This window comes from Miniopterus natalensis, chromosome X, assembly GCF_054644295.1.
Source record: "Miniopterus natalensis isolate mMinNat1 chromosome X, mMinNat1.hap1, whole genome shotgun sequence".
Taxonomy (NCBI): domain Eukaryota; kingdom Metazoa; phylum Chordata; class Mammalia; order Chiroptera; family Miniopteridae; genus Miniopterus; species Miniopterus natalensis.
Genome location: NC_142103.1, coordinates 99,267,561 through 99,339,649, shown reverse-complemented (window position 1 = coordinate 99,339,649; position 72,089 = coordinate 99,267,561). Strand labels below are relative to the sequence as shown.

Here is a 72,089-nt window from a genome sequence, read left to right as displayed (position 1 = left end):
AGACCTTCCATGATCCACCCACCTCCAACATACTTTTTAGGTTTAGTCTTCTATCACCATCATCTGGCTAAACCAAAATATTTAGTTTTTCCCTCTCTTGCAACTTCGTTGCCTAAAATGCACTCCCTTTTGTTTATGATATCCTACCAATTCTTTATGAATCTTCAAGATCCAAAGTAATTCTGTCTCTTCCATTGAAGAAATTGGTCTTTCTCTTCTATCAGATGTGATTTCTCACGCTTTAGAAATCTGTAGAATTATTATACAACTTTCAAGAGCATTTATCTCCTATTTCCTATTTTCTTTTCTCTCCTATTACATGTAAAGTTCCCACATGGTAAAGATCATTTATTATATATGTTTCTATGCACTGTAATGTTACTACCTTGAGTGGATCGGTGGAATGGATAGGTGAATGGAAGGATGGATGCATGGGTAGATGAATGGTTGAATAATAAATTGATGGATGGGTAGAAAGATGGATGCATGGATGGAGGATGGGTGAATAACATTAGATAGATGATAGGTGATAGATAGAGAGAGATAGATGATGATGATAGATAGATAGATGATAGATAGATAGATAGATAGATAGATAGATAGATAGATAGATAGATAGATAATAGATAGATAGATGGATGATAGAGATAGATGATGATAGATAGATAGATAGATAGATAATAAATAGAAGAAAAAAATACATGGATGTGTGAATAAATGTTACAGCAGTTTAAAAAAACATTTTCCTAATGGTTTAGTCTCTCATAGTCATAAATTACCTAGGGGTTCCATTCAATTAATAATCCTTTTACCATTCCTTGAGTTTTTAGGACTCTAACATCTCTTGTCATCATATCATGAATTAGAACAAAATTCCTCCCACTCACTAATAAGATTTACTTCTCCCAGTAAAATTTATACATCAGCTTTCTTATCAAATAATTTTATTTTTCCAAAAATGTAAGCACATTGATTATGACATAATATTTATTATAGATAATATTTTATATTATATAATCACATAAAGGCAGTTTGCTTATAGAGAGAAATCAAGACTTCCTGTAAAAGATGGAAATTAGCTAATTTTATACAAATATGGTTCAAGGGACTATAATGGAGCTGACTGTGAATATCGAGCAGAAAATTTAACAATAATCTTGGGAAAGGGAACCACTATTTATTGAGCATCACTATGTGTTATTGAATTCTCACAACTACCTTGTGAGTTAGAGATTATTATTCCTATTTTATAAATGATAAGATAGAAATACATAGAGGTTGTAAATCTTGCCCTAGGTTGACTGTCTCATGTATGGGGGAAACAGTATTGGCAGTTGCACTGTTTTTACCAATTTAACATGGCTCAGACTCATGCTCTTTGCTCTTTGCCATGTTGGGATATATACATGGACATCCAGCAGTGAAAACTAGGAAGAATTCATTTTGTACCTATATCACTGGGCAAAAACGACCAGGTCCTAGTGTTCCTGCCATGCTAGGTCTTTGGCTGGGGACTGCCAAGGAAGAGCATAGCGTCAGCTCAAAAGTTAAGGTGAATCTTGAAGGCATTTAACAATTGGAGGTTCTCAGCTAAACATAGTCCTTGTAGCTGAACATCACATTTTGTCTTGAAGGAAGATCTGAAAAGTGCATCTCCATGTTGCCATGGTTCCTCTGATGAAATGTGTCTTAAAAGAATGCCATGGATGAAAGGTGGAAGAGGAGAATAGGTAAGCTCACAGGAGACCTGGTTTCTGACCCCCACTCAACATTAGTTTACTGTGACAGTCTCAACCTCTCTGGATCTTAGTTTTCTCAGCTAAGAAACTGTGTGCTGGTGGTGGGGTCTATTGATCTGAAAAATATTTGAATCTAGATAGCAAAAATTCTTATTTAGAAATCCCATGGATCTACAGTGGCATTAAGAGCATGGCCTCTGGGCCAGATTGCCTGAGTTTGAAATCTGAGTTTGCCTTAGCCCTAACTAATTGTGTAATCTTGGGTGAATTATAAAATCTCTCTGGACCATGGTTTCCTTATCTTTAAAATGAGATGACTACTAGTAGGGTTAAAATGGAAAAAGAAGATAGCATTTAGAATAGTGCCTGCTACATAGTGAATACTCAGCAAATGCTAGTTCAAACTCCCATCCCCTACCTACACATGTCCCCAGGTACTATTACTCCTGAAAGGACCTGGAGCTGAGAGTAAGAATTTAAGGGGCCACGGGGCCCAGCATACAGTCAGCAGCAGTTAGTTATGTCTAAAGAAAAATGCTAGCCCTGGTTTTTGTGTATCCTCATTTCTGAGAAAGGGTACAAAGCATTTTTCTCCCGAGTACAGTTTGTGCTGCTTCCAGATTGCCTAGTAACAGGAGCCTCTCCTCATCCTTTTTATAATCTGACTGTTTTCACCTGAACAATTTTTTTAATTGAAGGTTTTTAAAAAATTGTTAATTGAGTCCTGCTCCCCTGACCATTTGAAGTCACTGAATCTCAAACGAAATGTTTCAGAAGTCCATAAACATCATGGCCTGCTACAGCCTACTCAAAGCTATTAAATTCCCTTCCTTTCATTTGTTTATTTATTTATTTTGGATATTTGACAACCATGCTTTCTTTGCTATAGCCATAATGAGGTGTCACCCTTAAGTCAACCTCACAGCTGGGGAGGTGTGCGGGAATCTGGCTAATCTCTTCTCAAAGGCAAGTTTTCCACATTTTCAGCCCTTTGACTGAGGAAAGGGAATGTGCTTTGGAAACTGATTCCAATGGTACAAAACCCAAAGAGCAAGATTATTGTCAATTATAATCATCAAAACGAGTATTTACAAATCAAGGAAGAGGAGTGTATGTTTTTGAATGACTAATTCCAACAGAAGAGTTTATCTGTTCGTTTTGAAAAGTGGAATCTTCATTGTTGGTGAAGGGATGCAGAAGTGGAATTAGGACAGGGAATAAGGAGTGTGGGAGGGAAATGGAATATAATGCGTTAAGCCTTGCTCTGATTCTATGAGTTGCCTCTGCTATATCAGAAACAGGGGCATGTTCATTGTTGTTAAGAGTCACACTGAAGCCTAGTGATGTTTTCAGCAAAATGGTGCATAATTTGCTTCATATTTTCATGAGGATGTTTCATCTTGTTTATTAAAAGAGGAATCACAGTTGAGCTCTTGTCACCACTGGGAACCAGTGAGTTCTCTCTACTCTACATCTTAAATTACTTTGATATTAAAGAAATATGACTGCAGACATGAGACAGGAACTGAGCATCCTGTTTACTTCCCTAGAGGCAAAAAACAAAATGAAAACCCAGCAAAACAAAAAACACAGGACACCATTGCCAAGAAAGAAATAGAAATCACAGCTGCTGGACTCTCCGTGATTTTTTCCCACTAGTTTTTCAGCTCCCTAATTACTTATCCCTACCTTCTACTTACTTGTATTTCAACACACTTTTTTCTCTTTCCTATTTGTCCATTTCACCTCCCAGGAGAATTCCAAGGTATGACTATCTCTCTCATTCTTGTTTGTCCCCTGAGAAGAGTGTGGTCTAGTGGTTAAGCCCCCACTTACCAGAACACACTGTTAGCCAGTTGCTTCTCCTCCCTCTAGCTAATTCCCTCCTCTGTAAAATGGGTGTAAACAGTCCTGTATCATGGGGTGGCTGTAAGGCTCCCAGGGGGGAAAATGTATAAAACATCTAGAACCAACATTGGCTCTTACTATTATATTATCTGCCTTCACCCCTTCCCATGGATCCTGTACTACTATCTGGCAATTTAAAGGGAAGAAAAAACTGGCTAAGAGAAACAGAAAGGAGAATACTGGTAGTAGCTTTCTGGCAGGGGGAAAATGGAACATTTAGCTGTCATTGAGGTATAAGAAGGACCTCTCTAGAATTTTTGTGTAAGGACCTAGAACAATCCTTTAAGCCTGTATAATTCATATAGAAAAATAATGATATAGGCATAGCCGTTTCTCATTTTTCTGCCCCATTTAGCACACCTAACCTTAAAAAGAAATTTGGACTAAAAATTGAGCTCACATTTTTGGCTTCTGTAGAACACAAGTAGAATTTAAAATATACTAGTATGGCCTTAGTGAGGAATAAGAATGGGTGAGAGAGGGGGTAGTAAAAAAAGCAAATCAGTTCATTTCCCCGCCACATCTAAGAGACATTTTCCTAGGCTGACAATCCAATGAACAGTGTGAAATCAGTTCCATCCCAAATCATGTGGGCTCCATGGCACTTCAATCTTGGGCCTCTGATTGACATGGAGCAGAAGAAATGGATATCTGAATGGCTGGAATGACGGTGCCACCCTTCTAGGAAGCTCCATTTTATGCCAGCCAGTCAAGGCCTCAAAGAGACATGTGCATCTTGGTTGGCATTATTAATCCTGTTAATAATAAATTACATTTTGACAAGCTTTTGATGTGGAGGATTTAAAACATATAAAATAGACATATGCATAACATGAAGCCCTACATACCCTTCACCTATTTTCAACAATTACCAACTCAGGACCAAGCCTGTTTCATTTTGCCCCTACCTACTTCTCTACTTTCCATGTGATTTTGAAGCAAATGTTGGCTATTATATCATTTCATCAATAAGTATTTCAGTAAGTTTCTCTGACACAGAGCTTGGCAAAATCTAGCCCATGGATCAACCTCCTGTTTTATAAATGAAGTGTATTGCAGTGCAGCCATGCCCATTTGTTTACCTATTGTCTACTGGCTGCTTCCCACAGAGACCCTATGGTCCACAAAGCCTAAAATATTTACTATTTTGCCCTTTAAGAAAAAGTTTGCTGACCCCTGGTGTAAAGGATAAGGACTGTTAAAAACATAACTACAAATAACTTTATCACACCTCCAAAATTAACAATAATTTACTACACAGTAACTTAAAATTGTTTAGGACTTCATACCTTTTTTTCCTAAAAAAAAAAAAAGTGTTAGCTTTATTAGTATGAGTGCAAATGATTAAGTCATTAGATCACATTTTTTTCTTAAGTATTTTTTATCTTTATTGTTGAAAGTATTACAGATGCCCCCTTCTTTTCCCATTGGCCCCCTCTTCCCCACTCCTGCTTCCTCCCCAGGCCTTCACCACACTATTGTCTGTGTCCATGGGTCATGCACACATGCATATAAGTTTTTTGGTTAATCTCTCCCCACCCTCCCCCCTCTTCCCTCTGAGAATCGTCAGTCTGTTGCATACTTCCATGCCTCTGGATCTATTTTGTTTGTCAGTTTATTTTGTTCATTAGATTTCACATATAAGTGAGATCATGTCATATTTGTCTTTCTCTGACTGGCTTAATTTGCTTAGCATAATACTCTCCAGGTCCATCCATGTTGTCTCAAAGGGTAGGAGAGCATTAAAATGCAAAGGGAACCCACTGTATGGGAGAACGTAGTTCCCAATGATACATCTGATCAGGGGTTAATTTCCAAAATATATAAAGTACTCATACAACTCAACAAAAGGAAGGCAAACAAGCCAATTAAAAAAGAAGGCAGAGGACCTAAATAGACATTTCTCCAAAGAGGGCATACAAATGGCCAAGAGACATATGAAAAAATACTCAGAGAGATGCAAAGGGGGGGGGCACTTCATACCTTTTAATATGCCTTCTTATTTGTTATCTCACTTGAATCTCAATGTCATTAAGGAAAACCTTAATGTCAGTTAAATCCCTTTTATAGTAGAAAGAAAAATGTAAGCATAGAAAGTTTAAAAGTGATTTCATCAAGGGCAGACAACTAATAAGAAATTTGAATAAAATTCTGTCTCTACTATGTTGTTGCAGGGTAAGGGGCAGCTTGAATTCTACAGTATGTGAATGATAAATTCCCTGTATATTTCTCAGTTGTTCCATTTCAAGAGTATTTGACTTGAAGAACCTGGTATGGGATCTATATTTCAGACATGACTTGGAGTTAATTTAAGGTGAGCCTCATTCAGGCAGTAAAAAGAAGAGTTTTTATATTGAGTGAGAGTTCCCATGGAACCACTCTGAGTTTAAAGTGCTATAGTGGTGTCTGGAGAAAAATCTACTTACTGGTAATCCAGTTTCTTAGAATCTTCCTTAGAGAAGAACATGGTGTATTATTTTACAGGCTGAAGAAAAAAGGTGAAATGTGAAGTGTGGAGATTCACTTCAGTTATACTAGTACCCAGAGTCTGGGGGTGCATCCCAGCTTTTTTGTCCCATAAAGCTCTCTGGAAACAAAATAAAAGCCAGAGTTTCTCATAAGAAACCTGATGGCATTTTTATTGGTCTGCCCATGAGATAATACTCCATCTTTGGGGAAAAATCCAAGAGAGCATATAAAAGTGGGAAATAGTCACAGAAAATGCAATTGTACTTCAGAAAATGTGAGAAAATTAGTTTCCATTTTCACATTACCTGAAACTCTGTACAATCAAAGGTCATTAATGAAGTAGTGTCCAGATTGTTTAAAAGGAAAGTTTGTTAATAAACTGGCTTTCTTTTAAAAAAAGAAATAAAGAAAATATTTTCCTGGTTAAGTAATTAATTCCTTAAAGGTAGGACCACTGCTTGTTAATTTTTGTATTTCCAGTGCCTAAAACTGGGTCTGGCAGGGAGTGGCACTTAATATAAGTGGCATCAAATGGTTATTACATAATGTCAACATCATTACTTTATGTGTAAGCACAGCCATATTTTTAGTAATTAAAAAGGAAGCTTTTCCCCTAAATAATAACTTAACAATGGAGAATCCTGGCAGACACCACCTTAACCAAGTGATCAAAGTAACATCACTACTGATAAATCATGTGGATATCATGCAGCCTGCATTTGGCTAAATAATGGCCTCCAATGATATTCAAGTCATGATCCCTGGAACCTGTGACTATATGATATGGCAAACCTTATGTGGCAAAGGGACATCGCAGATGCAATTGAGATGTGGAGATTATCCTGGATTGTCTAGGTGGACCCAGTATAATCCAAGAGTCTATATGATAGGGAGGCAGAGAGAGATTTCACTTTGGAAAAAGAGAAGGCAATGTGATGACAGAAGCAGAGACTGGAATGATGCAGTCACGAGCCAAGGAATGGGGGCAGCCTCCAGGAGCTGGAAGATGCAAGGAACAATTTTCCCTGGAGCCTCCAGAAGGAACAAGGCTGCCAGCACTTTGATTTTAGCCCTGTAAGACTCATTTCAGAATTCTGGTCTTCAGAATTGTAAGAGAATAAATTTCTGTAAGCCACTAAATTTATGGCAATTTATTATAGCATCAAGTAATATATTCCCCCTGATATGTGACGAGAAGAACACCTCACTTCTGTGGTTTTTCTCCTCAAAATCCATATCCCCAGTCTCATAATGAAAAGATATCAGATAAACCCAAATAAAGGGATGTTCTACAAAATACCTGACTAGGACTCTTCAAAAGTGTCAAGATCATGGAAAACAGGAAAGTCTGAGAAACTGTCACATGTAAGAAGAAACTAAGGAATCGTGATGACTAAAAGCAGTGTGGTATCTTGAACTGGGTTCTAGAACAGATAATGACAGTAGTAGAAAGACTGGTGAGATCTGAATAATGTCTGTAGTCTAAATAATAGTGTAATACCCATGCTAACTTCTTAGTTTTGTAGATGTCAACAATAGAGAGAACTGAGTGAAGAGTATATGGGAGCTCTTTGTACTATTATTGCAAAAAAAATGTTTAGAAAGGAGCCCATCCCAGCAACATGTTGTCTTGTCAGATCTTTTATTGGAGGTGGAAATAATATGGGGATGTTTCAAGGGGTCTAGGCCCACACTGACCAGATTCTCTCAGGAGAAAGGAAGAAATATCCAGAAAGAGAGATGACTGAGGTGCCACTCTCTATTGCCTTAGGTGGCACTGGGTGGTACTAATGCTTCCAGTTGTCCTGGAGCATAGGCATGGGGAAAATGCCTGTACTTTTATAGATGAAGGCTCCATGACATGGAACAGTTCAGTGGTAAATAATGTTCATTGAATTGATTTTACTTGCCCAAGCTCACTGAGCAAATGCAGAAATGGAATATAAATTGTTTAATTTCCAGGTATATGGTGACTGGGCAAGAAAATTCATCTCATTTATATTTTAAAAATACACATATTTTATTTCAGCCTCCATAACTTTTCTAGATATGGCCACACTTTCCTTTCCCTCACATCCTGTCTGACCACTCAAGGTTCAACTCTGTTTTATAACACTTTTCTGTTATTTCCGTTTTGTTTTATTTGTCTTTTTGGTGTTTTTCTTTTCTTCCCCTCTCCATCATTCTACTTACCAGGTGTTATCTATTGCTGCATAACAAATTACCATAAAGCAGTAGATTAAAACAAAAAACATTTATTAACTCACGGTCCCTGTGGTCAGGAATTTGGGTATGGCTTGACTGGTGGTTCTGGGTCAGAGTGTCTCTTGAGATCGTTGTCAAGACATTGACTGGAGCTGCAGGCATCTGAAAGCTTGACTAAGGCTGGAGGATCCACTTCCAAAATGACTTACTCACTAGCTGTGGACAGGAAGCCTCAGTTTCTCACCATGTGGACCTGTCCATAGGGTCACTTGAGTGTTTGACTTCCTTCAGAGCAAGTGGTCTAAGAGAGTGAATGGAGGAAGCTGCAGTGTCCTTTGTCAACTAATCTTGGAAGTTACACAGAAATCACTGTGGTCTCATTCTGTTTGTTAGGAGCCAGTCACTAAGTGCAGCTCACATCCAAGGAAAGGGAAGTTAATGTTCACCTCTTGAAGGAAAGAATATCAACAGCTCGTGGATTTATTTATTTATTTATTTTTAATATTTTTTTTATTGATTTCAGAGAAAAGAATGGAGAGAGAGAGAGAGAAACATCAATGATGAGAGTTATTGATCGGCTGCTTCCTGCATGACCCCCGGTGGGGATCTAGTGTGAAACTTGGGCATGTGCCCTGACCAGGAATCAAACTATGACCTCCTGATTCATAAGTCGATGCTCAACCACTGAGCCACACCTTCCGGGCTCGTGAATATATTTAAAAATCACCATACCAGGTGTTTTCTTAGCCTTGAGTCTGGCAGAGTTTGTCTTTCCCTCTAGGCTATTTCTGGGCAGCTACATTTACTCCTGTAGCTTGGTGAGGCTCAAAATGAAACGTGACTCTTTCTTTCAGTGTACTCCCCCCATCTCTTTCTTAAGTTTCCAAGCGCCATGAAGTCACAGTGTTAAGAAAAGAGAAAGGAACTTGAAATGATCCCAGCATTACAGGATCTGGATATAGTCAACTGTCTCCTTTGTTCTTGCTGCAGCACTAAAATTTCACACCTCTGATTCTTCTCAAGCAAGGGGCGCTGCAATGTTTTCAGCAGCTTCTCCATGGTGCTGTCACAAATATAATACTGAAATCATGCTCAGTACCCACTGACTTTCACCGCACGACCTTCTCCTCAAAGGTTAACTTGATCTTCGGTGAGCCTTTCTCTATACATTTAAACTATTTAGCATTCAGAGTCCTGGCTCTCAGGCAGCTCTCATTTCCATTAACTTCTTTACTTTGCCCTGTTCATATAATGAACTCAATATGCCTAAAACCAGATTTGGCATTTCCCTCCAGGGTGGCTTCCCTCTTGCCCTTGCTCTTTATTCTCTGAGTCATGAGCCTAAAAAAAGAATTCACCATCTTGAGTTTCTCCATTGCTTATATTTCCTATATTTGTAATGGGATTTTTGCCCCTGTGTTATGGCAAAAACAGCTTACATGCTTTGCATTCCAGGAGAATTCCCAGCCATTATCAGAGATATCAAAAAGCCTCAAGTGCCTCTTCATTCCGCTTCATGTTGGCCCAGTTGCTGGTTCCATTCTGAACTTGAGATTCTGGTCTCCTATCTGTCCCCAGTTCCTGTCCTGGTTTCTTAACCTTTTCTGCCAGATCTCCCTAATATGTAGATCAGCACTTCTCAAACTTTAATGTGCATATGAATCGCTGGGGATCTTGTGAAAATTCAGATTATGATTTAGGAGGTCTGAGGTGGGGCCTGAGATTCTGTATTTCTAACAAGCTCTCAAGTGATGCCCATGCTACTGGCTCAAAGACCACACTTTGGGTAGAAAGGGCTCATAGCAGCGATCTTCTGAATGTGCTTCCTTGCTCACCCGCTCCCTCTGCAGAAGGAAAAGGACAGGCACTATCATGTTGTCACGATCCCCGGATCACTGTCTGCATCACTGGTCCCCAACATACGAGAGTGCGGGAACCCCCTGGGGACCCATGAAAAATACTGATTCTTGGGTTCCATCCCTGGAGATTCTGATTCAGTAGGTCTGGGATAAGGCCTCTGGAGCTGCACTTTTAAGAAGCACCCCAGGCAATCTTGATTTTTTAAAAGTCACTGTCATATAGGCTAAAGTGCAACTGAAACCTTAATGTAAAGTCTTCCCCAGCATATCCAACCTCATTTATTTCTCATTTATTACTCCTCTTCAAACCTTTGTTCCAGACAGACTATCTCTCAAACAGATCCAGAGCATTCCCTTCTCTTTACTCTGGTTCCACCTACAGATTCTACCCACTCTGTTAACAACTTATTATGCCTATGTATGCTCATTGCCATTCTACCAAGAACACTAACTACAGGAAGCCACAGTGCCATGCACATAGCTGCTGGGAAGAGACTTAATCTCCACTCTCTTTGGTTCTGTCGAGTCTACCTGGCCTCCCAAATTCTACCAAGTCACTGCCCCCTCGTATTCAAGTCACACAGAAAATCCACTTTTCTGGAAGAATGGAAAATGTGACTTGTTTGACTGAAATAGAATGAGAAGTGACACCCCTGCCCTGACGACACATAAGAAAGGATGCTGAGTCACACTCTAATTCTATTCGGGAAATGGAATCCCTGAGGACAGGGACTTTGTATTATATTTGTTCTATGTTGTTTTCATAAGTCAAAGGCATCACATGCTCACCATTAAATAAAAAGATAAGCAAATGTCTAAAAATCTTTTGTGATCTGCTGCAAGATGACACATAATAGTAAGGAGGAAAAAAGTCATTACAGCCAATTAGTTGAAATGACATCAAAATTCTCGAATTAGTTTTCTGAAACATCCTAGCTCCCAGAAAACATTAAGTGTTGAACCTCAATATATCTTCACTCCTTAAATACCATTAGAACAAGTCTCCAGGGCTGTGGAACATATAAGGCTAACACCAGCCCTGACAAATCAATATAGTCTTATAGACTATAGCCCTATCAGTATAGTCTTAACTTACATGAGAAGAAACACTAATGGCCCAGTTGGATTTAAGAAGTGAGGCTGACTCACAGTAGAGGGGTATCTAAAGAAATAATGAGAAACAGCACCCAGAAGTCCTTTTTGTGAACCAAAAATATGCCCTCTGGACCAAACTTCTTAATACAAAACAAGATCCAGCACAATCTCACCCAAACCTGCCTCTAACTGCATTTCACACTGCTCTTTCCCCACAACCTCTCCTCCAATCTGGATGGCCTTTCTGGACTTGTGGCTGTTCCCTGCTCAATGCCGTTCATACAAGGCTAGCCCTCCGGTAATGAAGACAAAAAGCAATGCCAGAAGCAACCATTGTCTTTGAAAGGAAGAAAGGTCAGTGATCAAAGAAGAAAGGCACACAGCAATTTGGAGAAGCAAAATTATTAACCCAGTGCGGAACAAACAGAATCGCTTGCAGAATCTACATGAAAACCCTGCTTGTGTTATTTTTTGAAACCAAGTCCTCTGACTATGAGCTGAGTAGTTGGGATCATGATGGTCTCTTAATAACATGTATCTTCATATTATTTTTCTCAAGCTCTTGCACAGTGCCTGAAAACTGGTAGATGTTTGATAAATGGCTTTCCAGTAAATGGAGGAGTTGCTGATTCACCTGTATTAGTAGGACCTTTTGCCTATTGATCCGAGGTCAATTGCTCTTCTGACATTGGGCTTTTCTAAAGTAAGATCATAATAAAATTTAAATTAAAATCTCTCTCAATCGCAACAATAATAGCTACAGCAATAACAACCAATACTGATTGAGCGCTTAGTATGTGCCAAATATTATGAAGTCTTAACATGGATAATTTTGTTTAACTTCACAAATTATTCCCACTTTACAGATAAGGAGCTTGAAGCTTAAGACAGGTGACTTGCCAAGGCAATAAATGAGGGAGCCAGGATTTAAGCACAGAGTCCATATACTGCATTAAGATATGCTGCTAGCAACTAAGCAACACCACTAGGCTCATGGTTATTGACTCATTACTGGTGATGCTGATCTCTAAGAAGCTCTTCCCCCTCCAGGCATGCAGTATCAAACTCTCTCCTGCTGGCTGAAAGGAGCACAGGCCCTTTGGATTTATGGAAGGAGCATGGCCACCATCACAGTATTGTAATCTGCCACTGAAAATTTCCATGACAACACAGTTGGAGGCTTTCTTGCTGGGCCCTGGCATGGTGATAAGTGAAAGCTTCTTTATTCCTATGGACCCTGAAAAAAACAAATCTTCAATGGCACCATCTGCTAGTAACTGGCTTCCTGTGATGTTCCTGCAATGGAGCTGGTTCCACATAAGTCTTGAAGATACACCCTTGTAATGTATTTATAAGTTGTTGGCTAAAGGTCTAAACTCCAATCTAATAGTACCTCCTCAATAAAGCCTTTCCTGGCACCCTGTCCACTCTAAGTTATTTTTTCCACACCCTAATTCCTAAGTATTCTATCTGTAACTCCTTTACAGTTCATCTCCCACTTAGGACATAAGAGGAAATTTGCTATAAAACGTGGCAAGCATTCAGTAAAAAATTGCAAATAACTGCATCAAAATTCATGTAATTTTTAGATCCAATGAGAAAAGACCCATTTTTCTGGAAAAGATCTTTGAGAATTAAGAATACATCTAGCTCCTGATTTAATTTCTCCTGGTAGAGGGAACAAGAATGGCCTGGCAAACCCACAGGAAAGAGCATGTGTGTGTTCTGCTTCTGGTTTTTCCCAGAGGTCAGTTACTGAAGGTTTAAGGCGTGAGTCCCATGCCTATTTTTCCTCAGTAGTATCCCTGTTCAAAGAGGCAGTGGGAAGGCTGAGTGGGACAGCTCACACATAGGCACCCTGTGCATCTGTGTGCATCTCATTCAAAGACAGACCTCATTTTAGAGTAACCTTATTTAACATGTTATTCTAATGCATTGGAAATGTGAGTTCCATCTGGATTCATGGGCATAGCATCAGAAAGATTTCCAATGCCTTTGCAGAGTGCTAGCACCACATTAAATGCCTACCATAGGTGCTGCATCTTAAGTGAGAAGCCAAAGGTATCCGTTAAAGCCCTGCGGGAGTTGAAACTGCAGTCTGCTGGTGGAGTGGGCGCCTGGGCGGTAATTGAAGTGTCCAGCAGGGGGCTGGCATTCTCTGTCTATAAGTAGCCCTAGTTCCTCTTCAGAGCCTCCGCTCAGCAGAGCTGCCGTTTGCTAGTGAAGCCAGTGACGTGCACAGCATCCTGCCTATAGGAGTTGAGGCTTTCTCAGTGCAGTTTTTTTCTACCCACTTTAAACCTTCAGGGTCTAAGTATCAGGAAAGACAGGAAATGCTGTGTGAAAATAGCAGACCAAAAGTTCTTAGTTAACTGCAGCAAGGGAGACTCAGATTGGAATGGAGGTAAAAAGAGCTGCTACAGAGTAGGTTTACTTCTGAGCCCTTTTTGGACTGAATTTAGAAATGTATTGCATTGTTCATGTGAAGACCAGAGCAGTACCGGCATCAAAATAGAGACAGAGAGTTTTGAATGCCATAGTCCATATGTACTCAGAGTATTTTTATTAAAGATAAAGAGCCTAGCAGAGACTTTGTCCTCACCTTCACCCAACTGCAAAATCAGAAGTTAAAGAATAGCGTCTGAGGGCACTTTTTAGGTGGGAAAGGATCTAGATGGCGGCTCTAAATGATTGCTTGCTTCAGAGCGTGTCCTGCAACATCTCCAATCACAGTGTGGATTTCCCCAAGAACGAGGACTGGTTCCACCAGGGGATCCTCTATGTTATCCCTGCAATTTATGGGGTCATCATTCTGATAGGCCTCATTGGCAACATCACCCTGATCAAGATCTTCTGTACCGTGAAGTCCATGCGAAATGTGCCAAACTTGTTCATCTCTAGTCTGGCACTGGGAGACCTGCTCCTCCTGGTAACGTGTGCTCCTGTGGATGCCAGCCGGTACCTGGCTGACAGATGGCTGTTTGGCAGGGTTGGCTGCAAGCTGATCCCCTTTATACAGCTTACTTCGGTGGGGGTGTCTGTCTTCACGCTCACGGCTCTCTCTGCAGACAGGTAAGTACCGGAGGAAAGTTACATTCTCTCTGAGGGTGGTGGGTGTTGAGGGGTAAATGAGCTACCAAGCTGGGACAGAGGAGCCATCTGCAGAAAGGGAAGTTTTACTCGAACTCAGATTCCCTTCCAGGCATGTTTCTGTTCTGGGGATTACTTCTTGAGTTTTACCTGTTGGTTTAAGAAAGAAAAGTGAATGGATGGCAGGGAGAAAAGGGGGCAAGTGAGAAAAATAATCTCAGCATAAGATGGAGGTGCATTTTCTGGAGGCAAATCAGTTTAGCATGGCTTTTGCCTAACTTCTCCCTCCTGCAAAATTAATTGACCAGTGAGGGGAAAAAATCACAACTAACAGAGTTTCAGCCCAGGCAACTGTTTCCTAGAAGCAATTCAAAATCTTCAGAGAACAGAAAAGCCCCACTGCATTTCTAATTCAAAATATTCTTTCAGAAATGACCAACAGGAGAAAATAAGTGGCATTTCCTTGAAATTCATTTTCCTCGGTTGAACTTTCCCCACAGCTAATTTGTAGTTGGCTCTCTGTAACTGAACAGTTGTGTGCTGGTTTTTCTAAGAATCTCTTAAGTGAAATCAAGCATTATTGGATTTTTTTTCTTGAGAAAGCTCCATTCAAGTTTGATTTTGAATTTTAGTATCTTTGGTGATGTACTTCCATATGCAGTACCTTTGGAGTTGTTGGGTTTGAGGGGGTCAGTACAATGTTTTATTCTGGAAAATATACATATTTGTGAACTGCATTGCTTGTGTGAACTTGTTGCTTAACAATTTATTATTAAAAATCCATATTCATTCTTTGAATGCCTGCTTAAATTAACCAGTCAGAAAAATAACTGCAGGATGTTCACACAAGTTGCCGAATGCATCTTATGAACTTCTGAGCTCTAGAAACTGGACACTGTAATGAATAAACTTCAGACAGACACATCATAGACCAGATAGTCAAATTAAGGAAAATTGGTACAGTGAACCAAAGACTATAAATTTTTATTTTAAAATCAACTGTATGTTATGGTGTTAAAGATACATAAGGATTTGAAAGTGTACCAAGAAAGGCATAGAAGCAGCTCTTGAAAATTTATACTCTAAAGAAAATGTCCCACATTTTAATACATGTGTTGCTGGATTCTCATTTTGTAGAGGAACAAACAGTCCCCAGGTAATCTGGCTTTGTTGAGTAATGGACAAATAAGATAGTGTTATCAGTATTTGTAGACATGTGTTTATACTTAGCTGCCTGAAGTACAGTGCTCAGCACACTCCACATTTCCAAAGATTGAAAACTAACAGCCCAGAAAAGAGGTTTGCACATCACACTGGCTGGACAGGGTCTCGCCATTCCCGCTCCTCACCTCCACCTTCTTTGACCCTGAGCATTTGCCCACAAGGTACTAATGACCACAGGCAGTTTCAATTATTGATTCAGGGCAGGCAAACTTTGGAGCCGGCAGAAGGTCTGGGGCTCATTACCAATGGCCGAGGGCACTTCAGGATGAAGGGAATTTTCTTGATGGGAAGATGAGATTTTTTTCCGGGTTGAGTGCAGTGGTACAGATAGTGTTTACTGTCTTCTTGGTGGGTGGGGTGGGAGGGGGCAGAGAGGAAACTGAGGGCATGGGATGTAAAGACGTAGCTGCACAGAACCCCTCTCCAGAGTTTCAAAGCAGACCAAATTCACCACCTGCAAAAAGGCGCTTTCAAAAGCAGGGCTGCACGCTTTGTCAGCTCTAGTGTGTTCTCAGTGAGTTTATAGTTACTGTGCATCCTTCCTAAGTCCAGAAATTACTATGAGCTCCCATATAACTAACTTTTTGTGTTTTACTAAGGCTTAAAAAGGCTAGTGGATCACCTGAATCACAGGTAGTGCATCTAATCAATTCCAACAAAAATAGGGATCGAGCTACTTAAATAATGTAAGACTGTACTTATCTATTGAATTCGCTTTTAAAAGATATTGGAGCTTTACAACAACCTCATGAAGTTGGCAGGGCAAACATATATATATCCACACAAACACAACATCTATTTTTTTCTCAATAAGGTATAATCTATATACAGTAAATTGAACAAGTGTACAGTTCAATATATTTTTACACATGTCTATATAACAACATAACCACCACCCAGATGAAGATATGGAACAGTTCCAGCACCCTAGGTGTTTCTTTTATGCTCCTTTCCAGATGATACCCACCCCTATAAAGAGGTGATCACCATTCTGAGTTTAATTATCATAGGTTATTTTTGCCAGTTCTTTAATCTCATATAAATGGAATCATACTTCTTATGCTTATGTTTGTAACAGTCATCATTCTTGGTGCACATAGCAGTGGTTTGTTCTTGTTTTAAAATTTTATCTTTATTTTTGAAAGTACTTGCCCCGTGAGCCTGGTTTGTTCTTTTTAATCATCATGTAGTATTCCATTGTACGAATATACTCCAGTTTATCCACTCTAATGCTGATGGACATTGAGTTGTTTCCAATTTGGGGTTGATAACAACCTGCTCTGGATATTCTTATTCATGCCTTTTGAGGTACATAAGTGTTTATTTCTCTTGGGTATATGCCTGGGAGTAGAACTGCTACATCATAAGGGTCATATACTTAGTGTTGTCAAAGAGTTTTCTAAAGTGGTAGTCTGTAGTGGATAAATTGGTAAAAGCGTAAACCAAAAGACCCTCCAAACTGCATGATCATCACAATCATTTGGGAGCTTTAAAAATATACAGATTCTTAACTCCCATCCTAAATCTACTGAATCAGGGCTTCTGAGGTATGAACAGGCACAGCAATAATCGTCCGTCCCTGCCCCTTATAGGTTGACGAGCAATGCCAATACTCATCCCTACCTCCCTTCTGCAGTCCTCCAGGCGAACTCGAGTCTATGAGAAGAATAACATTTTTTTAGAAAAGTTTATACTGCTGCCACTTTGTCAAAGGGAGTCTTCAAGGTAGTCCCAGAAACCATAATTCTGGCTTTTGTATGGCCAACCAATTGCAGATTTGCATTCAACCCCTTTCATATTAGTCCCTGCCCTCCCTCTCCTTCCATGCTTTCTTCCCTTTACATACACACTGATGACCTCATACAAGGTGGTTACACTGAGTCCCTGGCTCTGCTTCCTTGCTTATGCTGTGTCTCACCCACTCTCCAGAATGCTTTCTCCTTTCCACTCCTCATCCCACGGAATGTGTGACTTGGAATGGGCATCGATAGCCCTGCACTTCAGGCTGTTATCTGCCATTACTCCCTGTAAGAGGGTGTCAGACCAAGCCTCATGGTGTGCTTTTTTTTAATCTGTCATTTTGCCTATCATTTAGAATCTGGCTCAAGCCTCCTCCTCAAAGCCCTAAGTTGGACAGTTCTAGCCCAGATTTCCTAACCCTCTTCTAAACATGAGACATTATCTGAGACATAAATTATCTTGTGACATCTTTCACCTTGCTGGTTTGAAATATTTCATTCATCTGTCTTTTCTTTAATCTCTTAGATATTCATTGCTTTAACTTTTCAAGTAGATTATTAACAATATCGAGGACAGAGATTTCTTATATATTCTTATATCTTACACAGTGCCTCACATGGTCCCTTATACCAAATGGGTGGTCAATAATAAATATTTATCAATTAAAATTATGGTTAATTAATACATGTTTTTATCTTCTCATTCTTATTATTCTTCCCCATTTTTTGGAATTTATCTGAAAGCATACTCTTAAAAATGTATCAGGCAGTCACCTGCTTCTTATTTGTTCCCCTCTGTTAAGCTCTCATTATTTGGGTAAATGAGAGAAAAGCTACTCTTTGTGAGTCAGGTGAATAGATTCAGGGAATAAATAGATGAGTGGATAGATGGAAAGATAAATAAATGGATGGGAAGGAGGATGGATGGATGGATGGATGGATGGATGGATGGATGGATGGATGGATGAATGGGCAGATGGTAAACAAGTGGTTTAATAGATAGGTGAATGGTTGGATGGATGGACATATTTTTTACATAATGGTCTTTCCTACTAGATGCCCATCTCTGTACTAGGTGCCTCAGTATTGTGTAAATGGAATTTAAGACCTGAATTGGACCCTCAGCAGGAAAAAGGTAAGTAGAGTTTGTGTTTTCTTTTCCAGTAAGTGTAAAGGTTAAAGCTGGATTTCATATTGACGGTATATAATGCCCAAGTTATGTGTGCCTGCTTCAGTATTATTACGCAGTGTTATTTCTGCTAGAATGGAGCTGGCAGAATGAATCCTAAGGACGGAGAGATGTAGCAGTTTCACTATAACATGGTCCTTGTTCAATCCCATGGAAGACTGTTCATAAGTTCCCCTTCCCTTGTGATTTGGAATGTGTAAAGAAAAAGGAAAGCATAACGTTTATGCAGACTTCTTCAAGTACAAATTCTTTGTGTTTATTGCCAGGAATTTTTGAGACAAAGTAGTTTTCAGCCTTCCCTGACACCTAGAGCTGCATGGTCCAACATGCTAGCCACTAGCCACATATAGTTATTTAAATTTAACCTAAATAAAACTAAAAATTCAGCTGTTTAGTCACACAAACCACATGTCAAGTGCTCAGTATCAGTAGGTGACTCTACTGGACAGTGCAGATACAGAACATTTCCATCATTGCAGAAAGTTCTATTGGACACTGCAGAAGAGAGTTTGCTCTATGCCTTGGGGTCCAAATCTCTTTCTCAAGGTCCATGTTAGCTGCTCTCACTCATTGAGGGTGTCAGGAATTCCTCAGATAAACAAATATCAAATGCCTCCCAGGTGCACAGGCTCTTCCAGTCTTTAAAATATCTTCTATTGGAAGATACCCAAAAATGAAGAGAGAAAAAACCTGTCAACTCAATACAATCACCAGTCACAGGTTTGGGGAATTTAGGCATCCCATTAATGAGGTTTTGAGACCTTCTGAAGAATACATGTAGAGTTTGTTTTCTGGGTCTGCATTATGAACTTTCTGATCCTTCTATCCTCTTTGGCCAGGTCCTCTTGCACCTGCCAGTCTCCTCTCTCTTCTTCTCCTAAGACTCACCAGAACAAATATCCCTCTAGCTAAACTTTGCTTCTCATTGTCTGGCATATGTGCCACCTAACTTCTCCCTTCTGTGACTTCATTTCCCTCTCCCTGATGCCAGGCTTTATTCCTACCATCTATCCAAATCCTAGCAATCCTTCAAAGCTTACTTCAAATCCCTTCTCTTCTATGAAGCATTCCCTAATCTTTTCTTTCACTGATTTTTTCCCCTTCCCAAGATGTTTTTGTCTGTTCATTAAATACCGAATCTATCCTACCTTATATTACTAGGTCCTTTTTATAGATGTGTTTTCTACTTCCTTAATCATATGGAAAGCTCCATTGGGTCTCTGTCTTCTATGACACCCGGCCCATCTTACATCTAGTAAGAGGAAAATAAATACAGTTTGGTTGATGTTCAGCAGAAACAAAATGATAAAGTCCAATGGCTACAAATAAAGTTCAAACCCTTGTAAATGGTGTTCTGAAACTCAGTTTCCAATGGGGGGGGGGGTGGTTCCCCACATCTCCAATAAGCAATGATCGGAACACCAGCTGGTTATCTGATAGTTCAACACAATTCTGACACAATCTGCCAGAGATAGTATCAGATTCCATGGGTTGAAGGCTTAGTCCTATAAGGCTGCAACACCTCCTCCCACCCCCCAGCTTCAGACACCAGTCACAAGTCCAGATTGTTACCTATTCCTCTGACCAACTGGCTATATATCAAAGGCTCCCATCATCCTCTCTCCTTGGGTTCCATTAATTTGCTAGAATGGCTCACAGAACTCAGAGAAACATTTTCCTTACTAGATTACCAGTTTATTATAAAAAGATATAACTTAGGAACAGTCAGACGGAAGAGATGAATAGGGCAATGTATGGTTAAAGGGCACAAAGCTTCTATAGGGTCTCCAGTGCACCACTCTGCCCACATCTTTGAGTGTTCACCAACCCAGAAGCTGTCCTTTTGAGTTTTTATGGAGGCTTCATTACATAGTAATGATTGATTAAATCACTGGCCATTAGCAACTGATGCAACCTCCAGCCCCTCTCCTCTTACTGGAGATTGGGGGAGGGGGGGCGGGAGTAGGGGAGAGGGGTACTGAAAGTTTCAACCCTCCAATCACATGATTGGGTCTCCTTGTGACCAGTCCCCATCCTTCATTGCTTTCCAAAATTCACCTCAATAACATAACCAAAGACACCTTCATCACTCTCAACACTTAGGAAATTCCAAGAATTTTGTGAGCTGTCAGCTAGGAACAAAGACAAAATATATATGAGAAATATATTTTGGTCATCTTATAAATCCTAATATCACACCTCGTTTGACACAGAGATCAAAAGAGGTAATAGAATTTGGCCTTGTCACAACAAATTAAGAATAGAGTCAGACTAGAACCCTGCTCTCCTCATTCCAAGTCCCAGTTAGCTCCAAGGAGACTAGAAACTTCAGAAACCATCAAAACACAGAGTCTGGTTCTATTTCCCTTCTCTGGGCAGTGGGAGCTACTGATCCAAAGCCCACCTGTTTTGATGGAAGATATCCTGAGTGATTCTAAGGTGGTCCTTTCTAAGGTTCATCCAGTAATTTCAAAGGCTCTTTGGCTCTTCCAGAGGCCCGGCTTCACTAGTTTCATGGAGACTGATCCTTTCCCACAAGAAAGGACAATTTAATTTTTTGTCCCTCTGTTGGAGAGTGTATGTGAGCCACCAGTTCATAATTTCTCTATAGTATGATTTTTCTGAAGCATATGTTGTCTCCCCACAGTGATGGATCTGTCATAGCTGCTGGCAGACTCTGGGAGTGCTCAGAGGGCAGGTGCAATGGAAGTGGGGTTTCCCAGAAAGGCTCTTTTAACTGGAGCCTTTTCAACTTTGCTGTGGAGAGAAGGGCAGCAAAGAACTTTGACCTTGGCTCTCACACATTATCTTGTAGAGTGTTAGACTTTTATGTGATTAATTATCATTTCTGGTAACTCTATATGCATGGAAGCAAAAAAAAGCACAAACCTGATCATGAAACATAGACCATAGCCTGAAAGGACTCCCTGGTGAGGTTTTTTGAACTGTGCTTGTCAATAACATCTTTAGAAAATAGACTAAATTTGCATTTTTGCACTTGTAAATCCTCCTGGTATGTAGGTTTTGCATAAATTCTCGCTTAAAACACGTTTTGCTGAATAAAAGACAAAAAATTTTCCATTTCTCTTTTTCTACCTCTCAAGGTATTTTTTTTATTACAGTCATCTTTTAAATTTTTGCTGCTACTTAAAATGCTTTGATTTTCTTCAAAACTGCTAAGAAGCTCCTGGCTCATTTTACACATTAAAGGTGACCTTCTGTAGGACGTCTTCATTGGCTACTCAATCCAAAGGAGTGACCAGCACTGTTTTATCGCCCAATTTCTTTTTTCAGGTTGACTGAGGTGTAATTTACATTCAGTAAATTTTTAGGTCTACATTTCTATGGGTCTTGACAAACTTGTACAGTCACAAAAGCACTACCACGACAATCAAGATACAGAACACTTTCATTATCCCCCAAATTCTCTCCTGTCCTTTGTTGTCTATCCCTTTCCTTCACCTCCAGTTTCTAATAATTTCTAGACTATCATATGAATAATATCATACAGTATGTGATTGAGTTTGGCTTCTTTCAACTCATGTTGTTGCACATATAAGTAGTTCATTCTCTTTTTATTGCTGAGTAGTATTCTATTGCATGGCTACACCACAGTTTGTTTATCTGTTCTTCAGTTAATGGACATTGGGGTTGGTTTCAGTTTTGGATGATTATGAATAAAGCTGTCATAAATATTCACATACAATTTTTGTATGGATGTATAGCTTTATTTCTCTTAGGTAAATATCATCCAGTATTATTTTCTTGAGAATTATTTTGTTCATTTGTTTGTTCACTTGTTTACTGTCTGTTTTCCACTACTAGAATACAATCTCTCCACAAATAGGCTATTTCATTCATTATCACATTCTCTGACACTACAACAGTTTCTAACCTGTAGTAGGTACCTAGTAAATGTTCATTGAATACATGAATGTGTTAGTGGCAATGTCAGCTCTTGGTTCTTGAGTTTGGCAAAGAAAGAATTCAGAGCCATGAACTCTAAAAGAGGAGGAAGTTTATTTAGCATGCAAACTGTAAGTACACTCAAAGAGAAGAATCGAGTGAGCTGCTCAGAGAGCTGCCTTGGCCTTTTAGAAAGAAAGTCACACAGGCAAAAGAAGTGAGCCAGCTGGGCTGTGTGGATTCAGGGGAAAAAAAGAAGGACCCTTGAAGACAGGTTTAGGGGTTTAGCCCAGGAAAAGCTGCCACTACCTGCTGCTCCCCTAATTGCAAGTCTCATGGGGACCCTTAGAGCTTAGGAAAAAGAAAGCAAAGATATGTGCCTGAAGAAAGAAAGTGTGGGCATGCTCTTAGAGAGAGTATATCTGGGTTCTTTGTCTTAAGAGCTTTTATCTGTTTTCTAAAGGCAGGAATTTTAGGGGAAATCTCAGGGGAGGATCTCAATAGAATATTCATCAGCTTTCCAGGTGTGTCTTTTAATATGTTGATTCATCAAAATGAGCTTATAGGGTCAGTGTCCTTGTTTCTACTGATTGGTCAGTACTAGGGTAGGGGGTAGCCGATCATTGCATCTGGTCCTGATATCAGCCATGGCATCACTTCATCTGGTTTTGCTGCCTTTCTGGGCCTGGTGCTGAAACACAACTGAGGCCCACATGTTATTACTAGTTTGACCAAAACTCTGTCTCCGTTGTCAACAGACCTGACGCTTTGTTCTTAAGATTATTTAATGCTAATCAGAACCTCATTGTCCTGAGGGCTTAATGCTTAAGGGAGTGGGTGTGCAAGGGAGAAGGACGAGGGTGAGTCAGGGGCTGGATGAGGCCAGCTTGAATCAGCTATCTGTCTCAGTTTCCCCATTCTTTTGCCAGGGAATTTTCCTAGCTTCTTGCTATCCTGCCTCAAATGGATGGAGTAAAGGAATGAATGAATTCTGGCAGGTCCTGTTGTGCGAACCTGGAATATTGGGTTATGGTTTGTGCATCATATTTATCTCCTTTGATGGTTAACAGAGTGACTGCAGTAGGACAGCGATTTCAACCCTTGATGACAAAATCTTATCCAGGTTTCATGGGGACTGTTTGGAGAGTGATTTATAAGAAAAATAAATAAAATTATGAATACAAAGTTAGGTAGAGAAGTCAATGTTTTAAAATATTTAGAAATCGTATATTAGATTTACAAGTCACAATATGTTACAAATTTAAATAAGTTGATAAATTCCACAAACATCACAAAATCCAGAAAAACAACATGGTATCTAATAACTACCTGATGCACATCTGCCATGCTTGTTTTCTTAAACATTTGGCTTCTTCCTCACTTGTCTCCTCTTAAAATGACAATGGTTTAGAAATATCCTTTGCTATAGAGAAATTAGAAAGATAACTCAGTTTTTAAGGGCGTTTAAGGGCATAATTCCGTCATGTTTGATTAAAATTAGGTTATTATTAATGACAGGTTAGAAAAGTTTCTTTCAGTTTCATAACTCATTATTAGTAATGTCATATAAATGTTTAGGATTATTTGAGAAAGTCACTCTCAAGTTTCTTTCTTATATGAGCTGTAAAATTTCACAGCATTTCAAGTTTTCTTGTGCCTTGAGTAACCTTAAATATTTAATTGATGACGCCCATTAACCTATTTGCCATGGATGCCTTCACTTGAGTTTTAAGTTATCTTCATCAATGTTGGTATTTTTGTGGGTATACATGAATGACTTACACAAATATATTTGCTATTTGTAATTTGGCTACAGGTTCCTGTCCTGTAACACAGACATAAAAAACTCAATTTTGCTGATTTATTTGGATTTACATCTACTGTCTTTTTATTTGTTTTTTATTGTTCTCACCTGTTTCATACTCCTTTTTCCCTCCCTTCTTACCTTCTTTTAAATTAATGAAATATTTTAATTATTTTATTCCCCACTCCCTCACGAGCTTGTTAATTATATAAGCTCTTGTTACATTCTTTTAGGGGCTACTCTAGAGTTTACAACATGTATCCTTGACTTATTGGAATTTACTATAAATTGGAACTTTCCTACTTCCCAGACAATGTAAGGATAATAGGACACTAACTTCATTTTAATTCCCTCCTGCCGCTTTTTTGGTTATTGTTATTCTGTATTTTAATTCTCTCTATATTTTAAAACCTACAAGACATTATGTTTGTTTTTATATACTTTACATTTACTTACATATTTACATTTAAATTTAGACTTATTCCTGTATTTACCTTTTCTGCTGCTCTCCATTCTTTCCTGTTTCTCTGGCTTCATCTGAGATCATTTTACTTCTACCCAAAGAATGCCCTTCAGTATTTCATTTAGTGTACATCCAAGGGAGATACATTTTCTGTTTTTGTCTGAAAATGTCTTTATTTCATGTAATTTGGGGGAAGATATTTTCACTGAGCATAGAATTCTAGGCTGGCATTCTTATCTTTCACACTTGGAAGTATTGTCCTCTGACTTCGGCAGTGAAGTCAGATGTCACTTTTATTGTTGCTCCTTTAAAATTATTGATTTTTTCTCTTTGACTGACTTAAAAAATTTTCTCTTTATCTTTGCCTTTCAGCAACATCACTATAATGCATTAGGTGTGGTTTTCTTTGTATTTTCCTGCTTGAGATTCATAACTTTTCTTAAATCTGTGGCTTGAAGATTTTAGACAATTTTGGAAAAGTTCTCAACCATCACAACTACAAATATTGCTTCTGTCCCATTCTCTTTTTCCTCTCCTTTATTCTGTCTGCATATAAAATGGAATAACTATAGGTTAACTTTCAGCTTTTCAAATCCCCTGCCCCCCCCGTGATTGTTTTTGCTTTATTGAGGCAGAAAATTTCATACTAGTGTCAAGCTTTTGTTACTGAAAACTATTTTAAGCACAATTTCATTTCACCATTTCACTGTGTCCCACAAATTTCCTACTCCTTTTTCTATATTTTCCGTTCTTTTTTTCTCACTGTATTCAGTCTAGCCATTTTCAGCTCTCTAATCCTCTCTTTAGCTGTGTCTAGTCTGCTTCTGAAGCTTCCATTTAATTCTTAATTTCAGTTATAGTATACTGTAACTCTAGAATTTCCATTTGGTTCTAGTCTTCTAATTTCTTGAATTAGTTCCAATATATTGTAAAATTCCTCTCTGGTAACCGTAATATGTGAAACCTCTCTAAGTCTGTTTTTATTATATATTTTCTTCTCTTGTTTTTTGGCCATTTAGTTTTGTCTCCTGGTATAAATGACAATTTTTGTTTGACTACCTGATTTTGAATATAAAGAACTGTAAATAATTTGAGGCTCTGGATAGTATTATCTTCCAGAAAAGATTAGCCTTTGCTTCTTTCAGTCAGTTGTGAGGTGTCTGTGTGTCTAACCCAATCAGGAACGGAACAGACTGGAGCTGGGCTTGGGTCTGTTTCTGGTTCACCCCTACTACTAGGATGTACTCCTTTGTGCATCTCATCTGAAAGCCTGGGTTGTTTACCTGGACTCTTCTCATTGGTTGGGCCTGACCTCCATTTATTGTCCCCCTTTATCCTAAAACTGTTAGAAGCTCTGCTCAGCACTCAGTTTCTGTGCTGCTGCTTGAAATTTGGGAAATGCCTTGAGGGGGAAATGATGCTGAATAACAGCTCCACCTCTGTGCATTTCCCTTCTCTCCAGGATTTTGGCCCCTCAATCCTTACTGCCTTAGTATTTCTCTGAGATTTTCAAAGAGGTTTTCTGGCTTTTCATTTCAGGAAAGTTGGTCAGCAACAAGCTAGTTTGCCATTATCTGAAGTGGAAAATCCTGTGCCACCTCTCTTACAGGCCTGATCTGCTGCCCTCAAAGCTATCCACACCCCGCTCCTTTAGAGAGGGGTAAAGAACTACCTGGTCAGACCTGCAGGATCAGCTTTCAGAGCCTCAAATTATCTCAGCAATTTAGATTCAGAGGACTGAGCTCTGGCTAACCTCAAAGTGAGTAAGGCAGGAATCTCAACTGAGGCTTACAGCAGTGGACACTGCCAAGTGTTGTAGGTACATCAAAGTTCTGGGGTCTTTCAACTAGGCCAGAACTCTTAGCTCCAATAAGCAGGAGCTAGAGCTGACATTTAGTTACGCAGTGACTGATAACAGCTGAAATTTCATGGGAAGGAAAGAGCTAAAATGTTCCTACAGTACCTTTCTTTAAACTTCACTTCTTTATTATTCTTTTTTTAAATTGTATTGTCAGTTGGTCTGAACCTTTTGACCAGTGGTGACAGCTAAAGGTTACATAGGAGAGAAATAGGGGGAAAATGTGAAATGTAACACATAAAAAAAGTTTCTTTCCATGTGAGAAGAATTTGCTGTGACAATTTGTCCATGTGATTCACTCATTTCTTGATGCTGTCTACGTATAAATAGAATAACTACAGGCAACTTTAAGCTTTTCAAGGTTTCCTTTTTCTCTTTGGTGGTGGTTTTTATTGTCAGGCAATTTCATGCCAGGGTGAGGCCTCTGTTATGAGAAATCCTTTAAACACAATTTAAGAACAATATAAAATTATGTAAAAACAAAATTACAATAGTTTCTTCATGAGAACATGTGGGAAATGCTTATTCCTTTTTAAACAAATGGTGATCAAAATAGATTAAGATTTTCATTACCTTTTCTTTTCCCCTTCCACTTTAAAATGATTGGAAATATCACAGAAGAGTGGGATAATCAATATTTGGCATCTTTTCTTTCCTATATTATCAACAGAGGTGAAATTGAAGGTTCAAAAGATGACTTAAGTAGTTTTATGCATTCTTTACTTGTTCTTTAAAAAGACATGAGAATCTGAAGTGCTAGAGTCAAATATAACTGAGGTGGGGATCCAGAAACCTAGGTTCTAGTCTTGGTTCTCAGCTAACCAGCTGTGGGACCTGTATGGGCACCAGTTTCCTCTTTAAGTTAAGGAAATGGGACTTGATGACATCTAAATTTTATATTCCATAGTTATATATAAAACAGGTTTGTAATTAAACATGTACTCATATGTCTATACCATGCTAACAACCATTCATATACTGACCTAGCACCATTTATTCTAAGAGTACTTCACAAAGGGGAATATACATATGTAAGTATCATTTTATTGTTATTTAAGGGCTTTACCTGTTTATATCTCACCTCCCCAACCATACTTTAAATCCTTAATGGCCAGGGACTTTTATATCTATACTGCCAAGCAAAGCCTGAGATACTAAATTAGTACTGTGCTTAAATGTGCTTATAAATTGACTAAGGATCCTGAAAAATGTGTGTTTAATACTGGAAGTCCAATGGCAGATGTCAGCGGCCTAGTGTCTTCATTACCACAAATTAAAAAGCCTAACACGTGGTACTGTGAAATGTAAGATGGGCTTTCCTCCATTTAAAGAAGGAATCAACAGCTTTGGTGTGGACAGGCAGAGAACAACAGAAACGTCACTCATGGTTCACACATTCAGTGCACTTAAGTCAGAGACTGGTAAACTTTTTCTATAAAAGGACATAAAGAAAATATTTTTTGTTTCGTAGGTCATAAGGTCTCTATTGCAGCCACTTATCTCTACTATTATAGGGCTAAAGCAGCCATAGACTTTATATAAGCAGCTGGGGGTGGCTGTGTTCCAGTAAAACCTTATTTATGGGCACTGAAATGTGAATTTCATGTAATTTTTACATCACAAAATATTCTTCTTCTTTTGACCCCCTCCCCCAACCATTTAAAATGCAAAAACCATTCTCAGCTTGTGGGCCATAATGAAAACAGGCAGAGGGCCAGGTTTGGCCAGTGGGCCTTAGTTTGCTGTCCCTGATATTGAGGTGTGTACTGAGATGGTCATTTAGCAGTGAGAGTTTCCTATTTTAATGGAGTGGGACCTAGGGGAATCCATGAGCCCTGTCCAGTCAGCCTAGAGAGACTTCCTAGGGGATATGATCAATACGAATCATACAGCTGTGTGACACTTTAGGATATGAGGCACTGTCAACCATGCACATTAGCTTTTGAATCATCCAAAAGCTGAGTCAAGTCCACATCTTTAAGCAACGTGTCTCTTCCAGAATCCCCTGTGTCCTCTGTGATACTAACAGTTGTTTAAATGAAAAAAAATGAGAGAGTTTTAAATCAAAGCTTAGCCTATTCCAGCTCCCATGGGTGATGGGCATGGGGACAGAGCCTTCCTGTAGCTCGTTGGGGGAGCAAAGATGTAAACAGATACTGCGTTTCTCATTACCTCCTCCCCATGTTTCACCGTCATGGTCATGCAGGAGGCTGCCTCTTCTAAGGTCTTTTCATTGTAGGCTCATGTAAGCAGGTTACCTTAAAATTGTTAAAAAGAGGAATTATGCTCAGGGAAAATCAGTTCCTCAAGACCCCTGAGAATTCTTCTGGCCTTGAAATGGTTAGAGAAATAGGAAGTGTTTAGGCCATAGGAGATCTCTTGGGAAATGGCTAACCAGATGATGTCCAGAGTGATCTGGGGTAAGTAGGCATGAGAGGGATATTTGGCTAGGACGGTGCAGGGGACAAATGGCTGATTTTGAGCATCTTGAGCCCTTTATCTGAAAATAAGACAAATTTGGTATATAGTTCTAGATTCTTAGTTTTAATTATATATTTGTTTAATAAATGAAATGGGCATAAAATGAATAAGACATAGGCCCTACTTTTAAGAAACTCAGAGTCCTGTGACCCAGGATACATGAACCTTTTTAATTTCCAGGATGGAATGACAGAAAATGTCACTGAGGGTCCAGGGCTTATGCTTCTTGACCTCCTTTGTATCTAGTACAGGACCATGCTTAAGACATGCTTTTGGTTGTTAGATGTGCTAGTTTTGGAGGAGTGGGGGTGCTTTGCTTCATGTAAGCATGGTGTGTTTTCTGGAGCTAATCCTAGGAAGAATCTTTAAACGCACAGACGTTGCCCTCTAGTGACCACCAGGGCTCCTTGGAGCTGAATGGACATGGTGCCCAGAGAAGCCTGCTGGCATCTGCAGAGCGCCGCCTGCTGGCTTGAAGGTCATGGGCATCTGTGTGAGAAAGAAAAGCTTAGGCTACAGATCCTTAAAAAAAAAAGCTACAGAATTGTATGCTCTCAATTCTGTAAAAAAGACAAAGGAAAATTGGAAGGAAATATATCAAAACACCACACGTAGGACTTATAGGTGATTTTCTTCTTTTTTTGTTTTTAGAATTTTCTACTGTCTACATTTTTACAATGAGCTGTTAGCACTTTTGTTTTTTGACCTACAAAATATTTTTTAATGTTATTTTGTTTAAATTAACTCCATGTTACACTTCAGTTGCTTTAAACTATAAAACCTACTAAAAAACTGACAGATAAATGTAGTAAGTCTGAGCACAATTTCCTCATTTTATGCAATTGTCTACTATTTCTATGCATTTCTTCTGATTTTTTTTTTTTTCAATTACAGCTGACAGTATTATTTTGTATTAGTTTCAGGTGTACAACACAGTGGTTAGACAATCACTTTACAAAGTGTTCCCCCTGATATTTCCAGCACCCACCTGGCACCACACAGAGTTATTACAGTAGTATTGACTGTATTCCCTGTGCTGCACTTCACATCCCATGACTATTCTGTAACTACCGATCTGTACTTCTCAGTCCCTTCACCTTTTTCACCCAGCCTCCCAACCCCCTTTCGTCTGGAAACTCTGTCTGTTCTCTGTATCTGTGAATCAGTTTCTGGTTTATTTTTTAATTTATTTTATTGTGGAGAGTATTAGAGATGTCCCCTGTTTTCTCCCCTTTACCTCTCCCCCCGTCTCCCACCCCTCCCCAGGGCTTCACCCGTCTATCGTCTGTCCATGGGCTGTGCATATATGCTTATAAATTCTTTGGTCAGTCTCTTCCCACCCTCCTTTTCACCTTCCCTCTGAGATCTGTCAGCCTGTCTCATGCTTCCGTGTCTGTGGACCTATCTTGTTGGTCAATTTATTTTGTTCCTTAGATTCCACTTATAAGTGAGACCATGTGATATTTGTCTTTCTCTGACTGGCTTATTTCACTTAGCATAACATTCTGTTTTGTTTGTTTATATTGTTTGTTACATTCCAAATAGCACTTTTATACTAAAATTTTTAATTGAAAAAAAAGTCATTCATAGTAACTGCCTTTAGACTACCTTCCTTGTGTATGTCTTTGCTGACTCAAAGCAAAATTTTTCAATTGGCTCTTAAGATACCCTCAGAGTTGCATGGTGACAAATTTACAAACCCTTCCTTCCTTCCTTCTCTCTGTCTCTTTTTCTGAATTTTATTCTGGTAAAATATACATAACATAAAATTTATCATTTTTATCATTTTTAAGTTCAGATTTCAGTGGCATTAAATACATTCATATTGTTGCACAGTCATCACCGAACATTCATCTCCAAAATATTTTTCAATTTCCCAGTCTGAACAATAACTCTGTTTTCTCTTTCTTGCTTCTTTCTTTTATTTACTAATTTTTAGAGGTGACATTTAGTAGAGCACTATTTATATGAGGATAAATCCAAAAGCATTCAGTTTGAAGGAATGCCTGAGTTTGAGACCTGATTCTTCTAATTGTCCACTGTGTGACTTTGAGCAAATCACTCTACAAGCTTTAGTTTCCTGATATGTAAAATGGGAATATCACAGGACTGTTGTAATTTCTGTGATGATGAAATGAAATAATGTGTTGTATTCTTTATGAAATGTTAGAATTCCTAGTCAAAGAGTGAGTGCAACAATAGCATGATTGCCACTTATGTTCATAAGGGAGTCGAGAGGGTATTGTTGAAATCTTGACCATTTGATATTCTAGTAGACAGTCATTCCTTTTCAGGAAAAGCAATAATAACCCTTTATTTAAATAGTGTTTCCTAGTTTTCAAAGTACTTTTGAAACACCTCATTTAGCTCGTGTTCATAGCAAGTAAAGTTGATATCATTAGTTCTGATTCACAGATGAAGAAAATGGAGGCATTAAAGTCTTGTGGTTTAAAGTTTGGACACAGGAGCCAGGCTGCCTCTGTTCAAACCCTAGCTCTGCCACTTGGTAGGTGTGTGACCTTGGGAAAGTTATGCAAACCGTTTGTACCTCAGTTTCTTCATCTGTAAGAAGAGGGCTACAACAATAGTGCCTACTTCCTAGTATTGTTATAAGGGGTTCAAAGAGTTAATTCTTGAAAGCTGTGCTAGGCAATAAGTTAGTGCTATATGCAAAAAATAGCTAATTATGGAACTGGGAGCAGAATGCAGGGCTCCAGTCTCCATCCAGTCAGTGATGCCGCCCCAACACTGCCAGGACCAACCTCCTGGGCTAGAGGACCCAATAAGTTACAAAGCTGGGTCATGATTTCACCATGTATAAAGCCTCTCACAAAAGGTTATTTAAATATAGTGCTGTTAAATTTTTATAATTAGACACAGTGATTCATATGCCATAATGGTATTTTTGAGCTTTAATGATTCTTATTTTGAAAGAAAAAAAAAAATGTGTTTCATTGAGATAATTTAGAAATGCTATTTTTATCCCTAATCATTTGAAGTACATTTAAAAACTCAAATTATCTCTGGTATTTCATTTTCTATAGATATGTTTGATTAATTGACTGGACCGGGAGAAGAATTTACATAGTGGGTGCTGTTGGTGGCCTGCTATCCCTTGCACTTCGGAGGTCACTAACAGACCTGGGATTCCTGTGTTTTTCTGATCTGTGATCTCTGGCCAAGGGAAGTTTGGGGCCAAAGCCAGAGTGTCCAGAACTAACACCGCAGGATAATTCTCAATCAAAAAGCAGTGAGATTGGTGTTTCAGGTTTCCTAGGATATATTCTTGGAAGTGGGAACACTGGTCAAATGGCAGCTCCATTTTTAATTTTTTGAGGAGCCTCCATACTGTTTTCCATAGTGGCTGCCCCAGTCTGCATTCCCACCAGCAGTGCACTAGGTTCCCCTATCCCCACACCCTCGCCAGCACATGTCGTTTGTTGATTTGTTGATGGAGCCATTCTGACGGGTGTGAAGTGATACCTCATTGTGGTTTTAATTTGCATCTCTGATGATTAGAGACTTTCAGCATTTTCTCATGTGTCTCTTGGCCATCCGTATGTCCTCTTTGGAGAACTGTCTATTCAGGTCCTTCGTCCATTTTTTAATTGGATTGTTTGTCTTCCTCTTAAGTTCTTTGTATATTTTGGAGATTAACCCCTTATCAGATGTACCGTTGGAAAATATGTTCCCCGATACCATGGGTTCACTTTGCATTTTGAGGATGGTTTCTTTTGCTGTGCAGCAGCTTTTTAGTTTGATGCAGTCCCAGTTGTTTATTTTTTCCTTTGTTTCTCTTGCCCTAGGAGATATATCATCAGAAATTCCACTATGTGATATGTCTCTGATTTTACTATGTTTTCTTCTACCATCTTTATGGTTTCTCAACTTACATTTAAGTCTTTTATCCATTTTGAATTTATTCTTGTGTATGGTGTAAGTTGGTGGTCTAGTTTAATTCATTTTTTGCATGTGTCTGTCCAAGTTTCCTAACATCACTTATTGAAGAGACCGTCTTATTCCATTGTATGCTCTTGCCTCCTTTGTCAAATATTAACTGACCATAATAGTGTAGGTCTGTTTCTGGGGTCTCTGTTCTGTTCCATTGATCTATATGCCTATTCTTGTACTGGTACCAGGCTGTTACTAATCAGAAAGAATCTATGCACCCCGATGTTCATAGCAGCACTACTTACAATAGCTAAGATCTGGAAACAGCCCAAGTGCCCCTCAGTAGATGAGTGGATAAAAAAGCTGTGGCACATTTATACCATGGAGTACTATGCAGCTGTGAGAAAGAGGGATCTCTTGTTTTTTGGGACAGCATGGATGGACCTGGAGAGAATTATGCTAAGTGAAATAAACCAGTCAGAGAATGACAAATGTCACATGATCTCACTTATATGTGGAATCTAAGGAACAAAATAAATTGACCAACAAGATAGGTCCACAGACATGCACACATTTAACAGACTGACAGATCTGAGAGGGGAGAAAAGGAGGGCGGGAAGAGATTAACCAAAGAACGTATAAGGATACATACACAGCCCATGGACAGACGATAGACAGGTGAAGCCCTGGAGTGGGGTGTGAGATGGGGGGAAGGGGGTAAAGGGGAGAAAATAGGGGACATCTATAATACTCTTAACAATAAAATAAAATTTTAAAAATTAATTTGTAAAAAAAACAAAAAAGCAATGGGAGTTGATGGGTAAACAGCCCAGCCTCCTCACCCTTTGATAGCATAGTTCTGGAATGTGCTAACCACAGTCTCTCAGGGGGCTCCCCAGCAGAACTGTGTTCAAGTTGCCCAGAGTGGGACCCCAATAGGTTTCTATTTCCTTGCTGTGCTTTCTGGACCCCTCCCAAAAAAACTACTCCCCAAAATCCTGTCTCAGGGTCTGTTTGGGGATGAACGACAATTTATGAAGACAGTTTATGACTCAGAGGCTATTACACCTTCCAGCACAGAGCATGAGTGATTTCCCCCCCATTTTCTGTGTATCTTTTATGCTATGCAGTAGAGTAAATGCAGGCTATGTCTAACAGCAATTTGGAAATGGGATTTATAAACATTCTTCAAACTTTTTGGCTCATAAATTGCTAAAAAAGTCTAACAAGTTATAAATATATGTTCTTCCCTTTATAACATTTTTGAGGGATGGCTCAGGAACAACTTGTGCCAGGATGTTTGCACACCTACTGAAATTTAACTGGGTGACTGCTCTCCTTTGTCATTTTAAACATACCCACTGGCAACTGTAATATTTCATCTTGATTACACCCTTCCTGATGGCTCCCATACAGGATTAGCACTGAGTTTTGGAATTAGATCATCTTGCTGAAACTCATTTTGGTCCCAAGGTTCAATAGCTGCCCAACTTCTTCTGCCAAAGCACCATCAGATGTCCAACAATTGCTTGCATCTCTTCCTATTTTATACCTCAGCTTCTACATCCTTCATATCCCAGAACCAGTACCTGTACTTCTGATACCTTCCCCATGCCAGTGGTTCTTCCTTTAGCCTCGTTCCAGCCCTTGCAAGAAGCCATTTTCCACCTTGGCTCTAAGGTCTCACTCAGATGGCCTCTTTAGGCCAAGGCCTCTGAATAGATGAAGGAGCCCAGACCTCACTCGAGGCCTGAGGCCACATTTGAACTTTGGGGTGCATATATGGGGATGAAAGAGGCAAGAAATTTGGTATAACAGATTCAAGGAAGAGCAGGAATTTTGTGTCTGCCTAGAAACACACTACTTTTACCATGGCTGAAGCAGGTGGGGAACAGGCATCCTCATTATTTATTTGGTTTTCTTTCTTAATCCCAATACCAGGGAACACAATTTGCCACCCCAAATGTGCCTCTTTGGCACATTGTAATTAGAGGTAGGACTTTACATATAGGAAGGTGATCACATTGACTGCAATCCATACTAAAGAGCAAATGACTGATAGGACCTCCCCTTCCCAAAGCAGGGTTTGCTCTCAGTGAGACAATGGTGCCTACAGGGAGAGAACACAATGGAAGGAAAATTGCAATTTACAAAAAGGTGAATTTTATTCTCGTTCTTTTTCTAATACACACGTGTGTGTGTGTTTGTTTTTTGTTTTGCTTAACTATGGAAAGTAAGGAGCTAACACTCTGACCTTTTACTTTTAAGTATTTATTTTAGTGTGTATTTCTGAAAAACAAGGACACTTCTACATAACCCCAATGCCATGATCACCCCTAATGAAATTAACGATAATTCCTTAATGCCATCTAATATGTAACCACAATAAAATTTCCCCCATTGTCCCAAAAATGTCTTTTATAGCTTTTTTTAAAATCCAGGATCAAATCAAAGTGTATGCATTTCATTTGGTTGTTATAGCTCTCTTTCCCCCCAGTTTTATTGAAATATAATTGGCACATAACATTGGATACGTTTAAGGTGTATATCATAATGATTTGATACAAGTATATATTGCAAAAAGATTGCTTGTTATATTTCTTAATCTTTTTAAAGGTAGAACAATAGCTCCCATACACTCTTCTAAAAAAAAATGATGTTGACTGCGCTGGTCTGGTGGCTCAATTGGTTGGAACGTTATCCAGTTGCCTAGGTTGTAGGTTTGATCCCTGGTCCAGACACCTATGGTAGGCAACCGATTGATGTTTTTCTCTCACATCAATGTTTCTCTCTCTCTCTCAAAATCAATGAAAGCATATCCTCGGGTGAGGATTAAATTTTTTATATGTTAACTGTTTTTGATGAATACAAGTGAGTTATTTTGTAGAATGTGCCAAAATTGGATCTGATTGTTTCCTCATTAGTTAGATTCAAGTTAAAAAATTGGGGGCAACAAGTGCCCATCAGTAGATGAGTGGATAAAAAAGCTGTAGTACAATGGAATACTATGCAGCTATAAAAAGGAAGACAATTTTACCCTTTTCAACAGCATGATGGACCTGGAGAACTTTATGCTAAGTGAAGTAAGCAAGTCAGAGAAAGACAAGTATCACATGATCTCACTCCCATGCAGAATTTAATGAACAAACTGAACTACCAAGCAAAATAGAGACAGATTCATAGATAAAGAGCAAGCAGACAGCTCTGCTGAGGGGGAGAGGGGTGTTGGGGGGGGTTGGAGAAATTGAGAAAAAAGAGAACTCATGGACATGGACAACAGTGATGATGATGGTGGGGGCAGGGAGGGGTGGGTGGAGGTGGAAGAGGGCTTAGAGGGGATAAATGGTGAGGGGGAAAATTTTAAATTAAATAAAATTACAAATATTTTTTAAATGGGGGTGAGAATATTGCACAGGCAATGTTATGTTCTTCCCATTGCATTGCTACAGGAGGTACATGATCTCAGATAGTGCCACTATTGATGATGCTTGATTTGATCAGGGCCACTTTATGAATTTCATGGGCCATTGGCACTTTTACTTTCATGGGAACTTTCCTCCATAAAAAATATTAAAAATTATATTTTATAATTGTTTTGGCACAGGGACTAATATAATTCAAGGTGGATTATATTCATTTTTCTTCTGATTTTAAAAGAAAACATTTTCCTGAGCCCCTAAATATATCATGGGCCCCAGACTTTGTGCCTACTCTGGCTAATGGAGAAGTTCACCCTGGGTTTGACCACTTGATTAAAAGGATGACCTCCGGATTTCCCCATCTTAAAGGTACATTTCCATCTTTGCAATTAGATAGTCATCTTTAGGGAGACTTTTTGAGACTATGTGAATGTCATGTTCCCTAAAACCTCTCCTTCATTGGTTTCAGGAATAATCTGTTGTTTAGGGAAGAGCATACTGAGTTGCAGAGTCTGTGATTTGTTCAAGACCATAAGTCTAGTTGGTAGCATCACCATTAAGAATCAGATCTGTATGCTCCCAAGTCCACATTAGAGCCCAGAGGAAACTAGAGGATTTTAAGAAGTGAAAAAAAGCATTGTAGTTATTTGGTCTGGAGTGAAGAAGAGAAAAGGATGACTGTAATCTGTTACATGCTTAAAGATAATGATCGCATGGGTACCCAGGGCCAGCAAGGTCTCCATTTGAAGAGTAATGGCACAAAGGGAGATGAGATTCCATTGCTCAGGATTATAGTCATTTTACAAGCCAGCTAATAATTGCCTTACATTTCTTCAGAAAAGTTCTTAGTGTTATTCTCAGGAGAAAATAAAAACTATGTTTAATAGTCTCGTCAATTGTTATTAGGTATTAAAATTCTAATTTAAATGCTGATACTGTGTCAGTTACGCCAGAGAGCATTTAGTTCATTTCATTTTCTTTTCACCTCAGTCCTCTCTAGATAGTGTGCATCAGGATTGTAATGGACATTTAAAAAATATTGTTGTTGCCCTGGCCGGTTTGGCTCAATGGTTAGGGCATGGGCCCATGGACTGAAAGGTCTCAGGTTCAGCTCCAGTCAAGGGCGTGTACCTTGGTTGCAGGCTCCATCTTTGGCCCAGTCGGGGATCATGAGGGAGGCAACTAATCAATGTGTCTCTCTCACATTGAAAGCAATGGGAAAAAAATCCTTGGAAGAGGATTAACAAATAATAATAAAATATATTGTTGTTCAACAATCCCTACAGACTTCAGAAGGTGATTATGGACAAATAAGGCTGAAATACTAGATCCTTAAAAATAAACAAACTGCTCATATTTGAATAAAAGACATACCTTTCTCTGGGCAAAGGTTTCCTTCCAACTGTGGGTGTGGGAGTCAGCTACTTCTACTTGCCAAGAATAGCTTTCATACATTAATCTTGTTGCAGAGAACATTTTTGACCTTTTCAATGTTTGCATTTAAAAAATGAAGCACAGATGTTTTCAGAAGTGGGAAGCAATTGTCATGAGCCTCATATTATCAGAGGAGTAAATTTGTCACACTATGGAAGAATGATGCTTACTAAATATGTAAAAAGTGGATCTGTCCTCTCTCATTTATGAGGAGTTGAAAATGAGACATATCTGCAAGTCACATATTATTGACCAATTAATCAATAAGTATTTGCTGAGCCTCTACTTTGAAATAAGTGGTATGCAGGACAAGGGACCTGGAAGGTTTTAAAGATACAGAAAGAAACGAAGAGAAGATGTAAGTTTCTGACTTCAGGAAACTTATGAGAAAGTCAGGTAGAAAAGACATACCCATGGAAAGCTAGAAAACAATTCAATGCACAGTAAGCATGAAATGAGAAGAGTCAATAATCCTGTCATAAAATTAAACAGGTTAGGAGAAAGAATGGGAATTACTGGGGTCCACATTGGCCAGCAAAAGCTGTATCAAGATGATACTTATAAGCTGGAATTTGGAAGGGTAGGATTCAGATGAATGGAGACTCTGGGATCGGGCATGAAGAAAAGAGGGAGACAGAAAAGGGGTGGAGAATTTAGAAACAGGATACAGACTAGTTTATCTCTCAAATACAACAGCTCATTCTTTCAAAGGGCCCCAAGTAGGAGATGATCTATGCAAAATGATGCTGGAAATAAGTCTGATAACTTTAAGTGACCACCATGACTAATTGTTCTAGATAAGACTCTTGTTGATAAAGAACAGAAGCCACTAACACTAACTCATTTTTGCGTCATTCTTTCTCTTTTTTCTCAATTTACCTTGCTTACTTACATTTTAAACTAGGAATAAAAATGTTTGAAGTCACTAGAGAAAGTTCAGGGGGAAGATGGAAAATTCTTTGAAATTTTTATGTTTCTTATCACTGTTTAAAATGAACTAATACAAACTATGGGTGGAAAGCAAACCCAGGTACACTGAAGCAGGACTATGGTGTTGTTCTGGAGTGCTGGGAATGTCCAATAGATACTAGCCCTCTCTTGAGCTGGGGACAGAGAGCTAGATAAAGAAATCAGAGAGACAACAATAAATACAATTGCTTCTGTGTCTGATAAAGCTGTTTGGAGAATGTGACTTAGGTTCACAGAAATAATGAACTTGCAGACACTCTGATCTCCTATATTAGATGTTCTGTTCCCCTAGTCAGGCATTTTATGGGGAGTAGTGTCAGATATGGAGATGTCCGGCTCAGGCTTCCCCTGAAGAAATGACTCATCATCCAGCTGCAGGGACTGTGGTTAGCTAACAGCCTGTAGCTGTCAGCTCCTTCAGGATCCACTTCAGCTTTCAAGCTATGGTCATGCTCTTCTTGGACAGTTCCCGCCCAGTGACTGAACCAGGTAGTAACTGACGTCACATTCTTTTTGGGTGGCCCAAAAGAGTGTGACCTCAGCTGATGGCTAAGGAAAGAGGTGATACAAGGGCCTGGCTATTTCTACCCAAGACAGGACTCCTCCACTGGGCAATCTTTGCTCCCGAGCTTCCCACTGAGCTGGTGTGGGGTGGCCAGCAGTTTCAGTTTGCTGGGACTCTGAGATTTCCCAGGATGTAGGATTTTCAGTGCTAAACCTGGGAAATCTCCAGGCAAGCTACGATGCTTTGTCACCTTGACTGGTATAGACCTTGTCGGGTCTACATCAGGGTCTGATAGCTCTCTCTGCCTAATCCTGCTTCCTTCCCCTTTTCCTTTCACAGGTATTACTCCCCAATAAACTCTTAGTCCTCTTGACTTCATCTCAGTGTCTGCTTCCAAGACACTTGATCCAAGACAAGGGCACATGTGGCACAGGAACCAGGAAGGACCTAAGTACTACAAGATGAGGCCAAAAGAAAGTAGGAGGGCTGGGGAAAGATTAATTTGATAATTACAGGGATGCTCTTATGTGTAACTTTTTCAGCAGACTATTCATTCTATATCCTTTGAAAAGAAAACAAAGGCATATATGTAAATAGTCAATGATTAACCTTCCCTACACTGCATTTGAATACTCAAAATGAAGACTTTGCCAAAAAAAAAAAGAGCCAACCTTATTGTCCCTGTGTCCTTTAAACATGCTTTGTTATTAATTCCTATGATTTAAGAAGAAAACTGAAAGGAGCTTTATCTTTCCTTAGAATTAATCTTAAAATCAAGAGAGAATGTGGGCAGAATGTTACTGCTGGGGAAAGGGGAAGGCATCCTTCAGGGCCGGGACTAGAATAAGGTGAGTGAGGTACTTGGCGTGCAACATCTAAGTAACCACTCGCTGTCAGGGTTGTGTTCTGAGTCTGCACTTGCATGAACCTGAGAGTGAGCACCTCCTTAGATAATCCGCCCAGTGCCTCCCTTGTTGATATTAGGCAACTTACACAAAACATTTCCTCATTCTTGCCCCAGGTACAAAGCCATTGTCCGGCCAATGGATATCCAGACCTCTCATGCCCTGATGAAGATCTGCCTCAAAGCTGCATTGATCTGGATCATCTCCATGCTTCTGGCCATCCCAGAAGCTGTGTTTTCTGATCTACATCCTTTCCATGAGGAAAGCACCAATCAGACCTTCATCAGCTGTGCCCCGTACCCACACTCTAATGAGCTGCACCCCAAAATCCACTCCATGGCTTCCTTTCTGATCTTCTACATCATCCCACTGTCGATCATTTCTGTCTATTACTACTTCATTGCCAAGAATCTGATCCAGAGTGCTTACAATCTGCCTGTGGAAGGGAATATACATGTCAAGAAGCAGGTAGGTGCTTAGGATTGGTTCATTTCCTCCTTAGGGATTTGATCCCTTGTATTTATGTTGGACTCCACTGACAAATGCAGTATTTACATGGTCATGTCACCTGATTCTGCAATTAGAGGAGGTGGGTGATCTGCGTCCAGATAGTAAATGGAAACTCCTAGCCACAGAAACCCAGGAATTCAGGTGCTCTCTGTAATCATGTTCTCTTATTAAAGACCTAAGCTAGGGAGGTGTTGAAAACCTGAAGGATTTGGAGTATGGGTTTCTTTTTGAGAAATATCTGAAAAAGTGTTGTCATGTTGTTGTTGTCATTTAAAAAAATAAAATATTGAGGCTCAGGGGGATGTGACTTCTTTAAATTCCAATCACATTGTTTGGATAGGAAGAGGATTTCCACATGGGGAAAAAGAAGTGGTTTGATTAAGACAGGCTCACACTGATTGAGGTTCAAATCCAGGTTTTGTGACTTACCTTCTGTGAGCTTCAATTCCTTTATGCATGGTACACCCTAGACTGCCCAGAATGCAGGATGCCCTATGTGCTAGACTCCCTTGCTCATCCATGAAACCCACTATAATTTCATCCTTGAGGTAAGAATTGTAGAAACCAGGGGCTCTGGTTTTCTCCTCTTTGTCAGTTCTTGCCTCCTAGCCTAAATGTGGATTATGTATTAATGATGGAGAAGCATAAAGATGCCCCATCCATTTCAATGTATAGCTGACTCAGTTGGAGGCTTCATTCACCCTTTATAGTTCTTTTTGGGGGGAGGGGGAGGCCTTAATTGTAAGGGGAGAGTGACAGTTCTTAGTGAAACTCTCTCCCTACTTGAAAGACCTCCCAATAGTGAATGTATATTGTATCCCAAATTCTTTAATGAGAAAAATGCTTCCCCTTGCAATAGCAGAGGGAGTAGGGAGCCAAAGGAGATGTTTGGCCCACTTCGCCTAAGAACCTTCCTGGATAGTATAGTCCAGAAATAACTTGAGAATAATAATAATAGCAAATTATCTTGGTTTGGCCATTGAGGAGAAACAAAACTGATTGGTTTTTTGAGCATCAGAGGGAATAAGAAATTTCTAACTGTGGAGAAAGACATGAAGTCATATAGCTGATAAACTGTACTAATGCCCTCCTGAGAAAAAAACAGAGCACTTACTAGAATTTCAGTGTGCAGTCCATTCAAGCATGTAATCAACTTTGCTTAAAGATCTGTTCTTAGTGGCATGGTCTAACTGTATTCTACCTCATGTATTTCTGCTTCCTGGTATTTCCATTTCTGTGTTTCTGACTTTTTTTCTTTTTCTGTCTGTTTCTGTTGCTTTTCTCTCATTTATCTGAATCTCTCTTGTCCCCTTTCTCCTATTGAACTCTTTTTCCATGCCTTTATGAGCTTGTCTCTTTCCCTAATTCTTTTTCTCTGTCTTTTTGTCTCTCGGCAATCCTCCCACACTGTCCCTTGGTCCCTCTATCCTCTCTGTGTGTGACTCTTTCCTCAGATTGAATCCCGGAAGCGCCTTGCCAAGACAGTGCTGGTGTTTGTGGGCCTCTTTGCCTTCTGCTGGCTTCCCAACCATGTCATCTACCTGTACCGTTCCTACCACTACTCCAAGGTGGACACCTCCATGCTCCACTTTGTCACCAGTATCTGCGCCCGCCTCCTGGCCTTCACCAACTCCTGTGTCAACCCTTTTGCCCTCTACCTGCTGAGCAAGAGTTTTAGGAAGCAGTTCAACACCCAGCTCCTATGTTGCCGGCCTGGCCTATTGACCCGGTCTCACAGCACTGGCAGAAGTACCACCTGCATGACCTCCTTCAAGAGTACCAACCCCTCTGCGGCCACCTTCAGCCTTATCAATGGAAACATCTGTCACGAGGGGTACGCCTAGACTGACTCTTGACCCTGCCCCCCTGGGAACCCTTGGTTTTGCTTTATGGCTGGTAAAGAACCCTCGAATCTGTTGTTGTCTCTAAAAACCCTTTTAAAGCTCAGGAGTGGTATAGGTGGGCTGGGGAGAGGCCTAAATGGATTACTATTGTGTTTGAAAGACCCATCAAGGCTTATCTTTTCCATTTCAACTTGTGAATACTTCTGAAGTAGAGCAAACTTTACTTTTTTAAGAAAAGGGACCAAATAGAAAATTATTATTTTAAGCATCAAGCCCTAATTACAGGTCAATTAAGTCAAGAAACTATATGAAGAACCAAATTTATATAGCAGAGAAATTATACATTGAATGTCCACTCCATGAAAGACTTCACCTTGTCATTTCTTTAAGCAGGAGCTAGTGCTTTAAAAATGTTATTTGAGTCATATTTCAGGAATATTTATAACCACAAAGCAAGAAACTTTTTTGACACTCATAATATGAAAAGTCAACCCTATGAAAGAGTTCCATATATGAAGGACAGTCTCCAAACTGATAACACTAGAAGCTGGTTCAAGACAAATCCAAGTGTTGAACATTACTGAAGACATAGGAGAAACACTGGAGACATCATTTTAAGGCAAAAAACACAACCAAACACATAGACATGTGTGTAAAGATCTATGTGTGGCTGTGGAGTAGTATCTCACATTCTGAATTCTAAGTTGATGGAATTTACTTTTGTTGTTGTTCAATTGTAATAAGTTCCACCATAGAAGAGAAATCCTCTTTGGGAGAAAAAGATTGATCATGCTATCAATTCATCAAACATTATAAGTGCATAAACTATAGTGTTTATTTTTGGTATATAGGATTTTCAGTCAAATGTACTTAGATTTTGCTGTCCTTGTCTGCTACATTGAAGCAGTAGCTTCATAGGAGGAAAAAAAAGAATCATATCTGACTGAAAATAGAAACATGTTTACATTTAACAAATGCTTCACCTATACTCTGTGGGGGGAAATTAATATAATTTCAATAATATGTATTTCTATCTGAATATATATTAAAAAGTTACAGGGGGCTTAGCTTTAAGAACTGATTAAACCAGCTACAGATATATTAAGTTTCTACTTAAGAGTATTCACAAAACAGCCCATGTGCAGAAAAATAATGGGCTTAAATACTTTTCTTTTTCTAAGTGAGTAAAAGGATTTGACTATCTTACTTTAGAAACCCGAATCAAGTTTTGTTTGTTTGTTTGTTTTTAATAGAGGACAGGCAAATTTGACAGATTGCAAACAGGTTAATGATAAATCCAAATTCTGCAAATTTGCCCTAATGTGTATCCCTTACACGCTAAGACCATTTTAGTTCTAGTTTTCCCTATCCAGGTGAGATAGAACAATCAGCTCTCTTTTGCACATGACACATATTAAAAGATTTTTGTCTCTTGATACAAGGAAGCCCTCACTGTCTACAGAGCTTTAGAAGTTAAGTTATAAAGATGTGTGTTTACAGTGGCATCAGCTGGAGTGAAACTGCTTCACTTCTGTTTGCTGCGTACACTTATATACTGGACACACGTGTTTTCCTGGTAAGCCACAATTACAGTGGACAGTTTCAAAGGAAAGACAGGTAGTGTCTTCTGAAAGAACCAAGATCTTTAGCTTGACATTCCAACTCTGTCTCTAGCTAAATGACTTTGGCCATCAATATCCCTTCTCTAGACTCATTTTGTCATCTCTAGAATGAGAGGACAGTGCTAAGGTCCCTTCTGTTGCTAAAATCCTCTGGATCTTGTCATTGCTTCTAGTGCTGTGTTTAAAGCATTTATAGAGCCCACCTGCTCACAGTTGCCCCACTTCTGCTACCCTTGCAACAACTTCTCTTGGAAAATCCTTCAACTGCCACTCCACATTCATGGAATGGAAGGAGATGCACTGTTCTGTAACTTCCAGGGACTCCCTGGAATAATTTTTATGAGTAATATCTCATTAGCTTGTTATGTTTTGGAATTAGAGCTGAAAGAGACATGAGAAAACATTGCCCGATCTCATTATACAAAGGGTATTCTTCCTATTCACCTTTCTTCAATCTCCATGTACTTGCTATCTTGAACCACTGCTCCACAATTTTACCCTTGGCTTTCTTCAAAACTCTTGAGTATAAGTGACTTCATTCCTAGTCAGTTAAGTTGTATAGCATTCTGGGTACCTAGCGTAACTTGTTCAAGCATCTCTGATCTACCTGCTTCCAAAGACATTTTGGGAATAGGACTCACCTTAATGTCCCCTTTAGTTACTTTCATGGCATGGGTTGTGTCTGGTCCCCTCTCCAGCTTTTGGCCAAACAGTGAGGAGAATGAAGTCTAGGTTTAGCTTTGTGTCCTTAGGCAAATCCTATAACCTCTTTGAGAATCTTAAATGAAAGGGTTGGAGGAGCCTTTGCCAGCCAGTGACCTAGGACTGGTAAAACTATTGTGTGAATCAACTGATGGATTGGCTCAAAGCTAATTGGGGTTGACTTAACCGGGCCCTTCTCTAGGGAAGTCAAATTTTTATTTCACCTCAAGAACCTAAAATTACAGTAAGAAAGACCCACACTCTCATGTGGTATCACCTCTCTTCTAGGGTGGAGTGTGGCAGAGGCTTGGAACTAAGACATTTCACGCCTGGCTTCCAAAGATAATCATGTTTAGCGCTCATGTCGTTGGCAAGGAAAAAAATCAATTTTTGCTGTGGAAAACCATCTGTGTTTATTCAATTGACAGACACTACCTTTCAATCTATCTTAAATTGAGCCTCCCTGAGGCAGGCAGCTCAATAGTGATAGATTAAGCAATAAACAAAGCACTCTTCCCACCAATGGCTGCTGCTGGCAGGGAAGGTGCAGTGGCTGGCAGGAACAATATTCCACAGCAAGATGATCCTCCCAGATTGGCGAAGACAAGGCTCCTCCCTGTTGTTGATTTGATGGTTCCCCATAAATGGAGATGGCTAAACCCTGTTGTTCTGGCTGCGCTCACTCCCCCACTGAACCTGGCCTTCTGCCTCATTAACAAGTCCTGGGTTTCCCACTTTGCACTATAAACAATTTGGTGTCATCTTGAAGAATGGAGAACCCTTAGGTAAATAAACAATTTAGAGGCTGCTCACATGAACCAAGCTCAGCTTATGAAAATGCACACTGAACAAAAATAAATGAACTTGTCCATAGGTCATGGGCACACTTAAGTTATAAAGTTTTCGTTTATGCCAAAAGTAGCAGTTGGTTATTGGTTTCAAAGTCAATTCATGCACCAAATGGCTTCCGTAACAGAGATTAGCTTTGTTTGGGGACTACATGTTGAATGACATCCTCAATCTGTGAATTAAAAAGTGGCTAAATCACTTTTCCCAGAAGCCAAATAGAGATGATTGCCCTGAGAACCTGGCTATATGAGAGTGAAATGAATAGTATTTATTCACTTGTGCTGTGATGAGTTGGGAGGGATACAGACTTTCTTGTCATTTAGGCCCTTCACATCCACACCAGGAGTTAGCCATTGTTAGAGAGCAGCTTAGAATTAGCTGTGCGTTCCAAGGAGGAATGGAACACATTTTGCACATTTGTCTAATTTTTGGCTGAATTTTCATAAAATGGATTACCAGCTGACAACAACGGAATTATTCACTCTCCTGGTGTCAGGCTATTCAATGTGAGCTACTCAATGAAACCAAGCCCTAACAAGCTCTACTTTATTCTGTATCCAGATGCTCATTCCTCTCAGCCCTCACCTGGATGTATTCCTCTGGATATATTCCTGCTAAATATATCTAGAGCAATCAACAAATAGCACACTGAGAACAGACTTTTCTCTTGTGAAACTTCATGATAAAAATACAGTTACTGGAACTTATCTAAATTTTTTAAAAGTTTAACAGCCCCTGGGTTAAAATATTACACGTCCACAACTAATTCAAAAAATACTTTGCATTTAGCTAGTGTTCATGGTCTATAAAGCAATTTTATACTCATTGCCTCATCTAATCCAAGCCTTCCCTGCTGACCTAAAAGCTGCTTTACATCACTGACCATGAAAATTTGTAAATGACATTTACTAGTAACCATCTACTATTAGATTAAAAGGCCTATGAAACTATAAGGATGAAACATGTGAAACTGCAGGTATTGGACCATATTTGACCTACAAAAAGGTGATTTCATAAGGTTCAACTTAATCTGATTGCATTCATTCTCATGGCTCATTCCGTGATATTGAAGAATACAACTGATCATTGCTTTCCCAGTTACAGGATAGTCTGTCATCCCCAAAGCAAGCCTGTTTAACTTGGCACAAAGGAGTGAGCGGTGTCATTGTCGGTTGCCCCAGGAGAGGCATATTAGTGGGAACGGCATTTTGCGTCATAATGAAGCGGAAGGCTAAGATAAGAAAGGCAGGATCCTTGGGAGCAAAAACACAAGCTACAAAACACATGGTATTTGTCTGAAACCTGAATGAAGTTCTGTGACTCTAGAAGTGCTGGAAGAAAGGGGCTCAACTTCACCAAGCAACAATGACATGCCAAATGCAGTACTAAGCACATTGCTGTTCATCCTCACAAGCACCTTGAAGAGTTTTCAGATGATGAAGCTGAGGCTCAGCGAGGTTACTTCATGATCTCAAGGTTACATGCCACAGTTGAATGGCAGAGCATTAATGTGGACCTGGATCTCTCTTAAGTCCATTCTGTTATTCAGCATTGCTTCCCAAATTCAGCCCATGTGAGAAACTAAGTTCATAGTACCTAACAGTCCCATTCCCTACTCAGATTTTGTCCTAAGGCTTGAACTAGAGATAAAGTCCAAGAATATACACAAAGAGCATCAAAGATGTTTCTAAACACCTAAGTTAAGGACTCACTGAAGGCAGAGGCTGAAATGAGGCACGAAGTAGGTGGGCAAGGAAATCTTTTAGCTCAGTTGCCTCCAGAGACACAATTTCATGGCAACCGGAAGCCCTGGGGAAAAGTCCCCCCCGACTACCCTTGTGATTAACTAAGGAGAAAAAAACCTTGTTTAGAGAGGACCCAAGTGAGAATAGTCAATCCAAACGTCCTTTGAATCAGGATTAGTTGGAGAAAAGAGGTAAAGAAGAGGTGGAGACATCCCCCACAAAAGAGTAAGATATGACAGTGGATGGTTTCCCAGCGCCTAGAGACCCAGGCTACCTGAATAGCCTCTAGTAGAAGAATCTCTCCTGGACTAAGGGACCAAGTCATGAGCTCAGGTTTGAGTGCCCCATCATAAACACCACCATCTCTCTGCCCTCTCAGTACTCATGTTCTAGAAGATAAGATTATTTTCCTTTTCCCCCCCAATTTAAAATTTATTCCCAGAGCTATATAATGACATGGAAGGGCTCACATAATTTTATGGTCTTTTACAAGGATCATGTCAATGGACAGTAAAACTTCACACATTCAGCACCTCTAATTCCCAGACAAGCTTGAAAATTTTGTATAAGTCAGGATTTCAGTGTTCAAGGTACATCATACAATTTGGGCCTATTGTGAATCCAAATTTTTTCATTACTTTGCTTCAGTTTTAGCTATTGATAATGTACAACATTAAGAAAGTAAAGCTGATTTTCTTCAAAAACGTTTTTTTCTGTAACCTGGCTTAACTGACTCAAACATGACCTTTCTTGCATCCAAGTCAGCAGGGTTGTAGGTAATAAAATTTGTTGAAATAATCAATTTATTGAGTTGTAAAAATATATGGCACGAAGTTGTTTAATGTCATGCTCTGTTTTGTTTTAAATATTAGACACATATTTTGTAAATTATCATTGTACTTGTTAACTGTAAATATTTATTGCATTAAAAATGTGCTCTGTGTTAAATAACTCAGAACAATTTCCAGGTGTGGTACTTAGTATAAATAATGTCATGGCTTGGCTTTGCCTAGACAACTTACATTAATGAATAATTTATAAGAAATTCACAATATTAATATGAATGATTCAGATCCTTTTTAAATGTGCAAACTTAACTGTGTGACCATCTAAAATTCTATCTATGAAGTGTGCTCATTGAATGTATACTTATTTTTCAAGAACTGTTTCCAGTGCTTCTACCACATTGTGCATGGTTTGCACAGTAAGTCAAATCCAGTGTTGTGAGCTGAATATTCAAGTCATAGATGATAAATGTGTTTTATTTCTTAATATAATAAAGCATAATTTATGAAATGGACAGATGCATGTATTCAGTGTTCAATAAAGATATATCTGCTGCATGAATGTAGTCTGTGGTCATATGCCCTACAGTTCCTTAGTTCTGGAGCCATCTACATCAGAATCACCCAGGCTGCTTGTTGCAAAATACAGATTTACCCAATTTCTTATTTACTTGGAACATCTGGGGATGTGACTTAAAAATCTGCATCTTAAAACAAGCACCCGAGGTGATTCCTCAGAACACTAGAGTTTTGTTTAAATTTTTAAAATATGTATTTAACTTTTGAATAAATAAGCCATTCTCATGGTTCATAGAAAGGTATTCAATGACAAATTATCAAGTATGCCTTTTAGGCATATATTGATATTTACATTACTTATCATTCAGAATAGGATTGTCAAAAACAGTTTCCATTTGTAGTACAGAGTCACTCATCAACAATGAAAATGCATGCCTATGCCAGCACTAATCTTCCAACTGGACATGGATTCCCTTCTACCATGCTGTGGGCTGGTGAGCATCTTGGGCGGGTTTATAAGGTGCAAGCATCTGAATAGAGGTCAGTGCCTGTAAGAGGCAGCTGTCCAAACTGTAGGAAACACCCTAACTAGCAACACCAGGTAATGCTGACATAATTCACCATTATTAAAAAATTGTCTCCTCCAGATATGAATGAAAGTAACCACAGCTCCCCAACCTATAATGGCAGACAGGTGAGCCTTCTGAGAGCTCCTTAATGTACATCAATCACTGTCGGTGGTCAAGTGTCTTAGTCTGTTCAGGCTACTATAAAAAAAAATACCATTGACTGGGTAGCTTATAAACAAAAATATTTATTTCTCACATTTCTGGATGCTGGGAAATCCAGGATCAAGGTATAGGAAGAGCCCACTTCCTGGTTCAGAGATGACACCTTCTCACCGTGTCTCACACAGTAGAAGGGACAAGGAAGCTCTCTGGGCTACTTTTATAAGGGCACTAATCCCATTCATGAGGACCCCACCCTCATGAACTAATCGCCTCCGAAAAGCCCCACCTCCTAATACCATCACCTTGGGAGCTAGGATTTCAACATATGAATGGGGGAGCCACAAACATTCAGTCCACAGCATAAGGGTTAATTTTAATTAGGGAATATTCTGATAAAATACATTCAGAGACAAAAGTAAATTTTCTCATGTACAGTCCCCAAAATGGCTTATTTAAAACAAAACTACTACCACACTATCCAGCTCATCCTAGCCTTGTATCTCTTGAATTCATTTCTCTTCTCTCTACTGTAAAATGTATCTCAGGGAGTAAAAAGAAAAATGGGTACTAACTACTGGATTGGAATACAAAGCCAGAACAACATAAATACGAATATAAATAAAGAGTATGAATGAAGAAAAAAAGATAGTATTTGGTGACCACCTGATCAACTACATATGCAATGTCAGTTCACCTGAAAAGATAGGGGTTCACAAAATCATGGGTCTCCACCTCTGCCTTGTCAATGTATTAGAACCGAAGTAATGTACAAGGCCAAGTCTGGTTGGTGAAGAGAAGGACGAGGTCAGCTAACTTTTTCTCTGGCAGCCCACCACCTGTCCTGGGCCTCTTGCCTTGGACTACAACTTCCTCATCTCTCATAACTCCAGGACAAGGGAGAATTTTCTGCAGAGTTTATAGTGGGAAAAATGCTCAACAGTTTGAAGGGATATGGCATTTCCCTGGAAGCCTTCAATGAAAGAGACAGGAGTGAAAATGAGGACCCCCCCCATGTAGGAAGGAGTACTGGGAAGACCAACGTTCCAGAATGTAGACTACCTTCAGAGACTAGCCTATGGCTTGTCCAAGACGTATCAAGTCCCAGGCAGGCCTGTGAGGCTGAGCATCCCCTCAATTATCCTTCAGGGTTCTCAGGAACAGAAGGCCTTGGTCTAAGGAAGGTGACCTGGGGTCAGTAAAGGGAGGAGTGGAAGCCTCTGATAGACTTGGAGGTGAGGACTTGATGAGGAACGGGGGAAGGACCCAATCAGAACAATGGGGTCCTATGGAGTCCCACCCCCGGCTGTCCACCAGTGGGGGCCTTCAACAGTTGTGGCTGGATCTGGCTCACACTGACTTTTTATTCTGTAGTCCCAGAGGGTGAGGGCCTTTATCTCAGGGGTGCAGCCTCAGGTCCTCCAAGAGTGGAGTCTGGAACTAGTCAGGTGTCAAGGTGATGCATTTTTAGGGAAGAATGAAAGAATTACCCGCACTCAAACAGAGGAGACGGTACAAAATTCTGCCTCCTCCTCCTGACTTGAGAGGTCCAGGCACAGTTGTCAGGTTGAGGACCCCCTCATTTACAGGGAGAAGAAAGCCTTGGTCTAGTGGAAGTGGGCCCCAATGCTTCAGAGCGAAAGGAACCAGTGATATGAAGGAACCGTACCAGCAGAGAGGATCACACTGTCCCTGCACTCTGTGCCTAGTCTCAGTCAAACAGTGCTCCGCCCAGGGGCTCCCCATTTCTGCCGGGAGGGTGCTAGCAGTGGACGGTGTCGTTAGAAAGAGAACAGCCTAGTTATGCAGAGGGAGGAGTTCCGGCCCTACCAGGAGTGATGTGAGGACTCTTAATACTAAATAGAAGACCTGTCTGCAAGAGATAAGGTGGCTCAGGGCGCCGCCCCAGCCCACAGGCGTGGGAGGTCGAGTCAGGCGTAGCCACAGGTGATGAACCTGACTTTCCCTTCTAGGAATTCAGGGAGGGTGTGCGATTGGTGGACTCAAGTCAGTGGAGAGAGGACCCCCGGGCTTGGATTGTTATGTTTGCGATTCCATAGAACTGTCCCTGCTGACAGCCCTTTGTGACCCCCTAGCAGCCTTGGCCGGATGTGGCTCACTGACTTCCGCCTTAGAAGGTTCAGGAAGCTGAGGAACTTGGTGTATGGCTGGTGGAGAGTAGAATTCAAGGAGTGGTCAGGTATCCAGACAAGGACCCGCAACGTGAACTGAATGTGAACATCCTGCCCATCAGCAAGGGAGCGCCACAAAATCCTGCCCTACCGTTAGCAGTGGGAAGCCCCAGTACAATTGGGCTTATTTATGTGTGGATGGCACCACGGACGGGAGGGCTTTAGTCTAAGCACGGCGGCCACAGTTCTGTTGAAGAAGGAAACCTGGACCCCAACTGTAGTCCTGGTGAGACCCTGAATACTAAAGAGGGGACCTCTCTTACAAAAGAAGGAGGGACCAGGACTGGGAGCACCAGGCACCCATCGCCAGATTCAGTGTTCCCGTACTTCCTCTCTAGTGACCAAAGGAAGTGAATTCCATTTTGAGGCTGACCAACCCAGATCAATAGAAGGAGGAATCCCAGGCTTTGATACTTGTCATTGGGGTCCCAAATAGTCCCGTCCCTGCTGTTAGACCTTGCAGACCCTATACAGCCTCGGCAGTTAGTCCTTGGAGGTCCCATATACTCTTACCCAGATGTACCTCACCCTGACTTTCTCACCCAGAATGTGAGGATCTTGGTCTGTGGGGAACAAACTCCAGCCAGTGGATGGTGGACTTCTAGGACTAGTCAGGTATAAAAGGGGAGACCCCAAACATGAACTGATGCATAGCCAGTGCTCCCCTCTTCCCAGCTCTGGGAGGTCCTGGCAGAGCTGTGTGGCTGACTTCTGCTCATAAGCTTCCAGCCTGAAGTGCACTCTAACACCTCCACAGGGTCCTCAGGGGACAGCCTGGCCAGGAGAATAAGACCCCTGTGGAGTCCTACCACAGTGTCCTGCGTATACCTTAAAAGAGGCATTCTCCCCCCCCCCCAGTGGTCTTTTGCTGTTTTCATACTTAATTTTATATAAATTATACACAACAGCTAGGTAATTCTCTGTTGCTCTTTTCAATTGCTATATGACTCCATCATTTGCCCAGTTTTCCCAAAAGTTATCTTGGATTCCACTATCCCCTAATGATCTCAAAGTCCTACCCACTAGAGCAATGCCACTGCCATTCCTCTTTCCTCATCAACAATTATCCATTGCTGGATTACAATGACCGTCACCTGATTCATTTCCCTAATTCTCCAATCTTTATAAAATCTCCTTCTCAAAATTTCTTCTGGCTCTCAAGTATCCTTAGAGTGAAATCAAAATTCCTTAATATAATTACATGTCTCTTCCAGCCTGCCTCACTATGTTCGAGCTAGAGAGTTTTCAGTTCCTTCCTTACTAGGCCTTTCCACAGGCTGCTCCAGAGGGACATTCTTAAACCCACCATGGCATCTACCTGTGCAAGGGACTCACATCCTCTTATCCTCCTCCAGGTGATTGTGTCACGTGCCTCCCTGTCACACTTCTGCCTTCTGCCCCTAACAACAGTCATGCCTCGTGGTAAGAAGAGTAAGCTTCGTGCCCGTGAGAAGCGCCACCAAGCCCAAAGTAAAGACCAGGGTCACAGGGATGCTCAGGCCACTGCAGGAGGGGAAGAAGAGTCTCCCGCACCCCCCTCGCTTATGTCAAAGGGTACACCCCCCAGCTCCTCTGCTGCAGGCACTTCCCAGAAGTCTCAGAGAGTCCTGGCCTCCACTTCTGCTGCAACCATTTCCTGCATGAGTTCTGGTGAAAGTGCCAAGAGCCAAAGGAAGGAAAGGTCAAGTTCTTCCAGGGCCCCGCCCTCTTCAGAGAGCTATAGAGAAGATCCTCTGGCCAATAAAGTAAGCATGTTAGTGCAGGTTCTGTTGCACAAGTATAAAATGAAAGAGCCCATTACAAAGGAAGAAATACTAAAGGTTATCAACAAAAGGTACAAGATGCACTTTCCTGAAATCCTCCAGAGAGCCAGTGAGCGCATGGAGCTGGCTTTTGGCCTTGACCTGAAGGAAGTTGACCCCACTCGTCACTGTTATATCCTTGTCAGCAAACTGGATCTTCCCACTGAAGAGAGTCTGAGCGACGGTGGCATGGGCCTTCCCAAGAACGGACTCCTGATGCCTCTACTGGGTGTGATCTTCTTGAACGGCAACCGTGTCACTGAAGAAGAGATGTGGGAATTCCTGAATATGATGGGGGTCTATGCTGAGAGGAGGCACTTCATCTTCGGGGATCCCAGGAAGCTCATCACCGTAGATCTGGTGCAGCAAAAGTTCCTGGAGTACCGCCAGGTGCCTGACAGTGATCCTGGATGCTACGAATTCCTATGGGGCCCAAAAGCCTACAGTGAAACCAGCAAAATGAAAGTCTTGGAGTTTTGGGCCAAAGTCAATAATACAGCCCCCAGCGCCTTCCCAACCCAGTATGAGGAGGCTCTGAGAGATGAGGAAGAGCGCGCCCGAGCCAGAGCAGCGGCCAGGGCCCGCGCTCCGGCCAAGACCAGCAGCTCCTCCCAGCGCCCGTGAAGTCCTGTCAACCCTCTAAGTCCCGGGGGCAAGATGGGGCTAGAGAGAGCACACTTTATCTCTTCTTTGTGTTCTGTTTTCATAATTAACTTACAGGTTTGCCTCTTTTTCCCTTATTTTTCCAATGTGTTCCTTTTAAAAAAGCTATGAATCTAAGGTTATGAATAATATGGCTCACCTATTTATTGCTATTTGTTAAGCTTGAGAGTAATAGTTTTGTATTTTGTAAAAACAAATTGAAAACCCTTGCATCTTTTATTGTGGCCCAGCACCAGTGGGTAGGAGTTTTCTTTAAAATGTGAAAGAACCCCACAGTGAAGTAGTTGGGATAACGAGAGAATGAAAAATAAAAGTAAAAGGTGGTTAATTCTTCCTTTTCCTCATTCCTTTTACTCTTTCTTTTGATGAAATTAAAAGATATATACCTAGATTTGCTTACCTTATTCAAGAATGTGGGAGAAATTAAATCATCATAAATTAGAGCTCTTGTGCACTGTCTCTTTTGTTCCCCAAACATGAATTGAGTTCTGCCTTTCTGGAAGGCGCCATGCTAGCTCTGGGGATGTGTAGATAAAGAAGACCCAGCCCCTGCCAATAACATTCTAGAGCCCAGGGGAAGCTGTCATATAAAGAGCACACTAAACTCTTAAGGACAATAAACAGAAGGAACAATGAGGGAGGAGGTGCCAGACGAGCAATCCAGTGTAAAGGCCCCATACAAGGCAGGCTGGGAAATAGGAAACTGCAGGTCCTCCGAGGGGAGAATTTTAAGTTTGGCTGCGCCAGAGGTCAGATGAGGTTGTGAAAATGGTAAGCAGGGCCAGGCTCTCAGATCTCTCAGACAGTGGGCCTCAGAGTGGAGAGGCTATGCCTGGAATGGAAAACTGCTCTTCACAGTTCCTCAGGGATGTGGTGAAGCCGACTGAAATCTCCACCCACCTGGGGCAGGATGGGTAGGAACCCTGTGCTCTGTTCCCATGCAGGTGAACACAGTGCACTAACTATGTGTTTTGTGCAGTTTGTGTCCAGAGTTTCTGAGAATAAGGGTGATATCCAGCAGTCACCAGGTTGCCCCACTTTTTCCGGGCCTGGGGGTGGGGGGTACCCAGACCATTCCATTAAAAGGGAACCCAAATATAGCATTCTTCTGTGTGATACAGCAAACTCTGAGATCTGATTTCATGGTGGTGGAATGAATGAAAATGGGGATGGGATAAACACGAGGGCAGCTGTGAGGGAGGAAGTTTGTTGGTCCTTTGCATACCTTTAATAGCTTCACAGTGCATCTAACTGGGGGAGTCTACCACATGCCCACATCAAATGACTGATTATAATGGGGAAATATTACTTAGTTTTATTTACTAAGCAGCATTTTAACTGATTTGCTGTGTTTTGGTCTTAGAACACTGCATATTGTCTGACCTGTTCTAGATTAGGGAAAAAAAATTCCAGCGTGGTATGTGGTATCACCTGAGGTCAAAATAATTATGGTAATAACTGCCATTTTAAAAAATCTCTAACTGCCAGGCATTGTGCTGGGTTCACAACATGCATTCCATACATCCACCAGTCCTAGAAGACAGGACCTAGCAAACTTGCTTCACCCATGAAGAACCTGAGGCTTATGGACTCTGATGATGTGCCTGAGTTCACATGGCTGGTAAGTGGCAAAGCCAGTACTAAACCCCGTGGTCTGTATTCTTTTAGAGCCCACACTACCCTACTCCTCCCAGCTTAATGCAGATACTGTATGTTATAATTCATATGTACTTTCACTACTTGGGATGTTTCTCAGGCAATAAAAACAGGGCTCTGTATACTAACTACTTGTTTGGAATACACAGCCAGAGCAATAAAAATATCAAAATAAATGGGTTGTATAAAGAGAAAAATACTCAGTGACAATACTGTCACCTACATATGCAATGTCAGATCGCCTGAAGATAGGAGCTCACAAAATCATGGGTCTCCACCCCTGCCTTGTAGAAAGTCAATCTATGAGAACTGAAGTTACATAAGAGGCTAAGTCTGGTTGGCGAAGAGAAGGAAGAGATCAGCTAACTTTTTCTCTGGCAGCCCACCACCTGTCCTGGGCCTCATTCCTGTGACACCAATCCTATCTGCAGTTTGAAACAGGGAAACTTCTCAAGTTTGCACGAATATAACATTTCCCAGGAAGACTTTAATGTAGGCAGGAGCCAAAATGTGGACCCCTATGTAGGAGGACTGGTGAAATCAACACCCTAGAATATAGATGATCTCACTGAGACTAAGCCACAGCTGTCCTCAGACCTATAGGATCCCAGACAGGGCTGATCATCCCCTTGTTCTTCAGGGTTCTCTGTAGAGGGAGGAGTCCCAGACTTTGATCCTTATCAGTGGGGTCTCAAACAGTCCTTCCCTCGCTGTCAGCCCTTGGAAGCCCCTATAGCCCTCAGAGGCCCTTACAGCCTTGGACAGCCACCTTGACTTCCTCTTTGTGGAATCCAGAGGTGGGAACTTGGTCTGAGAGGCAAGAATTCAGAAAGTCGAGGGTGGAGTTCCAGGTCTGGTGAGGTGTCTAAGTAGAAACCCTGAATGTGGACTGAAGAGATCACTCTACCTATCACCAAGGAGACTGCCCAATGCCACACCCTGTCTTAGCCCTGGGAGAGCTGTGGCCTGACTTGTGCCCAGAAGTTCTCACAAAGGGGAGGGCCTTGGTCTAAGAGAGTGGTCCCTATCCTGCCAAGAGAGGAGACCTGGGTCTTAATTGGATTCCAGGTGAAGAAGCTGAGTGCTAACCAGGGGACATGTCTCCAAAAGGGGGGCTGTCCAAAGCCCAACCCCTGTTGTCAGTCCCAGGGGCCCCAGGCAGGAGTAGCCAAGTGTGCTGCACCTCAAACTCCCCCTCTAGGGAGGCACAGAAGTAAGGGCCTTGTTCAGAGGCCAGTGGACTCAGGTCAGTAGGGGAGTCCCAACGGGCCCAGGACAGAGAGAATACCCTCTGAGCTGTCAGCCCTGGGTGGCCTCAGGCAGGAGTGGTGGAGTGAGGTGCCTCTTCTCTTTCTCTTAGGGGATCCCAGGAAGGTGAAGGCGAGATTTTAGTTGTCAACTTCAGCACAGCAGAGGGGAGGGCTCAGGCCCTGCCAACAGTTGATGGTGCTGACTAAACCGAGAGGCCCCCACCCGGGAAGAGAGGATCCCCACTACCAGCCCCTGTTGTTACTCTAGGCAGCTCCAAGCAGAGCTAACAGGCTGCAGCCTAAGGCCCACTATAACTTCATCCACAGGGTGTTCAGGGGACAGGCTGACCCTGCATGGTCCTAGAGCATTGCCCTGGTGAATGGGCTTACACCCTCTTGTCCTCCCACATCATGTGCCCTTCTGCCACTCTCCTGCCTGCTGTCCATAACCACAGTAATCATGTTTCACAATGAAAAGAGCAAGCCCCACAACTGTAAAAAAAAATCTGCCAGGCTCAAGGTGAGAACCAGGGTTTTAAGGGTGCTCAGGTCAATGCAGCAGGGGAAGAAGAGTCCAGCCCTCATCCTCTCCTTCTTTCAGGCATATTCCCTAGAGCAAGCATAATGCCAGGTTACATAGCTCTCTTCAGGGGCCTCAGAGAGCACCACCATCTGCTTTCTGTAGGTGTTTCATGTACAGTATCTTAAGAAGTTGCTAAGAGCAAAGATGAGGAAGGAAGAAGTTACTCCCAGGCTGATGTGAATATTTTTATGTCTATATGATAAAGTTCCCTTAAGTCAGCTTTTTGGAGCCTGGTAAAGCAGACACACTATGAAATTTCTTTTCATTTCCAATGAAATACTCATCATATCACTCTTTAAATCAATCCAATAAGCACACAAAAGAGTGGAAAAGAGAAGTGGCTTTGAGCAGCATACCCAAATAAGCAAGAATGGGCAAATGGAAACTGAGAAATAAAATTGGGAGGAGAACAGGGAAGGAAGAGTTTGCTTCAAAGAGAGATTTGAGAAGAACTTGTAGAAGGGCAAAGCTGTGAACATGGCTTTTGAAGGGTGGGCAGCTCTATGAGCTGGGTATGAAGGAGAAGAGAGAAGGACCTCTAAGGCAGAAGCCAGGCAGGTTGGCTTTGTGCTCGGGCAATAGATGACCAAGACATAGTTCCTCTCTTGTGTGGGCCAGCAGGTTAGGAATAAAGTATCTTGGTATCTTTTGGCATTTAGATTCTCCAAGGAATGAAAACCCTTAATCACAAGACATTAGCAGGGAAAAACAGTTAGGAATTTGACAAAGTCAAGCTGGTCTTTCTTTTCTGGGTTAAGGTTAATTTTGTTTCTTTTACAATAAACAGAGTCAGAAATTTCAGGACATCAATGCATTGAGCTTATCCAGATGGATTTTTATATCACCACTCCTTCTTTTTCACTCTGAAATGTATACTGCATACAAAAAAAGCATATCAAATATGTATGTAGAGCTTGAAAAATAATTATGTGAACACCTATGGACCCACAAGTCGATTAAGAAACAGAACACTACCAATTCCTCAGTAACCCCCAGTGATCCTTCCTCAATGGTATACCTCCTCCTACCTGCTATGGACTGAATGATTGTGCCCCCACACCCAAATTCATATGTTGAAGACTTAATGTCATAGTATTTGGATGTTTGGCCTTTGGTGGGGGGGCATAATTAGATCATAAGGGTGAATCCTCGTGATTGGATTAGTGTCCCTATAAAAAGAGAAAGGCAGCTGGCTCCCTCTCTCTCTTTCATTTTGTGAGAACATAATGAGAAGACAGCCATCAACAAGCCAGGAAGGAGGCCTCACCAAAGGAATCTGCAGGCACCTTGTTCTTGGACCTCCCAGCTTCTAGAACTATGAGAAATAAATGTTTGTTGTTTAAGCCACCAAGGCTATGGTAATTTGTTACAGCAGTTCAAGCTAAGACACAACCTGAGAGGTAACCCCTATTCTGAATTTTGTGTTACTTGTTTTCTTCCTGTTCCTTTTTCCAACTTAGAATGTATTCCTAAACAATATAATCCTTTGTCCAGTTTTGCCTGCTTTTGAACTTGATATAAATGGAACTACACTGAAGGTAATCATCTGTGACTTGCTTTCTCCACTCTCTATTATGTTTCTGATACCCACCCATGTGGTTCTAGTTTGTTCATTCTCATTGTTGTGTAGCAATGAGAATTCCAATGTATAAAAAAACCACAATGGGTTTATCTACTTTCCTTTGGTTAATATTTGAGCTGTTTAATGCAGTTATGAAAATTTTTGTACGTATCTCCTACTTTACCTGTGAGGTTTTCTAAGTTTCATATCTAATAGTAAAATTACTGGGTGATAGATCATGCACATGTTCAACTTTACTAGGTGATGCCTAACTCTTTCTCAAGTGGTGGTACGAATCTTGACCACAGTGGAAGAGGGTATGTTGATTTATATCTTTCACCACTTGATACTTTTCCACTTTTTAATTTTTGTCCAGTCCATTCAATGCGTAATGATGTCTCCTTAGGGTTTTAGTTTGCATTTCCCTGTTTACTAATGAGGTTGATGACCTTTCCGATGTTAAGTTGTTTTCAACAGGAAGGTCAATCCCGAATCTTTGCTTATCCTGTTCCTGAAAACCAAAGTCCAAAGGCAATATTGTTTTTGCATAATTACTTTAAAACTAGTTACTTTTCTATTATAACACTAATCATGTAGTCAATCAACATAATTAGTAGCCCTCAGTCTCAACTTATTTATTCCCCTGGAGAAGCTGAGACAAAGAGAGAGAATCATATATATTCTAGTACTTAAGAAAACATGGCATCCCGAAGATGGCGGCGCAGGTCACAGCTGCCCCCGCCGCCTCCCGCAACCACATCAAAATCACAACTAAAACCCAGAACCACCATCCCTCAGAGCCTCCTGAGATCCAGCTGAACAGAAGCCCCGCAACCAGGGAGCTGAGGCAGCACCGAGACCGGGAGGAGGGGGAGACGCGGGCGGGTCGGGGCTGATTCAGAGACGCGGCCGCGGGGAAACCCGGGAGGGAATCTCGGCGGCGGGGGTTTCCCGGAGGAGCAGGGGTCCCAGCCCCACAGCAGGCCCCAGCCCAGGGCTCCAGGCCGGGAAGAGACGTCCCCACAACTCCGGGCTGTGAAACCAGCGGGGACTGTGGCTGAGGGTCGCGGAGGCCGCGGGAGCCCCAGCAGCTCCTCTCAAGGGCCCGGCGCGGACTCACTCGGACGCTCCCTCTGAGCCCAGCGCCGGGCAGCAGCCTGAAGGGACCCGGGACACTCGGGGAGGGACTGACCTGCCTGAGATCCGGGCGACAGGCGGAGGGTGGCTTCCTCCCAGGCAGAAGGGCTGGCGGAGGCCATGGCTCCTGTGGCGAGTCCTCCCCGCACAGCCCGCAGGCAGGTGCCATGTTCGAGTCGCCAGCACCTGACCCACACTCTTGGCCCCGCCCCGTGATTCCCGGAGGCCCCGCCCCTCCCCACCTGCAGCTCATCCAGGCCATTTCCAGGGGCTTTTCTGTGCAAGTGGCCTCTCAAGCCCCATGCTTAGGACTCTCCTAAAATCTCTCAAACAAGCAGCAGCTGCCCCATGTGGCTTGATAAGCGGCCCCAGGCCTGGCACTAGCGGCAGCTGCACTGGCTCATAGCTGGGCCTCTCCTGGGCACCTCCAAGCCCAGCACAAGCAGCAGCCAACTACGGTTTGCTGAGTAGCTCACGCTGGGTGGCCCTGGGCAAGGCACTGGCACAGGCTGACTGTGCACCTCCCGGGAAGCCCCAGGGACAGTGCACCTGGGGGTCAGACTCGACCACCCTGGATTACAACCCTGCCACATCCATGAGTGACACTCAAGGGGCGCACTTGGTGGACACCAAGCCCCACAGAAGTAAATCCTGCTCCATAGGGGTGTCTCCAGCACAGCAGCTCTCTGGCTGTAGCTGCAGCGGGTCCTCACAGCCAATTGGCCTGGGGGTCAGTTCCTCCCAGTGACGCCAACAGCAACCAAGGCTCAATGACAACAGGACAGTGCACACAGCCCACACAGGGGAGCACCTGGAAGGCCCAGCTCAGGGGACTGGGGAGGCTGAGCCACTGCACCCTACAGGACACCTACTACACAAAGCCACTCTACAAACTCCAGGAGACATAGCAGCTCTACCTAATACATGGAAACAAACACCTGGAAGCAGCCAAAATGGGGAGGCAAAGAAACATGTCACAAAGGAAAGAACAGAAGAAATCTCTAGAAGAGGAACTAAATGAAATAGATCCTAGCAAGCTAACAGATACAGAGTTCATAATTTTGTTTACAAGGATGTTTAAGCAGACTGTTAGGGAAATAACTGAGAAAATCGATAACATAATAAAGTACCAATTTGAAATGAAGGCTACACAAACTGAAATGAAGAATAATTTACAGGGAACCAACAGTAGAGCAGAGGACGCTGAGAATCAAATCAGCAATTTGGAACATGAGGAAACAAAAAGCACCCAACCAGAAGAGCAAAAAGAAAAAAGAATCCAGAAATATGAAGATAGCATAAGGAGCCTCTGGGACAACTTCAAGAGGCCCAACATTCATATTATTGGGGTGCCAGAAAGGGAAGAAAGAGACCAGGAAATTGAAAACCTACTTGAAAAAATAATTACGGAAAACTTCACCTACCTGGGGAAAGAAATAGACTTACAAGTCCAGGAAGCACAGAGGGTCCCAAACAAGAGGAACCCAAAGAGGCCCACAGCAAGACACATCATCATTAAAATGCCAAAGGTGAAAGACAAAGAGAGAGTCTTAAAAGCAGCAAGAGAAAAGCTATTAGTTCCCTAGAAGGGAGCACCCATATGACTGTCAGCTGATTTCTCAACAGAAACCTTGCAGGCCAGAAGGGAGTGGCAAGAAATGTTCAAAGTGATGAAAAACATGGAACTACAACCAAGATTGCTCTACCCAGCACAGCTATCATTTAGAACTGAAGGTCAGATAAAGAGCTTCTCAGACAAGGAAAAGCTAAAGGAGTTCATCACCACCAGACCAGCACTACAGGAAATGTTGAAGGGTCTTCTTTAAGAAGAAGCTAATGAACAAAAGAGTCTGACGAACTAAATAGATCCAGAGACATTGACGCATGCAACAGACGATCATATTTCAGAGGAAAGAGGGAAGGGGGGTGAAAGGTGGGAAGAGATTAACCAAAGAAGTTATATGCATATATGCATAACCCATGGATGCAGACAATGACAAGGGTGAAGGCCTGGGGAGGGGATGGGAGGGAAGTGGAGGAGGTCTATTGGGGGGAAAAATGGGACACCTGTAATACTTTCAACAATAAAGATAAATTAAAAAAGAAAAGATGGCATCCCGCTTCATCTTTGCCTGTCTCACTTAGCAGTAATGAAGATTAGCACCATTGCCTTGGCATAGGGGCCCCTATGGAATCCCTACTGCTTCTTTATTCTCTTTTCCAAATAATATTAATGAGTATTCATATTGTTCCCACCGTGACTTAAACCCTCCACTCATGAGATTTCTTCTCCCCGCAACCCATGTCCAAGTACATCTAAATCACAATGCTCAGTGGTTCTCAACCAAGGCTGATTTTGTCCCCTGAGATACATTTGGCAATGTTTTGATTGTTAAAACTCGGGGTGGCGGGTGCTACTTGAATCTAGTGGGTAAAGGCCTGAGATGCTACTAAACAGTTCCCCAGAACAAAGAATTATCTGGCCCCAAGTGTTCATAGTGCTGAAGTTGAGACATGCTGGGAATTGAACCCAGAGGGTTTTAACCATGAATTCCTCAGAGAATGTAGGTGGCAGAAAATATGGGGTACAGTATCAACCAAAAGTAAGTCTATTGCTTCAGGAGAAGAAAGTCTAATTGTTAGGCCCCTCTCTAATGTAAAAATGATATCATTACAGCAAACTGGCACCACCTTTGGGCTGAGGGAAACCTTTCACAGAAATATTTAAGTAGTACGTGTTTTATTCATTGCAGTACATATAAACTCTTTGGGGGCATGCACACAGTGTGACTTAGTTACGTGTAAGGGAAAATGTCCCAATTTTCAGTCCTATTTTCTTCCCACAAAAGTGGAAAAATCACTAATTCTATATTGAGTGTTAAGACAAATCAGGGCAATTCAGGACAATTTAAACTCCCACAAGAGGGGATTTGACCAAGGGTCTCCCAGGACAGCGATGTAGTAATTTAACTAAAATCCTGTTATTAGAGTTGCTGAATCAGTAAACATTGCCAACAATTTCAGAGGCTTAAATTCAGAAGAGCTTTTCCCTCAGAAAAAAAAATAATAATAATTCACCAGCACTTGAAAAATAAAGAGATTTTCATCAAGATGATTCAGTCAAATTTTAATATTGAAGTCATTAATGAGAAGAGGTGAAATAATTTCTAGGAAAAATAACTGAATTAGGCTCTAGCAGAAAGGTAGAAACACTATGATGCTACAAAGTGAGGGATTTATTATAGAGTTTATTGTGGAGATGATGGAGCAGTTCGTGCAAGGCTATTTTCTCTGCATCTAGAGTTGAGCCAGAAGTCACTATAGTTCAGCCAGCCTGGCAATTGGAGGTAAGGTGGGCATAGATGAAAGCAAAGACACCGGAACCTGCATCTATGTCATACTACAGCCTCAGTGCCATGGGTAACCTTCAGGAGAAACTGGCTTTGCCATGGTACTGCACTGGCACTTATTCCAGAGAGCTCTAAGGAGGGAACTTCTTAGGAGTTGAATGAGCTTTGTGTCCAGGTACTGCCCTCTGCTGACAAGGTAAGCCAGTTGATCAGGGATAACCTGCCTGCCTCTCTAATAACTGAGCTGTAAATATAGCTGCTAGACAGAACTGCTGCTTAACTTCTAAACTTTTAAATCTCATGCAACTTTCTCCTGTGGCCAACCCCAACCTGGAAGCATACAGGGAAAGGAATTATGGGAAACATGATTCAAAGGCACCACAAACACCCTGCTTTCCAAAGGAAGAGCAAATACTCAATGAATCAGAGCTTCCCACCATGAAATCAGTGGAAATCAGTGGAAATCAGTGGATGAGAAGCTGGCAGTAGCCTCGGGAATGTGGGTGTTAAAGAATAGGATTCTAGAGGGTGATAAATAAAAATAAAGAAAATAAAACTAAAATGAGTCTTTCTCAGGGAACTTTCTATCCAAGAGAAAGTGAACTGTGAAATAGACCATGGGCATCATGTGTAAGGTGATAGCTAAAACTATAATTATAACATGGCAACAGTGGAGAGTGGAAGCTAATTCCTTAGACTATGACTGATTCTACCTTATAAATATGGAACTGTACAAACTTATTTGGAAGACCAAGTAAGCTGGAAATTGGAAGTTTAACAAATCAAATGAAAAGGACATACAATACTTTCTATAGAATCAAGTAAGGCATTTGGTAAATTCAACATGTATTCATGATTTTAAATGAAATATTTCATAAAATAGGAATTGGTTAATTTATTTTCTTATCATGATAAAATATAGCCAACAAGTCAGTGTTATGATTTATGAGAAAATGCTAGAAGCATTCCCATTAAGACAAAGACAAGGATAGTTTTTATTACCATTAATATTTTTGAATTTTTAGCCAAAGTAATTAAACTGGAGAAATAAATCAAAAATCATTAAAATTGGGAAGGAAGAAACAAAGTTATCATTACTCATAAAGTGATATTTTTCTCCTAGAAACCCAGCAGAACCAATGTCACTCCAATTAAAGAAAAAAGAAAACCCAACAGAATGAACTAAAAAACTTTCAAATGATAAGGAATTTTAGTACATTTCTGCTTAAAAAATCAACACACAGAAAACAATATCTTTCATACAAATAAACAACAACCAGTTGTAACATATTGAAGGTCTTTTAGAGAAAAAGTTTGATTTCTATTCTAGATGATTAGGAAACATTAGAAAACAAATCACTCAAAGCAAAACAAAAAATCCTTGCCCCCATGGAACATATATACTAATGGATTGTAAAGAATGGTAGGGACCTATTATACAAAGAAAAAAATAAATTAAAAACCTAAAAACCTGGCTAAGAAACAAGATGGCGGCGCAGGTCACAGCTGCACCCGCCGCCTCCCGCAACCGCATCACAATCACAACTAAAACACAGAACCACCCTCACTCAGAGCCTCCTGAGATCCGGCTGCACAGAAGCCAACAACCAGGGAGCTGAGGCAGCACCGAGACGGGAGGAGGGGGAGACGCGGGCGGGGCGGGGCTGAATCCCGGAGACGCGGCCGGGCCCACACCCGGGGCCGCGGGGAAACCCTGGAGGGAATCTCGGCGGCGGGGGTTTCCCGGAGGAGCAGGGGTCCCAGCCCCACAGCAGGCCCCAGCCCAGGGCTCCAGGCTGGGAAGAGACGTCCCCACAACTCCGGGCTGTGAAACCAGCGGGGACTGTCCCTGAGGGTCGCGGAGGCCGCGGGAGCCCCAGCAGCTCCTCTTAAGGGCCCGGCGCGGACTCACTCGGACGCTCCCTCTGAGCCCAGCGCCGGGCAGCAGCCTGAAAGGACCCGGGACACTCGGGGAGGGACTAACCTGCCTGAGATCCGGGCGACAGGGGGAGGGCGGCTTCCTCCCGGGCAGAAGGGCTGGCGGAGGCCATGGCTCCTGTGGCGAGTCCTCCCCGCACAGCCCGCAGGCAGGCGCCATGTTTGAATCGCCAGCACCTGACTCACCCTTGGCCCCGCCCCGTGATTCCCGGAGGCCCCGCCCCTCCCCACCTGCAGCTCATCCAGGCCATTTCCAGGGGCTTTTCTGTGCAAGTGGCCTCTCGAGCCCCATGCTTAGGACTTTCCTAAAATCTCTCAGACAAGCAGCAGCTGCCCCATGCGGCTTATAAGTGGCCCCAGGCCTGGCACTAGCAGCAGCTGCACTGGCTCATAGCTGGGCCTCTCCTGGGCACCTCCAGGCCCAGCACAAGCAGCAGCCAACTACGGTTTGCTGAGTAGCTCACGCTGGGTGGCCCTGGGCAAGGCACTGGCACAGGCTGACTGTGCACCTCCCCGGAGGCCCCAGGGACAGTGCACCTGGGGGTCAGACTCGACCACCCTGGATTACAACCCTTCCACATCCATGAGTGACACACTCAAGGGGTGCACTTGGTGGACACCAAAGCTCCACTGAAGTAAATCCTGCTCCATAGGGGTGTCTCCAGCACAGCAGCTCTCTGGCTGTAGCTGCAGCGGGTCCTCACAGCCAATTGGCCTGGGGGTCAGTTCCTCCCAGTGACGCCAACAGCAACCAAGGCTCAATGACAACAGGACAGTGCACACAGCCCACACAGGGGAGCACCTGGAAGGCCCAGCTCAGGGGATTGGGGAGGCTGAGCCACTGCACCCTGCAGGACACCTACTACACAAAGCCACTCTACAAATTCCAGGAGACATAGCAGCTCTACCTAATACATAGAAACAAACACCTGGAAGCAGCCAAAATGGGGAGGCAAAGAAACATGTCACAAAGGAAAGAACAGAAGAAATCTCTAGAAAAGGAACCAAATGAAATAGATCCTAGCAAGCTAACAGATACAGAGTTCAGAATTTTGTTTATAAGGATGTTTAAGCAGACTATTAGGGAAATAACTGAGAAAATCGATAACATAATAAAGTACCAATTTGAAATGAAGGCTACACAAACTGAAATGAAGAATAATTTACAGGGAACCAACAGTAGAGTAGAGGACGCTGAGAATCAAATCAGCAATTTGGAACATGAGGAAACAAAAAGCACCCAACCAGAAGAGCAAAAAGAAAAAAGAATCCAGAAATATGAAGATAGCATAAGGAGCCTCTGGGACAACTTCAAGAAGAGGCCCAACATTCATATTATTGGGGTGCCAGAAGGGGAAGAAAGAGACCAAGAAATTGAAAACCTACTTGAAAAAATAATTACGGAAAACTTCCCCTACCTGGGAAAGAAATAGACTTACAAGTCCAGGAAGCACAGAGGGTCCCAAACAAGAGGAACCCAAAGAGGCCCACAGCAAGACACATCATCATTAAAATGCCAAAGGTTAAAGACAAAGAAAGAATCTTAAAAGCAGCAAGAGAAAAGCAGTTAGTTACCTACAAGGGAGCCCCCATACGACTGTCAGCTGATTTCTCAACAGAAACCTTGCAGGCCAGAAGGGAGTGGCAAGAAATGTTCAAAGTGATGAAAAACATGGAACTACAACCAAGACTGCTCTACCCAGCACAGCTATCATTTAGAACTGAAGGTCAGATAAAGAGTTTCTCAGACAAGGAAAAGCTGAAGGAGTTCATCACCACCAGACCAGCACTACAGGAAATGTTGAAGGGTCTTCTTTAAGAAGAAGCTAATGAACAAAAGAGTCTGACGAACTAAATAGATCCAGAGACATTGACGCATGCAACAGACGATCATATTTCAGAGGAAAGAGGGAAGGGGGGTGGAGGGTGGGAAGAGATTAACCAAAGAAGTTATATGCATATATGCATAACCCATGGATGCAGACAATGACGGCGTGAAGGCCTGGGGAGGGGGTGGGATCGAAGTGGAGGGGGTCAGTGGGGGGGGAAATGGGACACCTGTAATACTCTCAACAATAAAGATAAATTTAAAAAAAAAACAACTAAATACCTTACAAAGCCTATGAAACCTAAAACAAATTTTTTAAATAAAGGTATTTTAAGTATTAACCCCTGTGCAGAGAAAAAGTATCTGAAGGAAATGTACTTCTATCTTGTGCCATGAGTCCTGCTCTTATAATTTTTTATTGTTTCTCTGAATAAGCTTGACTATACGAGCAAATGAAAATTATAAATTAGCTATAATAAAAGTGACATTGACAAAGAGAAAATAAATGAAACAATAAAACCAAATGTGCCTTCTTTGAAAAGATCAACCAAATTGACAAATGGTTAGCTATGCTGATCAAGAAAAAAGAGAGAACACTCAAATAACTAAAATCAGGAATGAAAGAAGGAACTTAATTCCCAACCTTACAGAAGTAAAAAGGATTATAAGGGAATTCTATGAATAATTACATGTCAACATATTAGATAGCCTAGCTAAAACAGACAAAGTCTAGAAAGACACAAACAACCAAAGTTGACTCCAGAAGCAATAGAAAATCTTAGTAGACTTCTAACAAGTAAAGAGATTGAAACAGTAATCATTTTCCTATAAAGAAAAGCTCAGGCTCAAATGTTTTTACTGGCAAATACTACCAAACATTTAAAAAATTAATGCCAATCCTTCACAAACTCTTCCCAAAAACTAGTAGAAGGAACACTTCACAAATTATTCTATGAGGTGATAGCAAAAAACAGACAAAGACATCAGAATGAAAGAAAAAGAAAACTGCAGACCAATATCCCAAATGAATATAGATGCAAAAGTTCCAACAAAATACTAGCAAACTAAATCAGTAACATATAAAAAAGGATTATATACCGTGACCAAGGGTAACCTATCCCAGGAATGAAAGGTTGACATATATATGCGTCTTTGCAAACTATAAAATATATGTGTTTAAATTTGTACAATGGTATTGTCTTGTAGATCTCATCTGGGTTTTTTTTACTTGAGAGTGTACTTCTAAGATCTTTCCACAATGCAGTTGCTTTTCATTCCTGAGTAGTATGCATTTCATTTATCCATTTCCACATTGATGGACAGCAGGTTGCCTCCAATTCTTTATTTTCCCAAACAAGGCTCCAATGAACAAGTTTATTCAGATACCATCTTGGATCTATGTGAAGGTGTATCTCCATTCTATACGGAGGAGTGGGCCTGCCAGCTCATAGAGAATATGCATAATTTCACTCAGAACACTATTATTATCCACAATGGCACAGGTTTAAATCTTTGATCAGAGTAGATGACTTTTTTTATTTCCTCACCTCTTCACAAACACTTAGTATTTTTTGAGTTTTTCTTTTTTGGCAATAAAATGAGAACAAGGTGCATTGCTGTTTTAATTTGCATTTTTCTGATTACCAGTGAGGTTGAGCATCTCTTTTTGTTCTTGTTTGCCCATTTAGAATTCTGTTCCTGTGACTTGCCTTTTCATATAATTTGCCCATTTTTCTATTTCCCCTTTTGTTATCTTGTTGATTTGCATTATTTCCTTGTATATTATAGATATTAACCCTTTGACTCTAGTTTTTGATGTTACAAAATTCTCACATTAAGCCACTCACTTCTTAATTTTATATGTGATGTCTTTCATTCCGAAAAAGGTTTTAGTATTGATGCAAACAAATAATGTCTCTGTCAAGTGAACAATAATTTTTTTTAATAATTGGAAAAATCCATTTACCAGTAGAAAATCATATGGAAAGTATGCGATGTTGAGATTTGCAAAGTGAAGAAGTTCAGTCCGTGATTCCTTTCATTTTGATTTACTTTCAGGGTTTTGTGAAAATCAAACACCTTGTCTGGATGCAAACACTACTCTAAGGCACAGTGAGTGAAATAAGCATATACAGTATCCAGGTCATACGACCAGCAAAGAGCAGGATTCTCTTTAACAATGATGTTAAACTCTCTTTTAAAAATCTATTTTTTGATTTGCACATGTTTAATTTGTATGTATATTTTATACAATTTTTTATGAATCACATTCCACAATAAGAAAAATTAATAAATGTGATGCTTTTGTAGGTTTTTTATTGATCTTTATCAGAGTAAGAAGTTCCTTTATCTTTCCTTTCTATTATTTCTGGTAGATTTTTAACATTATTATAATGTTTCTCTTTATTTTTAGCAATGTTTTAAAAATAAACTCCACTTTATATGTTGCTATTATTGCCCATGTTTTAGTTGAGATTAACATTAATCTGATGTATTTTATTGTTTATTTTACACTTTTAGGTGTAGTTTTGTTTTAGGAGCTTTTTATAAATTAAAGATTTCAGGTTTGGTTTTTGTTTTAAAGTCAGCCTAAAAGTCTATGTCTTTTACTGGGTGAATTTAACTCATTGAAATTTATTTATATCATTTTGTATTTGGACTTATCTTTTTTATATATTTTAGAGATCACCCATCAACTTTTATAAATAAATTCAAGTATAGTATTTTCTAAGTAAAAATTATTCAATTTTACTTATCCCTCCTAAGGTAAAGATTTTTGCATGCTTTATGCATTGAACAGTCCCCATTATTTTACTGTTGCTTTGAGATTTAGTTGCTCCCTTGTTTATAAAAAATGATTACCTTTTTTTAGTCATTAATTTGATTTACTGATATATTTTATCAATTTATTTATCCCTCTGTGTTCACTTTTCTTCTCGCCAAAGTATATACTTTAATATTTCTTTCAGCAAGGGTCTTTGAGTCATAAATTCAGCCTTTGTAAATCTGAAAATATTTTTATTTTTTCCTCACTCTTGAATGAAAATTTATACCCACGTAAGTTTTGAGCTGGACTATATTACCGCACTGTAAGCTTGCAACTATTGTTGTTAATGAGAAGTGTACTCTCTTTCTAATTGTTACATTATATCTGCCTTTTTATTTGGTTATCTTTACTGTTATTCATTCCAACTACAATGTGTCTTAAGGTGGGTATCATTTTATTTATCCTGCTCAGCCTCAAAGTGAACTTTGCTCTAAAGACTCAAGTCTTTCTTCAATTATGGAAATTTTTCATCAATATTTCCTTAAGTATTGCTTCTTCAACTTCCCCCCTCTTTTTTTTTTCTCATGGAACTTGCATTATGTTTATGTATTTCTCAATCTTTCTCCATGACAACTGTTCTTTTATAGTTGGTATTAGTATCTATGTGCTGTATTGTGGATGAATTATTCAAGACTTGTTTTCCAATTCACAAGTTCTCTATTCAAATGTGTCTCAATTTCATCTTACCCTGTCTATGGAAGATCTACCCTATCTTATCTTTAATTTCAGTAGCGATATTTTCATTCTAAATTTTCTATTTGGTTCCTTTCATATCTACCTACTCTTATTCTTTTAAGTCTGCTTTGTTTGATAATTTCCTATTCACTTTATGAAAATGTGTTTTTTAGCCTATTATCTTAGGCGCACTTATGACCAAGTTTTTTGAAAGCTGTTCTATTATTTCAATTTCATCTTGAGTGAGCTCCTGTTTTGATTGATGATTTTTGTCAGCTGTCTTTCTTAGCATACAATTTATTGACTTCCTTTGGAATTTTAGTTTGCAAGATCATTTTGAGACTTTCAGAGGGAATCCTCTTTTTCTCTTCCTGCTGCTTTCCAGCAGGTTTTTAGTATTTTCCTTTGGGGCTGATGATACAGAGCGGAGTTGTTTGGAGGTTCTGGGGCTCAGTCTTGTGATGGCATCAGGGGTACCTCAAATTCAGTCGGATCCATCCTGGGCTCCCTTCTGCTGTGACAGCTGACCGTGCCCTCTCCCACAGGCCCACCGAGCCACAGCCCAGGTGGCAATGAGCAGCAGATCTTGACAGCTGCCTTCACCCTTTGCTATTTTTTCTCCTGCCTCTCTAGGTGAACAGAGAAGGAGACAACGCTTGGCACCCATTTCCAAAAGACGGCTGAGCTTGGTGCCACCCTGCTGCCTAAGTAATGCTTAGCATGTGCAGGGGGCTTCGAAAAAGACAGAGAAGCAGGCAGTCTCTCCAGATGGGGGACTGCAGGAGTCAGGCTTTTAAACAGGAAGGAGACAGAGACAGAGAGACAGAGAGACAGAGAGGGGGTGGGGGGAAGGAAAGGGGGGAGAGAAGCAGATAGAAAAACGAGGTAGGAAGATAGGCATGGAAGGTGAGGAAGGCCTGAGACAGAAGCAGACAGAGGCAGAGATGGGGAGGTAGGGTTTGGGGAGAAAGAGCCCAAGAGAGGAAGAAGAGAGGAACAGAGACAGTGTGAGGGAATCAAAGGCAGGCATAAATGGAAAAAGCTTGCAAAAAATAATGGGACTATGTTGAAGAGACTCAATTTTCATGCTTTAAAAAGAGAACGTGGCCACAACCATACGCGTAGATGGACCCTTTTTCCTGAGCCTGTTGAGGGATAACCCAGAAGACAG

At 40.9% G+C, this 72,089-nt stretch overlaps 2 protein-coding genes across 2 annotated transcripts; both read left to right on the top strand.

Moving 5' to 3' along the window:
• The first annotated feature begins 13,660 nt into the window (after positions 1-13,660).
• GRPR (gastrin releasing peptide receptor) lies at positions 13,661-42,804 on the top strand. Its single transcript, XM_016202974.2, has 3 exons — positions 13,661-14,347; positions 40,269-40,620; positions 42,117-42,804. The coding sequence occupies exons 1-3, from the start codon at positions 13,950-13,952 to the stop codon at positions 42,504-42,506; spliced, it is 1,140 nt and encodes a 379-aa protein (XP_016058460.1). The 5' UTR covers positions 13,661-13,949; the 3' UTR covers positions 42,507-42,804.
• A 10,256-nt stretch (positions 42,805-53,060) lies between these two features.
• On the top strand, positions 53,061-54,074 carry MAGEB17 (MAGE family member B17). The gene has a single exon (XM_016202925.2). It carries the CDS (start codon positions 53,061-53,063, stop codon positions 54,072-54,074), a length of 1,014 nt encoding a protein of 337 aa, XP_016058411.2.
• Positions 54,075-72,089: the final 18,015 nt, after the last annotated feature.

Bases quoted from the DNA above. Each gene is read 5' to 3' on its own strand.
- GRPR (XM_016202974.2), top strand. From the start codon at position 13,950: ATGGCGGCTCTAAATGATTGCTTGCTTCAGAGCGTGTCCTGCAACATC. The intron at 14,348-40,268 runs GTAAGTACCGGA...TTCTTGCCCCAG, and splicing joins ACGGCTCTCTCTGCAGACAG to GTACAAAGCCATTGTCCGGC. The intron at 40,621-42,116 runs GTAGGTGCTTAG...CTCTTTCCTCAG, and splicing joins ATATACATGTCAAGAAGCAG to ATTGAATCCCGGAAGCGCCT.
- MAGEB17 (XM_016202925.2), top strand. From the start codon at position 53,061: ATGCCTCGTGGTAAGAAGAGTAAGCTTCGTGCCCGTGAGAAGCGCCAC.